At 38.7% G+C, this 68,654-nt stretch overlaps 1 protein-coding gene and 1 long non-coding RNA gene across 4 annotated transcripts; one reads left to right on the top strand and one right to left on the bottom strand.

Moving 5' to 3' along the window:
* Nucleotides 1–8,387: 8,387 nt before the first annotated feature.
* LOC309653999 (uncharacterized protein) lies at nt 8,388–29,468 on the top strand. 3 transcript variants are annotated; one of them, XR_014259711.1, is made up of 4 exons: nt 8,388–11,551; nt 14,218–14,320; nt 27,608–28,014; nt 28,512–28,598. XR_014259711.1 is itself a non-coding variant. In XM_082478683.1 (4 exons), the coding sequence occupies exons 1-4, from the start codon at nt 10,708–10,710 to the stop codon at nt 28,583–28,585; spliced, it is 1,155 nt and encodes a 384-aa protein (XP_082334809.1). In that variant the 5' UTR covers nt 8,388–10,707; the 3' UTR covers nt 28,586–29,468. The 3 variants fall into 3 exon arrangements, 2 of the variants coding, with proteins under 2 accessions (XP_082334809.1, XP_082334810.1); XM_082478683.1 differs by having other exon boundaries at nt 27,608–27,741; nt 28,512–29,468; XM_082478684.1 differs by lacking the exons at nt 14,218–14,320; nt 28,512–28,598 and having other exon boundaries at nt 27,608–28,478.
* Nucleotides 29,469–42,920: 13,452 nt separating this feature from the next.
* On the bottom strand, nt 42,921–46,459 carry LOC309653997. The gene is made up of 2 exons (XR_014259710.1): nt 43,535–46,459; nt 42,921–43,069 (listed from the first exon to the last, which is right to left on the bottom strand). It is a non-coding gene; the product is annotated as an uncharacterized lncRNA (long non-coding RNA).
* Between the last annotated feature and the right edge of the window lie 22,195 nt (nt 46,460–68,654).

Genomic DNA, 68,654 nt, shown 5'->3' with positions numbered 1-68,654 from the left:
ATAAGATGGGTGGATAAAGTTCTTTAAGTCAGAATTAACAAATTATCAGAGTCTCAAGATTAGATTATGTATGTTTTTTATACGTCTTCCCTGTTTGCACTGCATCTTTACCCCCAGCACACGTGCACGTGCACACACACACACACACACTCTCTCGTTACATACTTACATAAGTACATGCCTTTCTTTGCTTTTGTGTCACCCTGAAATCAACAGCAGTACTTCATAGATGTAATTTATTTTTATTTTATTTATTTATTTATTTATTTTTTGAAATCAGACCTTTATTCAAATCTTAATTTCATAGATTTTAAAATACGATACTTCTGGGCTTCCCTGGTGGTGCAGTGGTTGAGAATCCGCCTGCCAATGCAAGGGACACGGGTTCGAGCCCTGGTCTGGGAACATCCCACATGCCGCGGAGCGGCTGGGCCCGTGAGCCACAATTGCTGAGCCTGCGCGTCTGGAGCCTGTGCTCCGCAACAAGAGAGGCCGCGATAGCGAGAGGCCCGCGCACCGCGATGAAGAGTGGCCCCCGCTTGCCACAACTGGAGAAAGCCCTCGCACAGAAACGAAGACCCAACACAGCCATAAATAAAATAAATAAATAAAAAATAAAATAAAATACGATACTTCTGATGGATTAGTGACTTCCCACTAAATGTATTTCAGTCTTTCAGAAAAGAAATTTCTTGATAAAGTTTTATTTTTCAGTTTGATTTTTTTGTGTTAGAACTCTGCATTGAAATTATTGCTTGCTATTCCAGATACCTTGCTTGAAAAATGTTTCAATTCATTTTTGGACCCAGTACTGATTTTGGGAGATGGACGTGATTTGAACGAGAGTAAGAAATAGAATTAAATCTATATTTGATATCCAAAGCATACCAGATAGCTTTTAGTAGCCACTATATTCCTCACATTTTGGGAAAGAGTTGTAAATGATCTGTTCTTTCCACAGAATATTACTTATAAATTTGAACAAGTACTATAGAATTTTGTCCTCTGGTCATGTAACATTGTAATCTTATTTTAAGATTCGACACACAGTTTCCTGGCTACCAAGAAAAGAAACAGTTTTAAAAACTCAATTGCTACTGGCTTTGTAATTTGTTATTGAGCAGCATAGTTTAAGAGGGGAATAAAAGATGATTGGAATTATTTTATGCCTTTTCTTCCCAGAGTTTTAGTACTGAGCTGCGTGTGCATGGCTGCTGTGTTTCTTACTAACCGTTTGCTTCTTATGTTGCTGTTCCACTATTTCCTGGGTGTGGGTGTCTGGCTCCCTGTCATTCATCATCTGAGTTTCTTCACCTTTCTTTTGGCTTGTCTTATCCTGGTCCTATTCCATTGGGGTTTTGGTCTCTGTGTCTGTCTGTGTTCATATCCCTCTTGGCCATGCTGTTTCTCAGAAAGCCAGCCTCCCGCACTTTGTACCTTCCACGCCACGTTTCTGTCCCTGCACCGTCGCGGGGGTTTGTTTGGGACTTCCTGGGAAAGTGAGTGTTAAGTAAGGCTACAGTTCTGTACTAGAGGAGTTGCTGCTGCCACTCTTGCTGCTGCTGGGGCTTGCTGGGGGTTTTGCTTGATCAGAATTAAAGACCAGCCGGTTATATATCCAGTTGAACAGTACCTCTTAGGTCCATTGCTTGTGGATAAAGTATGTGTTCTCTCTGGTAAGATTCTGATACTGTTGGATATAATTGTCTTATTCTTGGTTTCTAGCCCATCTTTTATGTGGTGGTTCTTTTGCTGGAGTGCCCTTTAAGTAGTAGCCTCTCAGGCGATGCAGCTGTAGTGCCACACCCTGATTCAGGAAGTAGCATGCATTTTTACTGGGTGTTCAGCCACCTTCTAAGTGCAAAAATGACAGGAGAATGTTATCATTGGGCTAAAGAAAACTCTTATTATTCTTTTAAAATTTCCTAGTACTTATGTAAGATTCTCCAGTATTAATAGGTTCAGATTAAATCATGAAGAATTCCCAGACTTATTCTTTGTGGTCTTGAGAAAAACAAATAGTCCCTTACACTGCTCTTACAGAACAATAGTAGTTCCTGTCAGATGATTTAGTGTTGTACCAGTGTCTTGAGCTACTGCAATTTTAAAACGAGGATTATGTAGGCCTACCCATACATCTGCAAATACAAAATATTTTTCCCAATTAAATCGAAGAAGTACTATTTCTAAATTTATATTCCGTACTGTGGTGTGTATCAGTTGGAGTTCAACCAGAGAGGCAGAACCAGTAGGAGAGATACATACATATATTTATATATATATATATGATACATATATATCCGTTTTATTACAAGGAATTGTCTTGCATGATTGTCAGCAGCTGGCTAAGCGAGTCTGAAATGTGTATGGGAAAGCTGTCAGGAGGAGATCACCTGCAGGATAGAACTCCCGTGGGCATGGGCCAGAACGGTGATCCGCAGGCAAAATTTCTTTTCTTTCCTTGGGAAACCTGCTTTTAGGGCCTTCCAAAGAATTGAGATATGCCCACTTCGATTATCTGGGATAGTAATCTCCTTTACTTAAATGGATTGTAGGCTTTACTTATATCCGCAAAATACCTTCATAGCAACATGTAGATTAGTGTTGGATTAAGTTAACTGGGTGCTGTAGCCTCCCCAGGTTGACACTTCAAGAAAGTCATCACCTGGTGGTTCTGGATAGTCTCCACAGATGATTTTAACGGAGAAAATCATAGTAAAAACAAACCTAAAGATTGACATGTTATATAAGTAGATTGATTTCGATTAGCATGAGGGACCCAAAATGTAAATTGAATATTTCTCTTCTAAAGTGAGCATATTATGGTTTCTATTTAGATGCATGACGAATAGCCTTTTCTTTGGCATAATGTTTAAAATGTTTAGTAATGTAGGCTGATGAAATTCTGATAGTAGTGTCTTTTCAGACTCCTGAAAGAATTGCTTGTTGTCTGCTCTTTCACTCATGTCCCTTTAGCTAAATACCCATGCCATGGCAGTATACTGGGAGCATTATCCCCCGTGCATAATTTTGCTTCTGTATTTGTTGCTTTATTACATTTTTTTTTTTCTGATACAGAAGCACTAATGAATCTGCAGAGTTTGGTGTTTGCACTAGAAATCCTCAATTTACTCTAATGTGAGGTTTATTTAAATTACATTCAGCATCCCACTTAGAAACTTTTATGTTTGGAGAATGACACCCATCTTCTGATTTTTCACATAATTTAGGTATCAAGGATTGCCTTTGGTTTATGAAAGTTAGGAATTTTCAGTGATGTAAAGAATAATAGAATATTATTGTGTAACTTAAATAATTTATAAGAAATTTGGATTTACTGTATTTCCTGATTTGTGGGAATACAAAAAGTGGAATTTTAATGGATGTAGATTTCATATGGGGTTGTGTTTTGAAATTTATAAGAGGGATTAAAAGATGAGAAGAAATGACATGTTTTCTTAGACATGTTTAATCTTTGAAAACCCTAAAGTTCTTTTTATTCCTTATTCCTTTTACCTGGTTACTCTCCCTTTAAATATGCATCTCTAAAAACACTACTGTTAGTAAGATTTGTAGTTATTAAGCTCTTGAGAATAATAGCCAATCTGTGAGTTTAGTTTTTCTCTCCATAACTCACTCTCCTCTTTGCCACAAAGTATACCCTTTCCTTCTTCATTAATGAATGAATGAATTTTTCTACTTATGAAGGCTCTTATTTGCTGGTCACTGTTCTGGGCTCTGGGGACACAACAGGGAACAAAGCAAACAAAATCTCTGCCTTCAAGGAGTTTATCATCTAGCCTCAGAAGACGAAAGCTCCAGCAAGGAGCGGACTTTTCCTCTGTAGGCAAGTAGGCAATGCTGGCAGAGGCGTTCTTCCACAGCTTGCCGGTACCTAGAAATTTCAGTGAGGAGGTTTCCATTTGCGGTCTGGTTGAGCTCTCCTGGGAAGTAATACTTAACATACTCAATTAATGTGTGCCCCAGGATACAGAATTATTATGGAAAAGGGGCTTCTTGTTGAACTTCAGACTCTTAAGTCTGGTCTTCTGATTTTTGTGACCAGTATTAAATGATAATGGCTTGAGAGGTTGTTTGGATAGAAGGCTAGCAGGTTGTTTTGGATCCTAGGCTCCTAATTTTAGGTCCTAGAACTGTAGCGTAGATGGAGACGTAAAATGAGAGGGAAAGCCAGGATAGTGTGCTGCTACTGGTACTATTCTGACAAAGGCAAGAGAACCAGGAATCAGTGTTGTTATTTACATACATACATACACACACACACACACACACACACACACACACACACGCACACACACACACACACATATGTATAGGTACATAAGCACATTTTGGGGCCAGTCTAGTAAGTAGATTTATGTTAGGTTTTTATTAGGAGGAAACTTAGTTTTTCTGCTTTGTGATGGTTGCTTTCATTTTCTTTGCTAACTGTCTTTTCCAGACCTCATCTAGAACTATTAGTTCTAGGCTTTTACATCATGATTAAACTTAAATTTTGTGGACTAGCAAGAAAACTTAACCTGTGTTTATAATGTTTCCAAGGGAACTACATTCTGGTTTATAAACAACTGGCTCTATTAAAAAACTGGTATATGATGTATTCATAAGATTTGGAGCTGCTTGATTTTTTTTTTTTAAAGCAAGGGTGTTCCCAGTTTGCTCAGAATTCAGGCTCAAGGTAGTTAGCCCCTGAATTAACTGTCTAAATTGCTACAGCAGTAACTGTTAACCTCATTTTGGTAAGTGAGAGGAATCTATACTTCTGTAGTTCAAGATCAACATAATGAACTGAGCTTGAACACAAAGAATGGGGTCGTTTTCCCATCATGCTGGGAGTGAGATTTAGTCTGTGGTGTTATTTGCACGCGTGCATGTGTAAGAGAAAGTACTTCTCTGGTGGTATTTGGAGAATTTAGGGAAGATAGTTGCTAGGCTTAAATCCTCATGGCTCGAGGATATGACCTTTTAAGTTTTTTTATTTGCTTTTAAAGCTTACTAGTACCTGAAATTTTATGTAATGAAAATGGAGTTATTTTTATTTTTTATAAATCTTTCAAAATGTGTTGGCAAACTTAGAGTTTACAAGATATTTCCAACTTTTGGTCTGATATTAGTAGATTTAACTCTTTGTTTTCTTTAAAACTGGGCTTTAGAATTAGGAGATGAATGCTTTTTTTTTTTTTTTTTAAATGGGAATTATTTATTTATTTATGGCTGTGTTGGGTCTTCATTTCTGCGCGAGGGCTTTCTCTAGTTGCGGCAAGCGGGGCCACTCTTCATCGCGGTGCGCGGGCCTCTCACTCTCGCGGCCTCTCTTGTTGCGGAGCACAGGCTCCAGACGCGCAGGCTCAGTAATTGTGGCTCACGGGCCCAGTTGCTCCACAGCATGTGGGATCTTCCCAGACCAGGGCTCGAACCCGTGTCCCCTGCATTGGCAGGCAGATTCTCAACCACTGTGCCACCAGGGAAGCCCTGAATGCTTTTTTGTTATCTGCTTTTTCTGAGTATTTTCTCTTTGACTAAAATTTTCTTTCCCCTTATTCATTTGTGGGGATTTGACCCCTTTTAATTGTTACCTTTTTTGGGGGAAAAAAAAAAATTTTACTGACCTCTCTTAGGTAGTAATGTCTCTTTACTTTTTTTTTTTTTTTTGTGTGTGTGTGTGCTTTTGTTATAGTATCTATCACATTCTGTCCCAGGACTGTACATTGTTGTGGGCCCAATAAATACATACATTAAAACATAGAGACACAGCTCCTTTCTCATTTTACTGTCTAATCATCCCACATTTCTTCACTTTTATCTTTCCATCCCCCGCACATTCAGACCGTTGATCAAACAGATGGAGATTTAATAGTCCCTTATACCCTTGTTTGTTATATTGAATATATTTTTATATTTGTTTCTTCTATATGTTTGTAATATGTTTACCATTGCCCATATACTTTTCTTTCTGTAAAAATATAAGTAAACGCATATGCATTAAATATTCTTATTTAATATAATTCAGTAGGATTACTTTTCTATCTGCAGGTTAAACAAAAGTGTATAGATAACCTCTCTCCTCTTCTGTCACAGTGAAATACCAATTCTAACTTGTATTTTTACATTTTAACATCACTGAAACTGGGATACGTGAATAAATAATGGCGTGATTTAATTGGTATATATTTTGTTATTTCTTGGTAATACATAAAGTAATGGCACATCTTCTTCCTTTGGTGAATTGATATTGAAGATGTGCGCAAAGAAAGTGAATAAAATTATTTCAGTGACTGGGGGTGGAAGGAAGTATTTCCAAATTAACGTTATCTTCTCATGTATTCCATTTTAAATGTGTGTAACCAGATGAATATGTTTACTATTATCATTAGATATTTGACTGTTTTAACTGCATCCTGAAAGTTTATTTGCTTAGGTTGACCTAAAATTTTTGTTGACATTTTCATTTGGAAAGTGGGTTTTATGTTTGTGATTTTATATTGGTATCACAGTATATTCAGGCATCTATGGCACAGTATAACCTGAGAATATAAACCTACATATTTAATCTTCATATTTGTAAATATTTTTTCTGTAAAGAAATCCCGAATTGATCATTCAGCTTAATGTCTTCAGAAATCTCCCATAGGGAAATTAATATTAAGCTGTATATAGATTTGGCGTAAACTAGTATACAATTCATGAGGAAAATGGTTCCTTAAAGCATTTCCTTACTTTTAAATTTATAGTCACGTATCTTTGATCCACGAAGGACAGTGTTGGTGAATGTGGTCTTGATGTAGCTGAAATAGAGGAGAAATGAGTGTGATGACTGTGTGTGCTTTCTTGAGGGAGAATGGGTTGTGTTTAAAAAAATGAAAAGAAAAAGGGAAAACGAGATGCTGCGAGTGTTGTAACGGAAGGCGACTGGTTCTTTATCAGATCCTGCTGGCTTCAGCTTGCTTTCTGCGGGGTGGGGGGGGGGGTGCTTGTTTCTTCCTTTGTCCTCCTAGATGAATTTCACTGATTTCATTTAAAAGAAGAATAAATCACACCGCTTTACATAGTCAGTTCTATTAGGCCATCTTCCTAAAGTTTCTTGTGGGCACAGCACCTTATAATTTATTACAGTCTTGATAGAAATTTTGATGGTTACCTCAAGTTTTTACTTGACACTGGAAACATTAGAATTATATATAGTTATTCTATATGCAGATTTTTTTTCTCCTAAATTTATTTCCCAAGAGCTAAAGTTTGATGCCAAAGTGAAATATGACTCCTGAACTGTAAAATAGTTAAAAAGATCCTTAAGGTTGCTCAGTCTCGACAGGAATAAGCTTAATTTTTCTTTTTTCAGGGATTTTCTCGTGTCTCATATAAAACTTTGCATCTATATGAGATTTCAGTGAGTGTCATCATTGATCTAAAATTATTCTAACGTAATGTGTCATAACCAACAAAAATAAAAAAGATCATTGGGAACAGTCATTTAGGTAAATGATTGGCCTCTCTTTGACTTTGAACATTGTCTGCATTCTACACTGTTTTCCAAATGCCAAAGATCCGTGGATTTTTGTAGATCCCTTCAGGAGTCTGTAAGCATCATAAGACATATAAAGTATGTCCAGGAGGTGTGTCAGCAGACCTACATTCCTCTCACGGATCCACCACGTATTTGCTGTGTGGTTGTGAGGAGTTTTGTTTGTCATTTTGTTTCTCTGTTTTTCATCTATTTATCTTATGTGATGGCGATCATAAATCTTGTTATCCTTGCCTTTCATTATTCTGACAATGAGTTTTAAAAAACTCTCGTTTTAGTACTGAAATATTAGAAAACATTAAAGTGCAAGTTGAAATGGTGCTTGCATTCAAGAAATAAACTTCTTGTTTTAGATTCTTAAAGTAAAATTTAGATCCTGAAGGTGAGCTGGATGGCACTGGCTGTAAGAAGTCTTAAGTATTTGGAGGATATTATCGATACTACTTTCAATGAAATTGATTAATTTTTAAAAAGGGAAAACTGCCTGTTGTTATGAAAAGCAGTAATGAACCTCAGGGGCTTCGTGCTGGGGTAGGAATATGAAGCATGGCTACTTTGCATCTCTTTCTGCTGAGCAGTGTTGGAAATGAATTGATGTTTATAGAGCCATATATTCTTCATTATTGCTTTTAGATTGCGCCTTTGGGGGTGGATTTGATAGATTTGGAATGAGAAATAATGGGTGTAATTAGGAAAACATTATTTTCACATTTGAGAAAATTATTTCAAAATTTTCCAAATGAATTAGAGTTCTGTTTTCTACAGAATAACTGAAGCTGTCAGTGTTTTTCTGCTTTTGCTCCTGGATAACTTGGGTCTAAGACATGGACCGGGGTGGGTAAAGGAGTTGTCAGTTCTAAGATGGGTGTGTATAGAACTAAGCTGACTGACGTTGTAGGATCACAGTTAGCTACTTAAACGAGAAGGGGAGCAGCTAGCCTTCTTTTCTTTTCCTTTGTGTTTAAGAAACTACTTTTTTTTCCTGCCCTAGGAAATGGTAAATTTTAGACAAAATTTGTTCTTTTAGAAACTTACATTAAGGTACAGTGGTGTAATCTAATATGAAAATACACTTGTTGAAAATCTGAAATTACTAATTTTTGTTGCCAGTGCAGAATCTGTGTGACTCCTTTCCCTTCTCTAATCCTGTGCTTTATATTTTGTCTATGTCTGTGAATAATATTATTTCTGAATATCGCCCTCACTAAGTTTTTTCTAACGTTCTCTTTCACACTTTCTTCCTGGATTTGTTGTTTCCTTCAGTCTCACCTCAAGGTCAGTATGCTTGTCCTAAAACAAAGATATGTAACAGAACATTGTATACTAACGTTGTCTTGAATTCCTATACGCAACTGGAATGATGGAACTTATCCCAGGAATGAGATGTCTAGAAATTCAGTTATGAGTGCAGAAGATGTCATGAATCTTAGATTTATCGGAAGAGTGGATTCACGGTTCTGTGCTTCAAAAGATAGTGAGAGTGGTCAGAAAGCGAGAATCAGACTGACCAGGTTTGGACTGAGAGAGTAACGAAGATGAAAGGAAGCCACTAGAGGAATGAGGAGGTGAAAAATATGGCTTTAATTTTATTCTGTTTTCATCCAGAGACATTCTGGCTGTTATAGGGAAGATTAACCAAGATGGTGGAGTAGAAGGACGTGCTCTCACTCCCTCTTCGAGAGCACCAGAATCACAACTGGCTGCTGGACAATCATCGACAGGAAGACACTGAAACTCACCAAAAAAGATACCCCACATCCAAAGACAAAGGAGAAGCCACAATGAGACGGTAGGAGGGGGCGCAATCACAATAAAATCAAATCCCATAACTGCTGGGTGGGTGACTCACAGACTGGCGAACACTTATACCACAGAAGTCCACCCACTGGAGTGGAGGTTCTGAGCCCCACGTCAGGCTTCCCAGCCTGGGGGGTCCGGCAACGGGAGGAGGAATTCATAGAGAATCAGACTTTGAAGCCTAGTGGGAACTGATTGCAGGACTTCAACAGGACTGGGGGAAACAGAGACCCCACTCTTGGAGGGCGCACACGGAATAGTGTGCACATCGGGTCCCGGGGGAAGGAGCAGTGACCCTGGGGGAGGCTGAACCAGACCTACCTGCTAGTGTTGGAGGGTCTCCTGCAGAGGCGGGGGCTGGCTCTGTTTCACCGTGGGGACAAGGACACTGGCAGCGGAGGTTCTGGGAAGTACTCCTTGGCGTGAGCCCTCCCAGAGTCTGCCATTAGCCCCACCAAAGAGCCCAGGTAGGCTCCAGTGTTGGGTTGCCTCAGGCAAAACAACCAACAGGGAGGGAACCCAGCCCCACCCATCAACAGTCAAGTGGATTAAAGTTTTACTGAGCTCTGACCACCACAGCAACAGTCAGCTCTACCCACCATCAGAGCCTCCCATCAAGCCTCTTAGATAGCCTCAACCACCAGAGGGCAGACAGCAGAAGCAAGGAAAACTACAATCCTGCAGCCTGTGGAACAAAAACCACATTTACAGAAAGACAGACAAGATGAAAAGGCAGAGGGCTACCTACCAGATGAAGGAACAAGATAAAACCCCAGAAAAACAACTCAATGAAGTGGAGATAGGCAACCTTCCAGAAAAAGAATTCAGAATAATGATAGTGAAGATGATCCAGGACCTCGGAAAAGGAATGGAGGCAAAGATTGAGAAGATGCAAGAAATGATTAACAAAGACCTAGAAGAATTAAAGAACAAACAGAGATGACCAATACAATAACTGAAATGAAAACTACATTAGAAGGAATCAATAGCAGAATAACGGAGGCAGAAGAACGGATAAGTGACCTGGAAGACCGAACGGTGGAATTCACTGCTGTGGAACAGACTAAAGAAAAAAGAATGAAAAGAAATGAAGACAGCCTAAGAGACCTCTGGGACAACATTAAACGCAACACCTGCAGAGCTGGTGCCCAGGCAGGGTGAGCTCTGGAGGAGAAGGCTTCCAGAGTCCCCAACAGTCTCCGCATGGTGGCCCATCCGGTGCCAAACACCTGCCACCCACAGCGAGAAGTCCCAGCCGCTAGAAAATCCAGAAGGGTTCGGGCTCTTTGCCCTTGGGCCGGGTTCCTCCATGGGCTGGGCTTGCCTGTGGCCCCCGCCCCACCCCCGCCCCCGCCTGCCCTTGCTCTATGACACGTACAATGGAATGTCACAGCACCAGGCTGAGCTGTCCAGTGCGTGCTAGACCTCGAGAAGACTTAGAAGCTAGGGAGAAGCTCTCCCACTTTCACTCTCTTTTCTCAGATCAGGCAGGCAGCAGCTCTGATATGGAAGCTATGGACACCACACCTCCTTCCCAGGCCGGCATTGTCCATTCTGCCCCCGTTTTCCCCAGCCCCCCATTTACGGCTTCGGCTGCCATTGGTCATTCAGCAGGCAGCACCTCTGACCCCGAAGCTATGGACACCACACCTCCTTCCCGGGCCATCACTGTCCATTCTGCCCCTGTTTTCCCCAGCCCCCCATTTACGGCTTCGGCTGCCATTGGTCATTCAGCAGGCGGCACCTCTGACCCCGAAGCTATGGACACCACACCTCCTTCCCGGGCCGTCACTGTCCATTCTGCCCCCGTTTTCCCCAGCCCCCCATTTACGGCTTCGGCTGCCATTGGTCATTCAGCAGGCAGCACCTCTGACCCCGAAGCTATGGACACCACACCTCCTTCCCGGGCCGTCATTGTCCATTCTGCCCCCGTTTTCCCCAGCCCCCCATTTACGGCTTCGGCTGCCATTGGTCATTCAGCAGGCGGCACCTCTGACCCCGAAGCTATGGACACCACACCTCCTTCCCGGGCTGTCATTGTCCAGTCTGCCCCGTCTCCAAGTAAAACCACTACCCATTTCACACCGCTGTTCCAAGTTCTGGGAACACACCACCCAGTGGTAGCAATGCCTCAGCCCGTGCCTCGACTCAGTTACCTGCAACGCCGGCCAAAAGATAGACCAACCTTTCAAAGTTATGACAGAAAGCTGAGTAAGTTTTACGCTTGGAATTGCAATTACTATTATTAACAAGCACAACTGTAGTGCTTAGACTACAACAAGTACTCTTCTAAGTGCTTAGCAAATATTAACTCACTTAATACTCATAATGGCAACCCTATAGGTACGTAATATTCACCTTTTTGGGGGGAAACTGAGGCCCAGAGAGGTTGAATAGCTTGCCTAATGCCACACAGTGAGTAGGTGGCAAAAACCCAGGACTAAAACCAGACCGTCCAGACTTTCATCACTTTGCTGTGTCGCCTTATTATAAGTTGTGGTTAGGGAAAGGACTAAACTGACAAGACTCTGAACTAGAGAAGGGAGAAATGAGAAAATGGGTGATCCTAGAAACTAGAGAGGATTTAGGCTCAGAAATTTCTGGTGATGAGACCCGGAAGAACAAGAACTTGGTTGGAATATTAACTTGGGGTAGTATCTGAATCCATCGAGAAATGGTCTTGTTTTCTTTAAAATTTAGAAAGGCCAGTTGGATGAAGATGAATGAAAAAAAAAGTAGAAAGGAAAAGAGGAAGGTGCCTTAAGTGAGACATAACCTCTTCCCTCTAAGTACTGGGGTGGGCATCCTGTGGGAAAGGATGGAGCTCTCTCTACCAGGTTTGTCACCAGGATGAACAAGGAGAAACATGGCAACCACTGTACTGGTTTTGATGATCCCTCAAAACCAAGGCTTCAGTTTCCGAGAACGACCTACAGCAGCGTACCTACCATGTGTCACACATGCCACCAAGTGTGTTTCCAGTCACACATTTTAATTGGAGAAATAGTTCCTATGAGGTACGCAGTAGTTTCCTATGGCTGCTCTAACAAATTACTACGAATGTGCTTGCTTAAAACAAAACACACTTATTTTCTTATGGTTCTGGAAGAGAGAGGTCCAAAACCAGTTTCCCTGGGCTGGAACGAGGAGTTGACAAGGCCGTCCATCCTCCTTCTAGAGGCTCCAAGGGAGAATCTGTTTCCTTGCCAGCATTCCTTGACTTCTGGCCACATCAATCCAACCCCAACTTCATCATCACATTCTCTTTGGAGTAAAAATTCCCTCTGCCTCTCTCTTATGAGAATACCAGTGGTTACATTTGGGTCCATCCAGGTAGTCCAGGAGAATCTCCCCATCTCAAAACCCTTACTTTCATCCCACTGGCAAAGTCCCTTCTGCCATTTAAGGTGACATTCACAGGTTCTGGGGATTAGAATGTGGACATTTGGGGGCAATGGTATTATTCAGTCTACTACAAGGTAGATACTATTATCTTTCTCAGATGCAGGAAATGAAGTTGAGGGAAGCAATTTGTCTCAGGTTTACAATTTCCAGAGTAGAGATTTAAATTCTGCCAGTGAGACTTTAGGACACACTCTATAAACAACTTTAATCTGTGTCCTGAACTACTGCATAATCCTTGGTGAAGAGTCACACTTGGGTATCAAGACCCAATTGAATACAACACTATGTACTGTCTCACCTTTCACTTTATTTGCCTGGTGTATTCATAAGTCTTGCCCAGAGCACAAGAGTTCAGAAAATTGTTATGCAGGTTTACTAAGAGAACGCATTTACTGTTTGATGTGCATGGAGTAATGGAAGGTTTTTTAAAATAGAATATGCCACCAAGTAGTGTTATCACCATTTTACATATTTAAACAACCAAACAACAACAACGAAAAGCTACAGATGCAAAGGTGTCAGGGACATGTCTAAAGGTTAACTGCCAGGAAAAGGGCTGGAACCAGATGCCAGATGCCCAGGCCTGAATTCATCCTATCCAGTCCTGATTAAGCACCTGTTCAGATGGCTTGTGGCTCATCACCCAACCCCTGAGTCTTTATATCCCAGCTTCGAGACGGAAATTAGCCGAGGGATCACAGATATTGTGCTAATCACTAATTCGTAATCTGCTATCCCCATCCTTTGTGGGACAGAAGTGGGCACTTCTAAAATCCTTTTCTGCTTGAGAAAGAGCAGAGCAGCCTTTGCTCCTCTGGCTGTGGCCTACTGTGCTTTGCAAAGGTGATTTGGCAAGTGCAGCTGCAAACCCATCTCCAATATCACAGATCTATGGAAAATTCCAGTCAGGTTTTAGACCCAGTCACAGTACATTTTCCTGAGGATCAGTAATGATTTGCTGAGGATCAGTAATGCTCTCCGTATGCTGGCTGACAAGGCCATGACCTCTGCGCTTACTGTATACTCCCTTTGTCAGCTCTGCTCTGACACAGTTGTCTGCAGGATTCCTTAGGAATATTGGAGGTATTTAGGCACAATTTCAGGGGCCGCTCTTGCCTGTTTCCTCTCATTTCTTAATCAACATTTCCCAGTTGAGACTATAAATAATTCAACTTGGGTGGGTTATCAGAGGCACTCTTCCCTACTCTACTCCATTTGAATCTCTGTGCTCTTCAAGTTTCACATACGTGGCATCACATATTTCCCATCATCGCTGTTTTCAGCAGTCAGGGCTACATAGGTCATTGGCAAGTTCATTAGCCTTTCCATTTCTTTCCCTCTTGACTCTTTAAGAGTGATTTGCTAAAGACTGTCCGCTTCGATGTTTTACAAGGCTCAGTGGTACAGAGGCAATATTGGAATTCTGCCCTGGAGAAATAGACATTCTGTTAATTGTTCTCCTCCTCTTATAGAACAGGAAAGAGATTCATCTATCACACAGTTACTCAAGGTTTCTCTACTTGCATTGCCAAGGATCTTCATAAGACTGGTAGTACTCACATTTTCTGTTGGAAGGTAAGTTGCATTCCATAAAATTAAATCCACACCATATGAGAACTTTAGTCTAACCTCTCATCTATTGATTCATGAGGTTTGACTCACTGAGATTTTCCCTCCTCATACTATTGTGAAGAAAAGGAATTGTTGGCCAAATCCATGGTCAAATATTTATATCTTGTTTCCCAGTTTGTCAGTTATCTTTATGTTTGGGTTGCCTTTTGCTGTGCAGAATTCTTTAATTTTTATCAAGTCAAATCAACTCGCCTTTTTCTTTATGATATCTCAGTTTCATGTTCTGCTTAGGGACAGACTTTCTCATAACAAGAGTATGATTTCTCATCCTATCTTACATTCTTCTAGGTATTTGTTTCTTGCGATGGAATATTACCCAATGTATGCTACACATGCAGTCCTCGCTCTGAACAGTTTGCCCATGCATGAATTTCAGTTACCATGATTTAGTTAAATAATCCCAGGACCACAACAAAACCATCAAATTTCAGTTACTGCCATATTAACTGTGAGGAAGGGCATAAAGTACACACTTCACAGCTAGTTCTTAACTCCACAAATCACCCGGGATATGACAGATGTGTATCATGGTCAGTGAACAATCAGGTCCCTTCTTTCAAAGTCTGTAGGTGATTGGTCACTGTGCATGTTATTCAGTTCACATACAGACAGCAAGGTCCATGTATTGCTTAGAATTGAACCGTTTAATCTTCAAGTATTTTGGAATTTTCCAGCTTTGTTTTTGTTCTTGACTTCCAGTTTGACCTCGCTGCAGTCTGAGAACAGACTTTATATGATTTCTGACATTTTAAATTTGTTAGAGTGTGTTTTATGGCCTAGAATGTGGTTTGTCTTCGTGTGTACTTCATGTGAGCTTGAGACAATGTGTATTCTGCTGTTGTTCAAGTAGTCTGTAGATGTTTATTGTATCCATTTGGTCGATGGTGTTGCTGAATTCAGCTATGTCTGTACTGATTTTCTCCCTGATGGATTTGTCCATTTATGATAAAGCGGTGTAGAAATCTCCAGCTATGAGAGTGGATTTATCTCTTTCTCCTTGCAGTTCTATCAGTTGTTGTCTCACGAATTTTGATGCTTTGTTGTTAGGCACATAAACATGAAGAATTGTTATGTCTTCTTGGAGAATTGACCCCTTTATCATTATGGAATGTCCCTCTTTGTCTGATCATTTTCTTTGCTCTTAACTCTGCTTTGTCTAAGATTGATACAGCTTCTCAAACTTTCTTTTAATTAGTGTTAGCATGATGTAGCTTTCCCCAACCCTTTACTTTTAAGCTATATGTGCCTTCATATTTAAAGTAGATTTCTTCTATTTGGATCTTGTTTATCGATCCTCTGTGACCATCTCTGTCTTTTAACTGGTGTATTTATACCATTGGTATTTAAAATGATTATTGATATCATTGGATTAATACCTACCATATTTGTTACTGTTTCATATTTATTGCCAGTGTTCTTTGTTCCTTTTTTACATTCCACTCTTTTTCTGCCATTTCTCGGTTTAATCAAGCATTTTATATGATTCACTTTTCTCTTCCTTGAAAATCCAGACACGATGCACTGGTGAAATTCACTGCAGTACATAGTCCTTTAGAGATGTGGTGTTATAGAAGCATTGCATAGTCTTATGATTAGGTCTCAGTCTTATAATGAGCATGTGCTCCTCAGCTATGAATGTCACAAGTGCCTCTCAGTATTTTCCCTCACCTTAGGTGAAACACAGTGGCCGGCAGGGCTCACGGTAGGATATTTCCCTTCTCCCAGGTCAGTTAGGCTCTGACAAAACCCCATAGGTTAGGCCTCTGGTAAAACAGTTTCTCCTGAGGGCAGGCCTTATGAAGAACAGCAGAATGCTCTGGTGTATTTCAAAATTGCTCCTTTCACCCTCCCTCTGCCAGAATTCCAAGGGGATTTTCCTTTGACCTTCACCTGGTAGTCACAACCTGGTAGAGCTCAAGAGACAAAAGTCGCAAAAGGATAGGGGCTTCCCTGGAGTTTTTACCTCACAGACTTTTCCACACAAGCCTCCAGCAATCCTTCAAATATAGTTCAGGTTTTCCTACCTCACCATTGCTTTCCACAGAGATTTCTGCTCTTGGGTTTCTGTTCCGGTAAGTTGTTATTCTCTGTATCTGCCATCTGCCTCTCCAGTTTTGGGCACGGTGATTTTTCCTGTGACCTCACTTCTCTAATGAATCTAAGAAGAATTGTTGATTTTTCAGTGTGTCCAGATATTTACCTGTTAGGACAGAGTGGCAACTTCCAAGCTCCTTCCTTGCTGGACTCAAAACTAGAAGTCTCATAAGTTTTTTACAGTGGAATAAAACATGTTAATTTTCAATACTTCTAATGTTTTAGGTTGCACTGTATTAACTAAATACAAGATTTACTAATTTTTTTAAGTCTATCTATAACTTTATAACAAACAAGAAAGTTTCTAGTGTTTTTGTCAGAAAGATTTTAAGGTCATAGAACAATAATATTTTCCCCATCAATCACTGAGATCAACTTTGCACAGTTCAGCTTCTGTGATCATTTTTATAGCTCCACAGTGAAGACAGCCTGTACTTTATTTACCCTATATTTTATTTCTCACATATACATGGGTTCCTATTCTGCTTTAATAATCTACTGATGTACTGTTACAGCGTATTAGAGTCTTTTAAACTACTGAAATTTGGAGTGTGTTTTGATATTGGATATGGACATTTCTTTCCTCATTCCAACTTTATCCTACTTGAAAAAATCTGCTTTATGGTGATAAATCCCTCTTGATCATAATGACTTTTTAAAAATATGTTGCTGGAATCTATTTGCTAATATTACTTAGAACTTAAGATCTTCAAAGAAATGTGCTTCTAGTTACTTTTTGGGTAAATTTTCCATATCTGATTTTTGTATTAGGACTCTTCTAATTTTTTAATACATTGGAAAATAACTGATGTCTTTCTAAGGTGTATATCTTTGATTATATTTTCTAATTTCATAAAGCTACTTGTATTCTCTACTCAAAACAGGAGTAAATAATGGCTGCATATAACTAATCAGTAATCAGCCATTTTGTCCAGATTTTCAAATGTGTTGGTATAAAGCTACCATAGTATTCTTTCGTAATTAAAAAAAAAAAATTCTGTCTGTGTTATAGCTAGTCCCATCTCGATCATATTTGCCAAATATTGCTTATTTTATTGGTCTTTCTAAAGAACAAGCTTTTGGTTTTATTTGCCAAGTTTACTGCTTTTCTTCTCTATTTTTGACTTTTCTCTTGATTAATTTTGTCCTTCCACTCTTTTGGATTTACCTTTTTCTTCTTCTACGTCTACTGTCCAATGCCTGTAGCTTCAAGAGCCATTTTCAACAACTCAACCAGCTCTGCCAGCTGTGTCACGCCCACTTCATCATATGCCATTAGAACTTAATCTCATACACTGGGTGAAGACTCAGCAGCCTTATTTTGCTTTCAAAGTTGTTCTATGGCCTTGGATCCTTCTTCTTCTAAATTACCACTATCATCAGGGAAAATTCTAGTGGGCCTAGAATTCTAGGCTTGCCTTTCCTCCAGTTTCATAATAAAAGAAAAAAACATTTCCACCCTTTTTTTGATGTTGATCGAAAATTTAGCAGCACTTCTTTGCACTGTATTCAAATCCCGAAATATAAGCAAGCCTTCATGCACACAGGCTCACTGAAATGTCATAATTTTAAACTATGTATGACCTTGAACAGTGACCTTTCCAAATACTCCACACTCTTCCTAGGTGTTCAGAGTTTTTCATTCCTACATCTTTTACACATGGTCGATTTGTGTCGTAAGTTCTTCCTCCCTCCCACTTCTGAGTGTATATCCAAAGGAAACATCATCATTTTTGAAGAGATATCTGTACTCCCACATTCACTGTAGCATTATTCACAAGAGCCAAGGTATGGAAACAACCTAAGTGTCCATAGTAGATTAATGGATAAAGGAAATATGGTATATATATACAATGGAATATTATTCAACCTTAAAAAAGAAGAAAATCCTGTCATTTAAGTCAACATGGATAAAACTGGAGGACACTATGCTAAGGGAAATAAGACAAAGACAAATAGTGCATGATGTCACTTATATGTGGACTCTAAAAAAACAAGGAAATAAATCAACTCTTCCCTCCCTGGACATTTTCCTCAGCAGAATCTAGCAGCCTCTACTATGAGTCTTATCTTTTTTTTTTATTGTTTGTACCAGATCACAACCCCAGGGAACCTGTGTATTTACCAATGTATATCTAGATTATAGTTTACCATTGTTCTTTTTCTTTGTAATTCATTCCTTCCACTTCTGGCATCAGAACCTCATTTTTCCTTTGGAGGAGTCCTTGTGATTCAGGTAGGCTGTGTGTCTCCTCCCTAGGCTGTGTGACTTGGGGTTGGCTAGACACAGTGTTTTGTGTATACTCTATATGTCCTAAGTACTTATTTCTCTGTTTTCCATCATTTTCCCTCCAAATTTTAGTGTAGTTATTTTTTAACTGACATTTGTAATCCTTTCTTTTGTTTGACTAAGGTACTGTTCAACCGATCTTCTGAGTGCTTAATTTCAGCTTTTTTAATTCTAGAAGTTTCTTTTGGTTGCATTTCACAAATACTTTTTGCTTAAATTGTATATGTTGTCCTTTTTTTAATACATTAATCATAATTTTAAATAATAGTTTCATTGATATATAATTTACTTTCCATATTATTTAAAGTGTACAGTTTAATGTCTTATGCATCTACCACCACCATCAATTTTAGAACTTTCATCCACCCCCCAAAAGAAAAAGAATCTATTATAAGTCACTCACTCCCCCATATCTCCAAACCCTAGGCAGCCACTAATATCCTTTGTCTCTACAGATTTGTCTAGACTGGACATTGCATACAAATGGAATCATACGATTACTTAGCATGTTTTCAAAGTTCATGCATGTTGTAGCATGTATCAGTACTTGATTTCTTTTTATGGCTGAATAATAATAGTCCATGGTGTGGATATTACTATGTTTCATTTATCCATTCACAGTAAATGGCCATTTGGGTTACTTCCACTTTGGGGCTCGTATGAATAATGCTGCTGTGGTTGGGTTTACGTGCAAGTTTTGTATGCAGGTCTAGATTTGTTTTTTAAATTAACAGACTATTTCGGAGCAGTTTCTGGTTTACAGAAAAATTAAGCAGAAAGGACAGAGTTCTCATACTTCCTTACCTCTCAACCCAGTTTCCCCGATTATTAACATCTTACATTAGCGTAATACATTTGTTATAGTTAATGAACCAATATTGATACATTATTACTAACTAATGTCCATGCTTTACTTTAGACCTCACTCTTTGTTTTGTACATTTTATGATTTTTGACAAACGTGCAATAACCTGTATCCACCATTACAGAACCATACACAGGAGTTTCTCTGCCTTTAAAATTCCGGGCTTCACCCATCCTTTTCTCCCTCCCCACAACCTCTGGCAACCACTGATCTTTTGACTGTCTCCACACTTTTGCCTTTTCCTAAATTTCATACAGCAATCATATGCACGTAAGCCTTTGCAGATTGGCTTTTTTTCACTTAGCAATATGCATTTAAGCTTCTTCCATGTCTTTTCATGGCTTCATAGCCTTTTCTTTTTAGCACTGAATGCTATTCCTTTGTATGGATATACCATAGTTTGTTTATCCATTCACCTATTGAAAAACACCTTGGTTGATTTCAAGTTTTGGCAATTATGAAAGAAACTGTTATAAACATCCATGTGCAGGTTTTTATGCGGACATAACTTTTCAGTTCCTATGGGTAAATACCAAAGAGCATGATTACTAGATCACTGTATGGTAGAAGTATGTTTAGTTCTGTAAGAAACTGCCAAGTATCCTGCTAGCAACAAATGAGAATTCCAGTTGTTCTGCATCGTCAACAACTTTGGGATTTCAGTATTTGGATTTTAGCCATTTGAATAGGTGTGTAGTGGTATCTCACTATTGTTCTAATTGAAAATTCCCTGATGACATGGAATGTGTAGCATCTTTTCATATGCTTATTTGCCATGTGTCTATTTTCTTTGTTTAATCATAGTTGTTTTGTTTTGTTTTGTTTTTTAACCGCCTACTAACTCTTGTCCTCCTGTGTCTATTTACATTGTCCTTTTTTTTTTTTTTTTTTGAGCTTTTAATCATTTAGTCTTTTTCCTGGTATGTCCAATTATTTTTTATATTAAAATTGGGCTTAACTTATTTTAGGAAACTATTAAGATACCTCCACATTCTGGATGCTGTTATCGTTCTCTTGAAAAGATTTCCTTTTGCCCATGGCAGACAGTTACTATAGGGACTGGTAACCTTAGTCCATTCTCAGTTTGAGCGCATTCAAAGCTGTTTTTCAGTCTGTGTGAAGGTTGCTCTATTTCTGTCTTGTCCTTCCTCTACGGGTGTTGCCCTTTGGGATTACCATGTGAAAGTTTGGATTCTCCCTATTCCCAACTACCCTTATATTTGTTAGGCTTTAAATGTAATGGTTCCCCCAGCCCTGTGAGACTAAGGATACGTGTAGCCTGTCATTCCATTAGTTGTTGCTTTTAGCTTGAGCTCTTGCCGTTTGGCTTCTGTGGTTAGAGTCTTTTGAACTCCTTGGCTTTTCAGTTCCTACGCTGTATGAGTTGAATCAGCAAATGCCCCAAGGAGAAAAGCTGCACCAAATGTCAAGCTTGCGTCTGTGTTTCCCTTCTCTCCAGAACTTGGCCCACATGTCTCAGTGTCTCTCGAACATTCGGATGCCGGCGAACAGATGTTTTCTTACTTTATCCAGGTTTTCTAAAATTTCTTTAGACTTCACCTGATCTTACGTTATTACTGAACTATCATCTCAATTATCCCTAGGAAGAAAATTTACAATTTTATGTTTTATTTTTTAATGTTCTATATTAACTCAGTTTCTGTAGAGACCTTTTACCTGATTGTTCAGTCTAGTTCCTGTGTTACCAGTAAGATGGAGATAGGTGGAGGCTAAGAATATTGGGGGGAAAATCACTGATGAATGATAGGTCTCATTCTTTTTGTTTTTCCTCTCCTTACTTACTCTGGCAGCCTACATTTGCCCTTCTTGATTTGACCCAGTTGCCCAAATAAGCAACCCACTCTGGCAAAGACGTGACTTTACTCTCATAAATGTCTGCATGTTAGGATTAGCTAGATGATGAACACCATGCCAAAGTTCTTTGTGTGACCAGTCAGAATGGCCATCATCAAAAAATCTATAAACAATAAATGCTGGAGTGGGTGTGGAGAAAAGGGAACTCTCTTGCACTGTTGGTGGGAATGTACACTGATACAGCCACTATGGAGTACAGTATGGAGGTTCCTTAAAAAACGAAAAATAGAACTACCGTACGACCCAGCAATCCCACTACTGGGCATATACCCTAAAAAAACCATAATTCGAAAAGAGACATGTACCACCATGTTCATTGCAGCACTATTTACAATCGCCAGGACATGGAAGCAACCTAAGTGTCCATCGACAGATGAATGATAAAGAAGATGTGGCACATATATACAGTGGAATATTCCTCAGCCATAAGAAGAAATGAAATTGAGTTACTTGCAGTGAGGTGGATGGACCTAGAGTCTGTCATACAGAGTGAAGTAAGTCAGAAAGAGAAAAACAAATACCGTATGCTAACACATATATATGGAACCTAAAAAAAAAAAAAAAAAAAAAAAAATTGTTCTGAAGAACCTAGGGGCAGGACAGGAATAAAGATGCAGACGTAGAGAATGGACTTGAGGAGATGGGGAGGTGGAAGGGTAAGCTAGGATGAAGTGACAGAGTGGCTTGGACATATATACACTACCAAATATAAAACAGATACTAGTGGGAAGCAGCCACATAGCACAGGGAGATCAGCTCGGTGCTTTGTGACCACCTAGAGGGGTGGGGTAGGGAGGGTGGGAGGGAGATGCAAGAGGGAGGAGATACGGGGATATATGTATATGTATAGCTGATTCACTTTGTTATAAAGCAGAAACCAAGTCACCATTGTAAAGCAATTATACTCCAATAAAAATGTTTAAAAAAATGTTAGAGAGTAAAAAAAATTCAAAAGAATTGGCCACACTCCTCCAACAGATTCTCTAACATTCAGCAGAAGAGAATTCACCCTGAATCTGGTTTATGAGTAAAAGACAAGTCAACTTTAAAGTGGATCACAGATGACAACATTTCTTTTCCATGTGCCTGCTTTGGAGCCATATTTCTGCTGACCACTCAAAAACTTCCTCTTGAGTATTCTGTGATATATTAGAACCAGGAATAAGGGCTGTTAGTGCCGGAAGGGTCAGCCGGTGGTCTGCCATTTAATTCACATATCCTTTCTGCGCCAGACTCTTTTAAGATCATTGAGTTAGCCTAAGAATTTTGAAGCTGTGGAATTCAAGACAGTACATGACAATATGCCAATATTACTATTCTCCTGCTCTGACATTCTCCACTGATGGACAGATGAAGGAGAAGGAAGGGCAGTCACCAGTAACTGAGAGTAAATGAAACTGGAATATTATAATTCAGTATCATTTGAGTGACTGAATTGGCTGGCAGAGTGTTCTCCAGTTAAGGGTGAGGAAAGATTAATTCTGCACATGACACCACTACTGTATTTATACAAGTCTACTGGGACAGTTGTTTGCCTTGAATTGTTCTCTTCATTCATTTCGGTCAGACAGTTGTGTTGATTGATTTTCCTTTCTGATGTATGAAATGGCTGTTTGACTGAATTTACCATTTAATTTCCACTAATGCACTGTAAAAACAATACATTAGTCAAATTGGATTGGCAGGTATGAAAATGTTTACCCCAGAACTAGACAGAAATATAATATTGCCTTCTACAGAAATGTAAGTCATATGCCCTGGATTTGGGGGAAATGTTCCAATTTTAACTATTTTGCCACTTTTCAAACATGTAGGGTCACTGATCCCATAGTAAAAATAAGAAGATCTGTGAAGTCCAGATAAAAATAGTTTTGTGTCACCCTGACAATCACATAACACAAAAGAAAAAACTATTATGAGATAAATTTTACTGAGTTTCATACTTATCAAGAGGTGTTTCTATGTTAAACTTCTGAGTCTTATTCTACAAGTTCTTTAGGAACAAACACTTCAAATATATTCATAGAAAACCCTCTTTATTTATAATTTCATTCTTCCAATATTTATAGTTACTATGACAGGCCATTTCTCCATGTCCCATCCCATGATTCTCTGCTCCCATTGAACATTTGGAAATTGGTGGCATGAGCAGGAAAGTGAAGCAGTTTTTGAGATTATTGAATAATGTTGACGTTATAAAGACTGCTTTCCTTCCACAGTTGACAAACTTACTGTGGTACCGATGGTTGGATACTACTCTTAGAGATGAAAAAGGTCTTAAGGAATCTTCCATATTCCATTCACCAATCTGTGTTCTTGTTCAAAGCAAAATTAATTCCTTTCAAAATTCACATATTGGCTTAATAATAATTTTTAATCTTAAAATAATCTATCTGTGAGAATGGGAATTTTTGGTGGGAAAAAGTGACAGAAGATGGGACAAGAAGAGAATTCATAGAAAGACAAAACAATTTTTTAAATGGTGGGTACGAACTTCTGTTTCCAACTATATCAGTTTACCTTAGGAAAACATACTAGAAAGGCCAGATAAATCATAAGCAACATTTGACTGTGAGTGTTAGAAAGCTACTGAGGTAGCCATGACCTAGAAGAGTAAAATAGAGAAAGAAACTCACTGAAGTGAGAACAATATTGTGCACATGCTTTTCTAGTCCAGTCATTTAGAAACTACCGATGAAGAGCAAAAGTCTGAGAAACCAAATGTGACTCCTAAGAGGTAGAAAAGCCAGTAGATCTTAGGACAATGTCATAGGACTAAGGAAACCAGAGTTGGAATTGAGAAAAAACAAGGCAGCTAGAATTTTAAGGACCAAAATCACAGAGAGAGTAAAGATTCAGAGAACTGAGCTGGATTCAGCAACAGTGTTCCCTTGCAGTAGTTTCCATGTATAAGTAGGTAGACAAGGCAAGATGCTAAGAAGTCAAACAAAAGCTAACTGAAGTCAAAGCAAAGACTTAGTTGGCTCATAATGCTGAAGAGACAAAACGGGGGTTCAGAACCTAGGAAAGATTTCTGGCCCAGTGGAAAACTAATGATATGAACTAGGACATTGGAAGTCTGTACATATGTGTGTGTGTCTGTGTGTTAGGAAGGTTGATGCAACGTCTACATTGAACCTGATAAAGAAGGAAAATGAGTATGAAGTTGGTCCAGTGACTGAGGTGATCGTCCCCTCTGCTCCCTACCTAAGAATAGGAAATTCTCTCCTCAAGAAAATACAGTTGACCCCTTGAACAATGTAGGGGTTAGAGACGCTGACTCCCTGTGCAGTCAAAAATCCACATATAACTTTATGGTCGGCCCTTCTTATCTGTGGTTCTGAATCTGAGGATTCAACCAACCACAGATCATGTAGTACTGTATTACTTATGGGAAAAAAATCCATGTATAAGTGGATCTGTGCAGTTCAAACCCAGGTTGTTCAAAGGGCAACTGTAATGTCATTCAGATTCTCTACAACTTGTCACATCCCGAGTCTGGTATTCATTCACTGAAGAACCACCAAGACTACCAAGAAAAGGAGAATTAAATGAATAAAAAACAAAACAGAATCAGAATCATAGATGACCTAAACATTAAAGTTCATACAAATTTTGGTAAATGTTATCAAGTTCAAGAAAATAGATGACAAGGTGGAGAATTTAACTTGACAACTAGAAACTAGGAACTGATTGAAGTTGAACTGATAGAAATAAAAATTATACGAAATTTAAAACTCGGTAGTGGATTGGACACAGGTAAAGAGAGGTAAGTGAACTGGAAGATAGAGTAGTAAAAATATTAAGACTAAAGCATGGGAAACGAAAAGAATAAAAAGTACACAAAAAGCGCATTTGAGACATATGGGCCACAGGAAACATTTTTATCATATGTGTAAACTAGAGTCCAAAGAAAAAAGGAGAGAGAGATTGGGATGAAAACAATATTTCAGAAATAACAGCTTAGAGTTCTCTAAAACTAAAAAGAATATATGGAGCCATACATTCAATAAGCAGTAAAAAAAAATGCAACAAGAATAAATACAAAGAAAACCACACCTAAGATCACCACAGTACAATTCATGAATAACAAAGAAAAACATGACATCTTAAAAGCAGCCCCAGGAAAAAGAGAGAGATTCCTTTCAAAGGAACAGGATTAAGATTACAGTTTACTTCTCAACGAAACTGATTGGATACTAGAAAATAATGGAATAACATTTTTAAGTGCTAAAGAAAAGAGGAGCTGCCCATTGGGAATTCTAGAGGCAGAGAAAATGTTGTTTGGAAGGAAAGATGAAATAAGGAAATTTGCAGACAAACAAAATTTAGAAAATATGTTCTCATCAGAACCGACTGAATTAAATTATAAAGGGAGACCCGCAGGCAGAAGGAAGGTTATCACAGATGAAAATAAGGACTTTATAAAGAATTATGTATAACAGGATAAATAAGTGGATAAACCTAAATAAAATCTAACTGCACAAAAGAGTAATAATAAAATATATCAAAAATTAGAATGCATTAAAAACAAATGGAAGAGGAAAAAAGTAGTCAAAGAAATTTAAGATCTCAGCATTGCTTGAGAAGCAGTAAAAAAGCTAATAAGTCATGGTACATGTGTAACTGCTACTTATGTAAAAATCACAAGCTAATACAAGGGAAAATGGAATTTGAAGAAATCTAAAAGGAAGAAGGAAGAGCAAAAGGAACATAACAAGGTGGGACAAATAGTAAACAAGGAGTAAACGGTCTATAAGAAAATACATTAAGGCTTCCCTGGTGGCGCAGTGGTTGAGAGTCCGCCTGCCAATGCAGGGAACACGGGTTCGAGCCCTGGCCTGGGAAGATCCCACATGCCACGGAGCAACTAGGCCCGTGAGCCACAGCTACTGAGCCTGCGCGTCTGGAGCCTGTGCTCCGCAACAAGAGAGGCCGCGACAGTGAGAGGCCCGCGCACCGCGATGAAGAGTGGCCCCCGCTCGCCACAACTAGAGAAAGCCCTCGCACAGAAACAAAGACCCAACACAGCCATAAATAAATAAATAAATAAATAAATAAAATTATTTAAAAAAAAAGAAAATACATTAACTGTAAATACTCAAAGGACAAGGATTATTGGAACAAACAAAAAACCTAATTCTATGCCACTTAAAAGAGACAATAGTCAGACTGTAAATTAAAGGATTCAAAAATTATGTCATAACAACAATAAATACAATTGAAGATTTTTTTTAATGTTAACACAGATTTGAAAGCCAAAATTATCACTGGCGATAAGGCAGGATAATAAAACCCACTGTTACTTTACAAGGAATATATTATATATCCAAACTTCAATGCAATATATGAAGGGAAATTCCAAAAAACTAAGTCGAAATAGAAAAATCTAAATTACCTAGATCAGTAACATAGAACCACAACAACAAATCAGCAGATGATAGAAGATCTGAATACCATCATTAAAAACGCTGGCCTAAATTTACATAAAACCCTGCACCAACAATGATGGAATATATATATTACGCAGAAATTTTTAGGTGCACATGGCACATTTATAAAACTGACTATATGCTGGTTATAAAACAAGACTCCGAATAAGCAAGAAATTAAAAAATATATAACCAATATTTTACCAAATAGTTGGATATTAAAAACATACTTCTGATCATTATGTAGGTCAAAGATAAAGTTGCAATGGGAATTAGAATTTTATTAATTGAATGATAATGAAAATATGCCATAACAAAACCTGTGGGTCGCAAATAAAGCTGTGGTCACAGAGAAGTTTATGTATTCAAATTATGTTCTCTAAATGTAAGAGGGAAAGGAATAAAGCAACTAGAAGATAACCTGTCACCCTGAGGTAGGCAGCTCCTGAACTGTACCTGGTGGGGAAGGCAGGGCAGAACTTCAGAAGGCCAGCTGAGAGCACGGTGAACACCATGTCAGGAGCAGTCTCCAAGAAAGAGCATTTAATGTACAAAAGGATGACTAAAATATATTTAAGAGCTAGCACCCTGACTCCTCTTAAGGATGACTTACGTTGCTGGGGAAAAAATAAGAAGTGCTCAATGTAGAAGGTGAATAACTTTGTAATTCCCAGGAAAATCTTGGTACCAGGACCGCAGAATGAAGAACGTGGAGTCCCCGTGGCTAATCCAGTGGAGGGAAAAGGAGAAACACAGACGGGAGAGAAAATAAAGGGAACCCTTGGTGCTGCTGCAGGCCCAAGTCCAGGTATGTGCTCTCTATCTCCACATCTTAAATAAAAGCCACCATGTTCCTCAGTCTTTCAGGTACTTAGAATTTCTCTTTAGAACCTGAAAATGGGGTCAGGTTTCCTGTCTGCATTGCTACAGTACAAAATAGAGGCAGGATGCTTGAAATAGTTCTCCATCTGGCAGAGGAGGCCTTGAAGCTGTGAGCCACTCACTGGGAACCAGCAGGACATGAAGGATTCTTGAGCAGATCTGAAGCTACTGGGAGGCCTTTCAGGAGTTAAATCCCATAGTAAATACTGTACCTTCAATGGCCCCTTCTCCCTCTCTGTCCAGTCTTCCTCCACTCGCGTGGGGGCCCAAAGGGGTTAAATGAGCACTCTTTGACTTGTACTTGGTGGTCCCAGAACTTGACTTGAGCTTGGAGACTTCCATGAAAAGTCTGCCTTCCATCTGCTGGCTTGCGTTTCTTGGTCTCTCTGCTCCAGGCTAATTCCTTCAACCTGCTTTTTCCATTTCTGCCAATACTTCCCCTCTCCAGACCTTCCTAATGCTCTTCTGGGGCGGGAGGAGGCTTACTGAGGGCAATGTGTATTTCTAGAGGGAGAGGTGACCACATGACTTCACAGTGCTCGTCCCCTTGATTATTCAGTTTCTGTCTGGATTAGTCGTGGGTGTTTGTGCACCCCAGCCTCACCCCCAGGAGGCTTTAGAACACTGTCCTTATCTCAGCACTGAACCTCTCTCTAGCCTCCTTCCCTCTCTCTCCTTACCCACCTTTACCCACAGACTCGCAGGCTTTCTGGACCTCTGAGGAACAGAAGCACTTCACAGTACCTCTGCTACAGAACCAAACATATTGAAATGACTCTTTACGAAGATATTGAAACAACAGGAAAAGAATACATGACGATTGTTTCTCCTGAGGGTTCAATTACCTAGGGGGCCTTTAGCAAACTTTGATTGATACATCTAACCCTTCCTTCCTTGGCAATAGTTGATCACACTGTGAGGAAAACAAATTAGAGAATGGAAAAATAATATTTGGATTTCAACGAAATAATAAAAATGCAGGGAGTATCTTTGACTTTTGCAAGGTGAGAAGAGAGTTTACATTTTGATTATTTGATGGCAGGAATCCCTTTTAAAACAGGGCCAGTCTGCATGATGCATTTAAAAATCAACCTTTTCAAATATAGCCATAACCCCCACAAGATTTCTTGATTTCTCTGGGGTCAGATAAACCATCACATTTCACAGTGGAGCCCTGTACATGAAAGTGATAAACATAATCTGGAAGCACAGCAGTGGCTAAAAATATGGAGCTGGCAGCCATTCGCTGAAATGATTTTTTGCTTTTAATTCATTGCATAAAATGCTCATGTCCAAATTCAGGCAGGTAGATCTTACCAACCATCAAGAGCTTCAACCCTGCCAACAGTTAAGTATGCACTTTTAAACCCTACTTTGACTGCTCCAGAAACTTCCTGGGTTTCTTTAATGCCTCTGTTACTATTTCCTTTGTGTCATTTTGTTTTTCTTTCAAAACATAGCTGTGTGACCTTGGGGAAGTTATATTATTTCCTTGAGACTTGGTTGCCTTCTCTGTGAATATCTGGGTATAATTTTAGTATTGCCCAATAGACTTTTCAGTGATAATGAAAATATTCTATATCTGTACCATGCAATGCAGTACTCAATAGCTACATGGAGCTAATAAACATCTTTGAAATATGGCAAATGCAACTGAGGAACTGAAGTTTTAATCTTATTTTTAAATTTGTTTAAATATAAATAATGCCACGTGGCTAGCATCTGTTGACAGTACAGATCTACATAATATTTTAAGGACACTCTCCACTCAAAAACTCTACCATTCATTAACTCAGCCTAAATATTTTTGCCCTCTGACAAACAGAAAATAATTTATGCTTCCCTTGAAATTATCTGTCAAGACCTTTATCAGTTTGGGGTCATTCTATTCTTAAAATTGACTTGGCTTTATGAAACTTTAATAATGTTGGAGTTTCCTGCCCTTGGTACCACCTTTGTGATGATGGGAAATATTGTGGATGATCAAGGACCATTTCAAGAGATCATGGAGAGAAACCTCCTCCTGGATTTAATTTCATTATGAGGATGTCAAAATGCTGAATTACTTAAAATAAAAACCCATACCGTTTTTATGCTAAGTTATATTCTACATGTAGCTGGACAAATGTTAAAAATATTTTGAAAGAACTGCACATCTATTTTTGAAGCTGATTTGGCTGTTCAAGGCTTGCTAGCACTTTATCCATCTCAGTACTATTTCACTTCGTAAACAAATGCAGTTGCCATAATTGCTGCATATGTGTCTGTGTGTGTTCCCTTCTAGGTTATATGTTTTTGAAGTTGGAAACTATACTTATATCACAGCCCCTATGTAGAGCACAATATCCATTGCTAATTCAGATTGTGTTTTAAGATATGAGACAAAATTTAAGACTTTTATTAGAGTCGTAAACATCTAGCAAACCAACCAGAAAATAAAAGCTAATTTTCAATTGGTTGGCCAAGAACAAAAAAGAGAGGAATACCTAGTGCAAAACCATATCTCTAATAACTACTGTTGGATTTAGAGCACACACATGCTAATAAACTTATTTTAAAATAACTTCTTATCAAAGATTTGAGGTTGGACCTGAAAAATTATATGAGAAGTGAAAGTAATCATGTGGTCTGACCAGCCTGGATCACACAAAGTAAGTGTATACTATATATAAAATAGGTAAAACTACGAGGTCCTACTGTATAGCGCAGGCAACTATATTCAATACCTTGTAATAACCTATAATGGAAAAGGATCTGAAAAAGAAATACATATATCTGAATCACTTGGCTGTACACCTGAAACACAACATTGTCAATCAACTATACTTCAAGTAAAACAAAACAAAACAAAGTAAGTGTAAAGGGAAGTATAGTTTTATAAATTCACCTCTGATATCCAATGGACCAACTGAAAGACAACAGAAACTACCACTTTCTAGGAGACAGGACACGGCCAGCAAACTAGGCCGTTACCCTCGGTAACGGTCATACCTGCCAAAAAATATACAGACTAGCCTGCATTCATGAATACATAGGAATTCATTTATCTGGCATTATTAGGCAATGAGGTATTGTATGTTAGGAGAAGTTTTTTTTTAATGGCAAATTTAAGAGGAGTTATTTTAACCTTCACTCGGTAATTTTTTTCTAAAATTAAGAAATGTATCCACTGGTGTATCTAATATTTCCCTGATAACTCGGGGTCATCAGTTCAATCAACATTTGCATGAATAATGTGAATGGAAACAAGACAGGCATGCTTACTGAAACTGAAAATGACATAGCACTGGCTGGAATAACTGATGAGACAGCAAGAAAAAAACAAAAATGAAAACAAACCGTGATCAAGAAACAATCAGTCAAGTTCTGACTTTCTGTACTTAGTTTCAAAAAGCGATACCACAAATCCCAGCGAGAGACTCCAGCATCATTAGCTGTCTTTCTCCTTTGTTTCCACCTTCCTTTCCTTTTCCTTCTACCCTAGATTGTTCCAGGAAGTGTTTATAGTTGCTCGCCAGACAAATTCTACTACTTGCTTTCTCTCACGCAAACTTCACCATATGTCCATGTGATAAACAGGGTGGAGGTAAAAGACAATTCATCACAGGGACATCTCCTATGAAAAGAAAATTAGAAACTAGCTTCTAAACATGCAGAGAGAAGGGCGTGGTGTCAGGCACTAATTAATTTCCTTGTGAATTCCTCTCCCTTTCTAATAGACGTTCTTATTTACCCAGATCCCTTTTTATTGGTGTCCTATTCCAGACTGCTCCACTCCGCCCATCCTCATCCTGTAAAATACATTCACACTCTTTTGTGACCCTACTTATTTGCCCATTAAATAATCAATCATAGAACTGTCGGAATTAAATAGAGAAATTAAAACACTGGAGTCACTTGGAGGGTTTAAGCAGCTCCACCAGAAAATACCGGGAATGGATTTAAAGAGGCTGCACGGGACTTGCGCTTGTCCAAGTTCTTTCTCAAGAAGTATCTGAAATAAGCCTAAATTCAGAGTTAATCAGATTGGCCTGCTTTCTCAGGTGGACTGGAATTCATTGCTCTTTCCCCTCAACTCCCTGATGTCAGTGGCACTTTCTGGAGATGAGGTGGACTTCTCTGCCTACTGCAGAAGCTCAGTTCCCCCCGGGCCCACTCCCTGTCTGAAATCCCACACTTGAGGCCAGATGCCAGCCTTCCCAGAACATTCGTGGTCTCCTTTCAGTTTTTGAACTGCTCAGATTGAGTCCCTGTAGACTCTTTCTCAGCCTGAAACCTGATCTTCAACCCCTTTCCCTGACCTCGATGGTTACCTTCCTACTTTAGGCCTCAGGTGCTTTAGCCATAAAATGATATATTTGCCCTTAATTCTAAAGTCTTCTTTCTAAAGCTCTACAATGTGGTGGCTCCTTGAAAATGTTTCTCTTGCTGGTTTGAATTCTGTAGAGAATTAAAACCACAGCTACTCTAAAAGACAGTAAGTTACGTTGGATAAGGAAAGTGTGCTTTTGTGGTTAGAGTAACAGGGATGGAAGACGACTTAGTATGTTTTAAGATACTCCTAATCCATTCTCATGAGAGTCAGGGGAAGAAGGGGAAGAGAGTTAATAAAATACCAAACGATTGTGACAAATTAAGTTCACCAAGATGTAGCGGATCAGTTACTACTTGAATAAGCCACACATATCCAATTCAAGTTTTCCTTTATTTTTCTGAGAAGGGATCCCAGTGAACTGAGTCCCATGTTCAGTAACTCCACGTTCAATGGCTTAGTCTTTAAAAACTGTTATGTTGCTGGAAGAAGAAATATTGCCCATCAGTCCTAACTGATGTTTAGCTATCACACACATTTGAAGTAAATTTATTACTTTGCCTGATCTCAGTGTAATACATTCCAAAGGGGCAAAGAGCACACGAAAATTTATGGAGTCTCCATCTTCTACACTAAAGTGTGCAATAAATTACATATTATTTGGCCGTGAAATTCACAAGCCATAGGAACCACACCATTAGCAATGTATACAGAGGTCAACAGCAGGTAATGATAATGATATAAAACAAAATAGACTGTGTATGTTGGCACTGCTGCCAATAAAGCAATCATTAAATGCATTCATACGCATCTACGTACGCTAGGTAAGCTCTTTGAGGGCTATTGCTATGAATTCGACATACCTGTCAGGATACTATAGCCCAGTTTCTATGGCCTGTATTCAAAGACGCTGAGAAAGGGTTCCTGTGGGTAAATTCAGACCTTTTCTCAATATAGAATTTGGTCAACATGCATTCTGAACAGGAACATTTCACACTGCTTTCAATTTTCCTACACTAATTGCCACCTCAACAAATGCAGGATTAAGTATAATGGATTATAAGAAGTTAGAAAGGAAAGATGGAAGAAGAGAAGGAAGGTAGAAAAAAGGTGGGTATGGAGTACTTCAACATTTATGTAAAGAGTGGACCTAAAACTAACCTGAGGTTACCCTCAACTATTAGCATATGCTATAGAAACTTAAATGAAAAAAATTTAAAAACCTGCAAGGGAAACTCAAAGAGTCTTTGTTTTTTTTACTTTACTGCATATACACGTCCATCTTAAATAGTCTATGTGCTTATATCCAATAAGAGAGCATTGTTTTGCAAGGCTATTTGGGTTCTATCAGCATGTAAAGGTCGGACAACTCAACTTGAGCAGAGTTAGCCTTCAGGTGAATAATTGCTTCTTTCAGGTTGTGAGCATTTGAATTTTCCAGAAATGTTTCCCAAAAAATTAAAACTAAAAGAGTCCTAGGACAGCGTCCTTTAGAAGTTTTATAGTATCAAGGTTTTTGGAGGAAGAGTATCCTTGTCGATTATCAACACAATGATTCCAAGCAGGTCAATTTATGCTGAGAATATTACATAACAGAACCCACTTCACCTCCAGTATACTGACAATGATCTTCCTTACTTCAACCTTGTGCTTCTTAGTAAAGTTGAAAATACTGAGCCAAGAACAGACAGTGACAATGCCAGAGACCCAGATGTACCTGTAGGTGCCTTCAGACAAAATCAGCCACCCAGGCTGAAGTCCTGGTTTAAAACATCCCAACATGAATGAATCTCAAAAACCATATGCTGAGCAAGTGAAGCCAGATCAAAAGGGCACCTACTGTAGTATTCAACTGACATGAAATTCTAAACTGGGCAAAATTCATCTCGAAAGATAAAAAACAAATCAGTGGTTGCCTTGGGGTGGGAGATGGGGATACTTTTGCAAAAGCCTAGGAGGAAACTTTCTCGGGTTTTAGAATTGTTATCTATCTTTATGGGGGTGGTAGTTATACAAATGTATACATTAATTAAAAGTCAGTGAACCGTTAGCTAAAAATGTCTGCATTTTGTTGCATGCAAATGATACCTTAGTAAGGTTGACTACAAAATGAACCCAAAACAAAACAAAGCAGAAGAAAAACCTCTCAAGACCTCAAAGGAAATACACGGTTTTCTTCCAGGGTACCAGTTTGGAAATAAGGCATTGGTCTGTTCTACCCTCAGATTATCCCTAGGATTATGTAGTCTATTTTAAAGCACTAGAGTCCCCTATCAGAAAAACTCACCCCATGTTTACTCACTTTGATTTCTTCTCTGCCTCTTCTCCCAACACAGTGAAGTCATTTACGGAAGAAAACCCAGCTTTTTCCAACTTTGCATCATCACATATTCTTTCCAAAGCTATTACTTATGGAATAAAATTTGGCTACACTTTGTAAAAATCTAGCTTTTTGAGCCTTACAAATCTTAACGGTTAACCTACTGCCTCCATTGGAATTTGGGGAAAAAATTATTTTGCAAATGAATAGCTGAGATTTGACATTTTTGTTTTTTTGTGATTTTCTCTTCCCCTAAGAGAGAAGTGAGTAGGAATGAGAAACACATACATAAAGAAAAAAAAATTATCTTGCTGCCTTTGCATGGTTATAATTTATAGGAGGCCCTCTTCAACAATAATCTATCATCAGAATCAATAAAATATAATCTCCATGAAGGCCAGGCCAGGATATTTGTCTCTTTTTCAGCAGATTGCAATACAAACCACATTCATGGATACGCTTCGTGATGATCTTTGTAATACTGTAACGGTTGACCATTTCCTCATGCCTTTTCACCTTAACTTAAACCTGCTTTTTCACTAATGACCTCACATTTCCTTCTCTATCACTTGGTTGTCGGCCTCTTTTCCAACTCCAACTCCAACTCGCATTTCACTCTGGAACCAAAGGAAGACTCACACCTTCCTGCTTTTTAGTGATACCTCAAGGTCATTACCGTATTGTGATCACCCTGAAGAATAGCCAGACAATTGTTATTTCAGAGCCATCTGACAGTTTGTAGCTCTAAAAATTAACTAAGGACCGCATTTGTCAAAAATATCCTAGTTTAAGATTTTGGTAATACAGCAACAGTAATTCCGAAGTCATTTATGACAATCAGCGTGGGAAGCACCCTCCTTCGGGAAGATCCTTTGCCATACAACACTCTTTCCCTGTCAGGTGATAAGGAAGCATGGCCGTGCAAAGTAACCTTTTGTGGAAAGAAATACTTGGCTTCAAGAAGGCTTGAAGTTCATACGTTTTTCATGAATTAGATTCCCCATTAATTACTTTATCCACAAAGAGGTAATTATCAGAATTATGTAAGCGATTAAGGAGATGCTACTCCACATTCTTTCAGCTTGTTGACCTTTCTCACCTTATTTCATGTGGCTATCTGAAACATCAGTGATTTACATGTGTTTCTTTCTTTTTTTTTTTTTAACAAATTTGTGTGTGTGTGTCCCCCCATGATGAAAACATCATTAAAATAAAATCTCATGAATAGACTCTTAAGAAGCAGAGTCTACTTGAATTCCTGGAAAATGTGAAAGCACTAATATTCATGGCCAACTCTACACTCTGAAAGTTACTGCAAATTTTGTTGATGTCTATTTTGTCTAGGAGTTTTTCAAATTTTCTACCATGATCATTTGTTAGTTTTATCATTACGTAATAAAGGCATTACATCATACAATCTTTTGTTATCCATTGCAGTTTTAAAACTATTCCTTTCCTTGTCCTCAGCAGATATGTCGTAGATTATTAGTACACAAGCAAACACTTTCAACGTAACAGTACTTTATAGTGAGAAGAACTATACTGAGCTATCTCTATCCTAAGACAATGCACTAGAAAAGCACTAGGAATTCTTAAGCACTAGGAATACAGAGACGATCAAGGGGCAAGTTCCTTGCCTTCGAGTATACATAATCATTATAGCAAATGCTTAAATAGCACTTAGTATATAACTCACCACAGCAGTCTTATTATACTCCTTTTTAATAGGTGAGCAGAGGAAGCCACAGGGAAGTCATAGGGTAAAGCCAGAATTTGAACCTACGTAGACTAGTACTCTCTCCACGGCTTTAACTACTACGTTAAAATATATATATATGAAAGTTATATATATATATGTGTATATATATATATGTGTATATATATATATATATATACATATATATATATATAAAACTCCAAGTATTCCAAAGTTACAAAACACTTATCTACCAAAACTCAGAAAGGAGCACACAAACTTGCATAGAAAATAAACATGTAAAAGTTCATAAATAAACCACAATATAACCTGCTCCACATAATATACTGACTGCAGTGTCCTGGGCCTCTCCCATCCTTAGGTAGCCGGAAATTACAACAAAATAATACTTTTCACCTTTGGAAGCCACACCATCTCTCATACCAACCAACCAATTACTTGCTTAGAAGAGGAAATAAACCTGAATATCATAAATACATAAATATATAAATATATATAAATATATATAAATATATATATATATATATATATATATATATATAGCATTACTGATGTAGAATCATTGTTTAAAGACAATAACTTCAATAGCAGAGGGAACTTTACCATTGCAGGCTTCAGATTACCTCTATATTTCTCAGATTTCGTGCTAAATCATAAAATGCCATATTGTGTCTGAAGCTGTTTTTTCAATAGTCCATTTTCTTAAATGGACTAGCAAAGCAGTAAATACTGAGGAACATTTTGGCTCCCAAATCCTAAAGCCATTCTGATTATGCCTGGGTGATCATGGGGACATCATTGGAACTACCAGAGGACTGGCTGAAATACCAGTGTTCTGGCCAGCTTATAAATTAGAAATTACACAGAATCCAATTTTATTTTTTTGTTAAGTAATTCCTATGAGGCTTTTGGGCTGTCAGTGTAACGTCCTTTGATGTGTAATCTTTATCGATTAGATAGGAAACAATGCCAATCCCCGGCATAAATACTTTCACAGTCTGACACTGAAAACCCACTGTAGGGCATAGGACCTGCAAATAGAATATGAATCACACACACATCCACTCATTCAGACAATCCACAAATATTCATTTTTAAGTCTACTATATGCCAATAATGTACCGGGCTCTAAGATGCTAAACCATGCTAAATGCTGAAACAGACATACTCAGTTCTGGCCCTCCTGGAACTTATTACCTACAGAAGTGCCTTCATTGTAAATGGTCAGGTCTCAGCCAATGCTATTATCAGAAGGTGACCAAATGATAGAGCTTGCTTTCTAAACAAGCTCCACACTCTTTGCTTTCAACATTTTTGCTTTCCTTCAAGGCACATAATCCAGTGGTCAATTTCTCCCAGTTAGGGAGGTTTGGGGAAAATTTACCCAGTGAACAATTCCTTGTGGCCTCACCCTTTCCTCACGCTCTCCTCTGTGCTCTTGAGCTAAAGAGACCTGGATTAAAGTCACTTGCTCTAACCTTATTATTTTAAAATACGGCTGCTCCTGCTTTGAGGATTTCCACTGGACCAACACGGTAGCAAAGCAGCACTGAATCAGAAGCAGGTAAATTTCAAAATGACAGCTCTAAAAAGATCCACTTTCCTTTTGTTCTCCTCCTATCCCTTTGCTCTGAACACCTTTGCCCTGAGGCTTTGCCTTTACCCTTCTCTGATTACTGCTCCAAAAGGGTTTCCAAGAGCGGGGGAGTATTTATGGTTTCATTTGCTCCCAAGTCCTTGGTAGAAAAGGATGCTTGCTTCCTGATTCTTACTAATTGTGGAATTCACGTCATTAACACAAAAATCATCATTTACAAAAAAAAAAATTTCCTCAGCTTCCTATTTCTTCTGGGCCAACACTGAAAGAATATTTTCAAAGAAACTATCCTCTCTCCTTTGCTCTTCTGAGTTTCACGTTCTTACCTCTAGTCTCATTTTCAACCCTTATTACGGGATGCATCACAAAAATAGAAGAAAGTTCTTTGTGCTTTCCCTGTACCAGCCAATTATTCTAATTTGTTCTGTCTCTAACGAACAGAATGCAAAATCAACACAAAGCCTGATTATGCGACCTCTTCCAAGGGAAAGGTCTGAGAGTTGTCTATTTACTAATGAAGCTCAGTGTGTATTAAGGGTTGACTGAAGCAATCATCAGGAATTTTCATCCCTTAAATTAGTGTTTTCCACCAGATGCACATCTTTCATCTAGGATAATATAACTTTTAAGTTCAGGAGACAGCTGGAGAAAAGAAAAGAACGAAAGGTAACCAACACAACATTTTAAGTAATAACACAGTAACAGCTATCAACCTTCCCTGAGGAATTCAGCCTATTTTATGGACACAATTTAGTACAAACTCATAAGAAAGCTAACAAAACCCAAAACCACTTCACAATAGCGTAGAGAGGTAAAGGTCAAAAATTATTACTGCCAGGCCCAGCAGACAATGGCACCTACCGCAAAGAGCACAGGACAGGAAAACCTGGAAGCCTGTGTTCCAGTTTCGGTTATTCCTGTAAGCATTAGTATGATCTGAGTGAACTCAGCCTGCCCTGCTTTTTCCGTTTATAAAAACCTACATCATCCTCTCAGTAGAATGAAATGCCACATCTGAAAAGTTGCAGACCTCTTTAGGAAAGAAACAAAACCCATGCTTTCCAACCAAAATGGAATAATTCAGTCAATGGAGACTTAATAAAAATCTGCCATAAAGCAATTATTTACTTGAAATCTATCTTTTGTGGTATATTTATTGGGGTAAGGAGTGTAAGGAAATCATAATTAGAGTTACCAATTATTCCAGAAATCAAGGTCATTAAGTTCAGATTCCAACTTTGACCTTGACCCAGGCTTACAGAGATGTAAGATGTCCCAATACCTCATATCCAACATACATGGGAGAATCAAGGTATGCAGACAGATCCTCTTATGCAGTGGTTTTAATACAGGGTCTCAGATTCGTTGCCGTTCTTCGCATCCAGATGTGGGCATTTTCCCTTGAATTTGGGCAGGCTTTCCATTCCTTCAAACAATAGAGCAGGGGTCAGTAAATTATGGCTGGTGGGCCAAATCTAGGCCTCTGCCGGCTTTTATAAATGAAGCTTTATTGGAACACAGCCATGTTCCTTAGTATATGTATTGTTTGTGTCTGCTTTCACATCACAGCAGCAGAGCTAGGTAGTTGCAAAAGAGACTGTATGGCTTGTAAAGCCTAAAATATTGACTGTCTGACACTTTATGGAAAAAGATCTCCAACGCCTGCAATAGTATATAATGAAAGTGATGCTATGTAACATTTGACTAGGTCATAAAAGGTCATGCATGATTTTGCATGATTCTCATGGAATGCTTGAACCCTGGACACTCATTCTTGGGATACGCTATCTTGAATCTTAACTACCACGTTATGAGAAGTCCAAGCCACATGGGCAGCCATCTATAGGCACTCCAGTCAACAGTCCTTGTTGGGCCCAGTCTTCAAGTCATCCCATCTCAAGGGCCAGACCTGTGAATTAAAATTATCTAGATGATTCCAGCCCCAGCCATTTGAATCCTCATGAGCTGAGGTTTCAGACATCAGTCATGGAGTAGAGACAAGCCATCTCCTCTGTGTATTGTTTGAATTGCTGACCCACAGAATCTGGGCACATACTAAAATTTTTGTTTATTTCACCACTAAGTTTGGACTTCTTTATTATGTAGCAATAGATGACTATAGCACTGTGTCTGTACACAGGAGATCTGCATTTCACAGAGCACATATTTAGATGTGAATGTTGACTGCTCAATTTCTAAGAAGAACGTATACACACATATAGGTACAAAATGTTTATGTATATGTAAATATTAGACCTATATAAACTAATCTATATTATCCATAAAATGAGGGGCCCTTGATAATGGCTAACATGTTTTTTCGGTATTTATTGTGTTCCAAGAACTGATAAATTCTTGCATTGTACGAATTTTCTCTTTTAACCCTCATAGCAACTCCCTGAGAGAAGTAATGTTATCTGTATTTTATAGATGAGAAAACTGAGGCAAAAACAGATAACACGCTCAAGAGTACTCAACAAGTAAATTTTAGAGTCAAGATTTGAACCCAAGTTCTCAAGTTTTAGATCCCTTACTCTTAGTCACCAAGCTATATACTGAGGAAGGGGATGAAAGCTGAAGCCATTACCTCATGCTCAAGAGGTTAGACAGAAACTTAGCAGGTATGGTTGAAAGAAGACAGGACTTGGAGTCGTAAGTCCAGAGCCCGAGTTATGAAATGAATTCTCCTCTCATCTAGATATAGGTTTGTTTTTAGAAAATGAAGAAGAGCACTGCATATTCTGATTGTTAATTTCTGTACTTAATGATTACCAAAGAATGGAATTTTACCAGGGAGTTTATTTTGCAATGACATAAATTATTGATTCAAAATCAAACCTTTATTATAAATTATTGATTCAAAATCAAATCTTTATTAAGTCTCCATCGCATCAGAAGTCTCTCCCACTCTTCATTTCTTTTTAAACCCTTTTCTGTCTACTCTTGGCCAAAGCTTGAAGCCTAATTTAACATTTGGAAATAAAATAATGAAATAGTCATCACACAGCAATTCCAATGCCTACTGAAATGGAAGCTCTAAATAATTTTTCAGATAATTTAGGAAATTAAAAATATTTACATCATAGATGCAAAGACAGGAGTTACTTGTGTAATAAAATAAATGGTGAGACAAAAAGCTTCTGGTCAAGTAGATTTGTTTAAATATGAACACTAATCTGAGTTCTACCTCTGTGCTAAAACCCAGTGACAGGTTGCATACAGCTTCTAAAGGGATAGTTCAGTGCACTGGGTCAAATTCATGCCATAAAATGTGGTATTAGTAGTAGTACCAGAAGACAGAGTGTGACTGTCTTCTTTGGGACATAGATGAAGACGCCAAGATAGACAATATCAAGGACAAATTCTGTAGACTAAGATATTATCTCAGTCCGTGGAACATGTCATCCAGGATAGAACAAGAAATAGATTTATTATCAAGTACATGAAGCCAGAGACAGTAAGCAATGAGTGGTAGTTGGTTAAAATAGACAGGTTTTAGAAGTAGAGGCACGGATGTAGAAAACAAACTTAGGGTTACCAGGGGATTGTGGCAGGGAGGCTAAATTGGGAGATTGGGACTGAAGTATACACACTACTATACATAAAATAGATAACTAATAAGAACCTGCTCTTCTTATTAGCACAGGGAACTCCACTCAATACTCTGTAGTGGCCTATTTGGAAAAGACTCTAAAAAAAAATAAAAGTGGATATATGTATATGTATAACTGATTCATTTTGCTGTACACCTGAAACTAACACAACACTGTAAATCAACTCTACTCCAATAAAAATTTTTTTAAAAATAGGTTTTAAGAACTATAGTCAGGGAGCAGTGTGGATTGGAAAGACCTGGCAAGAAATATTTCTGCATCCTTAGACAATGCTCCCCAAGTTGGCTATGGCAAGGGTGAGCATTTACGAGATCTTTGACCTAAGGAGGACATGAGATGAACAATCTAACCCAATGTGCATGACTTATTCTCCTCGGTGCTATCAGAAATCAGATGGCATCCTAGAGCAAGGGTCAGCAGATCTTTTCTGTAAAGGGTCAGATAGTAAACATTTTGGATTTTGTGTACCATATGTCTCTGCTGCAACTGCCCATCTGCTGCTGTAGCACAGAAACAGCCATGCACAATACGTTAATGAATGGGTGCGGCTGTGTTCAAGCAAAACGTTATGTATAAAACCAGGAGTCAAGCGAGATCTGATCAGTGGGCCAGAGTTTGCGGACCCCAGTTCTGGGTCAGTGTTCACAGCTGAATGAGTCATGAGGCCTTAAGTTCCAGTTCTCATTGTACTACTTTCTACCTGGGTGAACTTGGGTTCATCCCTTTTATTTATATGGGCCACTATATTAGTCAAGGTTCTCCAGAAAAACAGAACCAATAGCATGTGTATACAATGTGCCCATATATGTTGCTAGATATAGATCTAGATATCGATATTGATACCTAGATCTATATCCATATCTATATAAAGATAGAGACAGAGAGAGAGAGATTTTAAACAATTGGTTCACACAATAATAGAGGCTTGGTAAATTCAAAATCTGCAGGTTAGGCTGTCTAGAGACTCTAGAAAGAGTTGCAGTTCAATTTCTATAAGTCTTCTGGCAGAATTCCTTTTTGCAACAGGGAGGTCAGTCTTTGTTTTATTAAGAGCTTCAACTGATTGGATGAGGCCCACCCACATTATGGAGGATAATCTGCTTTACTCAGAGTCCACCACCAATTTAAATATGAATTTCATCCAAAAACACCATCACAGGGACTACCCTGGTGGCAGAGTGGTTAAGAATCCGCCTGCCAATGCAGGGGACATGGGTTCGAGCCCTGGTCCGGGAAGATCCCACATGCCGTGGAGCAACTAAGCCCGTGTGCCACAACTACTGAGCCTGCACTCTAGAGCCCACGAGCCACAACTACTGAGCCCGTGTGCCACAACTACTAAAGCTCGTGCACCTAGAGCCCATGCTTTGCAACGAGAAGCCACCGCAATGAGAAGCCCGTGTACTGCAACGAAGGGTAGCCCCCGCTCGCCGCAACTAGAGAAAGCCTGCGCACAGCAACGAAGACCCAACAGGGCCAAAAATAAAAATAAATAAAATAAATAAATTTATTTAAAAAAAAAAAAAAAGCCCTTGAGTTTTCCCCCACGGAATTATTCACTTTATTCTTTCCATTTGCCAACACAGGTTAGAGGAGGTCTTCCTTCATTAGATCACTGGACAACTTCTTTAAATTTGGGGCATGGGCTCAGTGCAGAGCAGCACATATTAGGAATAAAGACATGTAAGGGGATCCTGTAAGAATACAAGAAAGGCATCAAGAGTCATTTTCCTTTGAGAGTTTTTCTCTGCTCAAACTTTAAAATGGTGTGTATTTTATTTTAATAAGAGAAATGGTTCCCAAACAATTTTACGTTGCTTCTTGAGAAATTCAGAGATGCAGCTACCCTTCTTCTATCAGAGGGAGGCATTTCTTCTCAGAGGCTAAATTTAGGCAAGAGACATAAATTTTGGACCTGAGCAAGATACTAAGTATAATGTCCCTACCCATTAGGGACATTAAAAGCCATTTAAGATATTTCAAACAAATATTTGTAGATTACTTTGGTGCATAGAAGCAATACATACAAGCAAAATTAACAGTAGGGTTAGAAGACAGAAAAAGATACAATAAAAGAATAGAAGATGGAAACTGGAGAGGACAGTGAATGACGGGTACACAGCCTCAGAAGTACAAACATAAAAGCAGTTTCTTCATACCTTAAACCACTTAAAGCCCAAATGACTGGTCTCATGCAATAGTTCACTCAACAGCTTCAGATAGGCAGTGGGTAGCAGAATGGAGGAAAAAAGATAAACAGGAAAGAGAGAAAGAAAAAGGCATGCAATTAAAAGCAAATTATTTACAGCCACTTCAAAAGGTATTTTTTTCAGTTTCTTACAAAGCTCAATACAACCTAGCAATCGCACTCCCAGACATTTACCTAAATGAGTTGAAAACTGATGCCCATACAGAAACCTGCACATGAATGTTTACAGCAGCTTTACTGACAACTGCCAAAAACTGGAAGCAACCAAGATGTTTTATTCAATAGGTAATGCAATAAACAAACCATGGTATGTCCATTCAGTGGAATATTTTCAGAGATAAAACAAGATAATCTCTCAGGCCACAAAAAGACATGGGATTACCTTAAACACAGAGGCTAAAGGAAAGAAGCCAGTCTGAAAAGGCTACAGGAAAAAGATCAGGGAATGGGGAGATGGGGGAGGGATGAAAAGGAGGAGCATGGGGAATTTTCAGGAACTGAAACTATTTTGTATGATACTGTAATGGTAGATCCATGCCATCATACGTTTGGCAAAACCCATAATATGTATAACATGAGAGTGACCCAAACTGTAAACTATGGACTAGTTAATAATGTGTCAATACTGGCCCATCAATTTTAACAACTGTATCACACCAATGCAAGACGTTAAAAACAAGGGAAATTGAGGTCTAGGAAGGCGTATATGGGAACTCTCTGTACTTTCTGCTCAACTTTTCTGTGAACTAAAAAACTGATCTAAAAATAGCCTATTAAGATAGCCTCATCCACCAGAGGGCAAACAGCAGAAGCAAGAAGAACTACAATCCTGCAGCCTGTGGAACAAAAACCACATTCACAAAAAGACAAACAAGATGAAAAGGCAGAGGGCTATATACCAGATGAAGGAACAAGATAAAACCCCAGAAAAACAACTCAATGAAGTGGAGATAGGCAACCTTCCAGAAAAAGAATTCAGAATAATGATAGTGAAGATGATCCAGGACCTCGGAAAAGGAATGGAGGCAAAGATCGAGAAGATGCAAGAAATGTTTAACAAAGACCTAGAAGAATTAAAGAACAAACAAACAGAGATGAACAGTACAATAACTGAAATGAAAACTACACTAGAAGGAATCAATAGCAGAATAACTGAGGCAGAAAAACGGATAAGTGACCTGGAAGACAGAATGGTGGAATTCACTGCTGCGGAACAGACTAAAGAAAAAAGAATGAAAAGAAATGAAGACAGCCTAAGAGACCTCTGGGACAACATTAAACGCAACAACATTCGCATTATAGGGGTCCCAGAAGGAGAAGAGAGAGAGAAAGGACAAGAGAAAATATTTGAACAGATTATAGTCAAAAACTTCCCTAACGTGGGAAAGGAAATAGCCACCCAAGTCCAGGAAGCGCAGAGAGTCCCATACAGGATAAACCCAAGGAGAAACACGCCGAGACACATAGTAATCAAATTGGCAAAAATCAAAGACAAAGAAAAAATTATTGAAAGCAGCAAGGGAAAAACGACAAATAACATACAAGGGAACTCCCATAAGGTTAACAGCTGATTTCTCAGCAGAAACTCTGCAAGCCAGAAGGGAGTGGCATGATATACTTAAAGTGATGAAAGGGAAGAACCTACAACCAAGATTACTCTACCCAGCAAGGATCTCATTCAGATTTGATGGAGAAATCAAAAGCTTTACAGACAAGCAAAAGCTAACAGAATTCAGCACCACCAAACCAGCTCTACAACAAATGCTAAAGGAACTTCTCGAAGTGGGAAACACAAGAGAAGAAAAGGACCTACAAAAACAAACCCAAAACAATTAAGAAAATGGTCATAGGAACATACATATCGATAATTACCTTAAACGTGAACGGATTAAATGCTCCAACCAAAAGACACAGGCTTGCTGAATGGATACAAAAACAAGACCCATATATATGCTGTCTACAAGAGACACACTTCAGACCTAGGGACACATACAGACTGAAAGTGAGGGGATGGAAAAAGATATTTCATGCAAATGGAAATCAAAAGAAGGCTGGAGTAGCTATACTCATATCAGATAAAATAGACTTTTAAATAAAGAATGTTACAAGAGACAAGGAAGGACACTACCTAATGACCAAGGGATCAATCCAAGAAGAAGATATAACAATTATAAATATACATGCACCCAACATAGGAGCACCTCAATACATAAGGCAACTGCTAACAGCTATAAAAGAGGAAATCGACAGTAACACAATAATAGTGGGGAACTTTAACACCTCACTTACACCAGTGGACAGATCACCCAGACAGAAAATTAATAAGGAAACACAAGGTTTAAATGACACAATAGACCAGATAGATTTAATTGATATTTATAGGACATGCCATCCAAAACCAGCAGATTACACTTTCTTCTCAAGTGTGCACGGAACATTCTGCAGGATAGATCACATCTTGGGTCACAAATCAAGCCTCAGTAAATTTAAGAAAATTGAAATCATATCAAGCATCTTTTCTGACCACAACGTTATGAGATTAGAAATCAATTACAGGGAAAAAAACGTAAAAAACACAAACACATGGAGGCTAAACAATATGTTACTAAATAACCAAGAGATCACTGAAGAAATCAAAGAGGAAATCAAAAAATACCTAGAGACAAATGACAATGAAAACACGACGATCCAAAACCTATGGGATGCAGCAAAAGCAGTTCTAAGAGGGAAGTTTATAGCTATACAAGCCTACCTAAAGAAACAAGAAAAATCTCAGGGAAACAATCTAACCTTACACCTAAAGGAACTAGAGAAAGAAGAACAAACAAAACCCAAAGTTAGCAGAAGGAAAGAAATCATAAAGATCAGAGCGGAACTAAATGAAATGGAAACAAAGAAAACAATAGCAAAGATCAATAAAACTAAAAGTTGGTTCTTTGAGAAGATAAACAAAATTGATAAGCCACTAGCCAGACTCATCAAGAAAAAGAGGGAGAGGGCTCAAATCAATAAAATTAGAAACGAAAAAGGAGAAGTTACAACAGACACCGCAGAAATACAAAGCATCTTAAGAGACTACTACTAGCAACTCTATGCCAATAATATGGACAACCTGGAAGAATGGACAAATTCTTAGAAAGGTATAACCTTCCAAGACTGAACCAGGAAGAAACAGAAAATATGAACAGACCAATCACAAGTAATGAAATTGAAACTGTGATTAAAAATCTTCCAACCAACAAGGGCCCAGGACCATATGGCTTCACAGGTGAATTCTATCAAACATTTAGAGAAGAGCTAACACCCATCCTTCTCAAACTCTTCCAAAAAAATTGCAGAGGAAGGAACACACCCAAACTCATTCTATGAGGCCACCAACACCCTGATACCAAAACCAGACAAAGATACTACACAAAAAGAAAATTGCAGACCAATATCACTGATGAACATAGATGCAAAAATCCTCAACAAACTACTAGCAAACAGAATCCAACAACACATTAAAAGGATCATACACCACGATCAAGTGGGATTTATCCCAGGGATGCAAGGATTCTTCAATATATGGAAATCAATCAATGGGATACACCATATTAACAACTTGAAGAATAAAAACCATATGATCATCTCAATAGATGGAGAAAAACCTTTTGATAAAATTCAACACCCATTTATGATAAAAACTCTCCAGAAAGTTTGCCATATACAACAAACCCACGGCAAGCATCATTCTCAATGGTGAAAAACTGAAAGCATTTCCTCTAAGATCAGGAACGAGACAAGGATGTCCACTCTCACCACTATTATTCAACATAGTTTTGGAAGTCCTAGCCACGGCAATCAGAGAAGAAAAAGAAATAAAAATAATACAAATTGGAAAAGAAGAAGTAAAACTCTCACTGTTTGCAGATGACATGATACTATACATAGAGAATCCTAAAAATGCCACCAGAAAATTACTAGAGCTAATCAATGAATTTGGTAAAGTTGCAGGATACAAAATTAATGCACAGAAATCTCTTGCATTCCTATACACTAATGATGAAAAATCTGAAAGAGAAATTATGGAAACACTCCCATTTACCACTGCAACAAAAAGAATAAAATACCTAGGAATAAACTTACCTAGGGAGACAAAAGACCTGTATGCAGAAAACTATAAGACACTGATGAAAGAAATTAAAGATGATACCAACAGATGGAGAGATATACCATGTTCTTGGATTGGAGGAATCAATATTGTGAAAATGACTATACTACCCAAAGCAATCTACAGATTCAATGCAATCCCTATCAAATTACCAATAGCATATTTTACGGAACTAGAACAAATCATCTTAAAATTTGTATGGAGACACAAAAGACCCCGAAGAGCCAAAGCAGTCTTGAGGGAAAAAAACGGAGCTGGAGGAATCAGACTCCCTGACTTCAGACTATACTACAAAGCTACAGTAATCAAGACAATATGGTGCTGGCACAAAAACAGAAATATAGATCAATGGAACAAGATAGAAAGCCCAGAGATAAACCCATGCACCTATGGTCAACTAATCTATGACAATGGAGGCAAAGATATACAATGGAGAAAAGACAGTCTCTTCAATAAGTGGTGCTGGGAAAACTGGACAGCTACATGTAAAAGAATGAAATTAGAATTCTCCTTAACACCATACACAAAAATAAACTCAAAATGGATTCGAGACCTAAATGTAAGACCAGACACTGTAAAACTCTTAGAGGAAAACATAGGAAGAACACTCTTTGACATAAATCACAGCAAGATCTTTTTGGATCCACCTCCTAGAGTAATGGAAATAAAAACAAAAATAAACAAATGGCACCTAATGAAACTTCAAAGCTTTTGCACAGCAAAGGAAACCATAAACAAGATGAAAAGACAACCCTCAGAATGGGAGAAAATATTTGCAAACGAATCAACGGACAAAGGATTAATCTCCAAAATAGATAAACAGCTCATTCAGCTCAATATTAAAGAAACAAACACCCCAACCCAAAAATGGGCAGAAGACCTAAATAGACATTTCTCCAAAGAAGACATACAGACGGCCACGAAGCACATGAAAAGATGCTCAACATCACTAATTATTAGAGAAATGCAAATCAAAACTACAATGAGGTATCACCTCACACCAGTTAGAATGGGCATCATCAGAAAATCTACAAACAACAAATGCTGGAGAGGGTGTGGAGAAAAGGGAACCCTCTTGCACTGTTGGTGGGAATGTAAATTGATACAGCCACTATGGAGAACAATATGGAGGTTCCTTAAAAAACTAAAAATAGAATTACCATATGACCCAGCAATCCCACTACTGGGCATATATCCAGAGAAAACTGTAATTCAAAAAGACACATGCACCCAAGTGTTCGTTGCAGCACTATTTACAATAGCCAGGTCATGGAAGCAACCTAGATGCCCATCAACAGATGAATGGATAAAGAAGATGTGGTACATATATACAATGGAATATTACTCAGCCATAAAAAGGAATGAAATTGAGTCATTTGTTGAGACGTGGATGGATCTAGAGACTGTCATACAGAGTGAAGTAAGTCAGAAAGAGAAAAACAAATATCGTATATTAACGCATGTATGTGGAACCTAGAAAAATGGTACAGATGGACCGGTTTGCAGGGCAGACGTTGAGACACAGATGTAGAGAACAAACGTATGGACACCAAGTGGGAAAAACCACGGTGGGGTGGGGATGGTGGTGTGCTGAATTGGGCGATTGGGATTCACATGTATACACTGATGTGTATAAAAATGACGACTGATTAAAAAAAAAATTTAGCCTTGTTATCTCCTTTAACAAAGAAGAATGCTAAGACACAGTCTCAGTTAGTACAGTATGGATAAATCATTTGAAGTCTTGGGTAAACTTGTACCTTAACGAGTGTCTTCACTTTGGGGAAGACATGAATTCACAATTGCCATTCTCTATGCATATTATTGCCATATAAACTAATTCCAGCAAAAGAAAGCTATAGTTAGGTAGATCCTTTCATAAAGTGATGCAGTCACTCAGGAATACTTTATAACCTAAACCGACTGGACAGCCAGTAACCAATGAATTATCCGAATGCTGATTCATCTGAGAGGTCCTTTATTCCAATGACTTTCGCTGCTATCCTTCTCTTTTCCTTTTGGGACTAAGACCTATGCATAAAGTCTTACTTACTCTAAGCTTCACCTTTTACTTCTCCTGTCATACAACTCGTCACTTTCCCCATCATATGCCATCAAATGCCAAAAAGAAATCTGAGTACTCTGTGGTCATGGCACAGGTATTTCTAAAGAGATGAACACCTGTTCAAAAATCACTAATCCGAGAATAAATATATGGGGAAATGAACTGGGGACATGAATGGATCAACTGAAACTGTGAGAGGCCAGCAGGGCAGATATGTGTGTCTGTATGTGCCTTAAAGAATAATGTTCTCTATGAGAAAAAATGCTTTATTGCCCCAAACTTTAATCCAATTAATATCTGGGAATATATTTCAAGACCACTTGTATATATGTGTATGTACATAATGTTAGCATTGTATATTATTTGTGTTATGTTCTCCCTTCTATTCATGGGGATATGTTGCCTTTAAAGTTGAACCTTTCTTGTTGATCTTGCACATGGATGAAGGTTCACACAGTAAGATAAGTTCAAGGATTTCTTTCTCCAATATCATTGATATGAATTCCTATTACTTAATTTCTTTTTGATAGATTTTCAGATGACAGTCCAAGATAGTTCTGCCAATGGAAATCACAGGACTACCAAATATGGAAAAGACTTTGGAACACTTACAGTGTGTTTTCATGGCCTGCATCAGAATTCTACAGAAGGCTTTTGGCTGAATTGGCAGTGAAATGAGAATGGGAAGTTAGTGTATCAGTTACTTTTCAGTGTGGTATTTTTTCTTTTCTACTATTCTACTATGTATTAGAAATTACGTAAAAATCAGGAGAAGAGAAATGGTTAAGAAAAAATATAATCTGTCATGTTAGACATTCGGCACTTGCCTAGACTCACAGGTAACATGAGAGAACATGAGAGCTGGCTTGTGAGAACTAACCTTGTTCCAATTCCCTCACTGTACTGATGAAAAGCTTTGAGGCTCAAAAAAGGAAGTGACCCTGCCAGAAGCATACCATGAATCAGTGATGAAAGGGAGACTCCTTGGCTTCTGTAGAGCCATGCCTCTGTGCACAAGGTATTAAAGAAGCATTAATTAAATGCCCCTTTACGTAACAACGTGGAGCTTAATCATAAGGTTTGGGCTTCTTGTCTCTTCTTTTCTTTTGCTTTCTCTTTTACATCCTTGGGGGCCTTAGTTTTTAGTTGCTCTCTTGAACTGGATTTACAAGACATTTATTTTCACTAGCCCTTATTGTTTCGGATTGTAGGCTGAATTTTTAAGAAGTTGGGGAAGGATACTGAACTGCCAAAAGTTAACAGATTAGTGGCAAAGAGATAAAAATAATTATAATGCCAATTTCCCTGGGTATTCCCTGTGTACTTTAGGGGTAAAAATAGTATTTGTAAAGTGATTTCAAAATGTGCAAATATTACCTGTGGGACATAACCTACTGGTTAAGAGCACTAACTCTGAAATTAATTTGCCTGGATCTTTTTTCCCCAGCTCCACCACTTATTAGTGGTGGGACTTCAGGAGTGTTACTTCTTTGTGTTTCACTTCCTCTTTGAAAAACAACCTCCTCTTAATAACCTCACCCATTCTACAGAGCTGTGGCGTGGAGTTAATACAGGTAGAGTGCTTAGGAATCCATGCCACTCTTAAGTCTTTTAAAATCAATCTTACTATTGTTGTTACTACTATTATTATTTTGTTAGCTGTCCTTGAAAAAGTTTGACAGCAGTACTCACTTGCTTTTCTTTTTGTTGTATATTCTCTACATCCCACTTAAGCGTTCTACCAAACCCTAAGAGGCTCTTTTCAGATATTTTACACCTCTTTACTTGTTTGTCACAGCAAAAGTAAAAGGAGTGTGGCTCCCCTTGATCGAACAAACCAGAACTTTGGTTTTCTCCCATTCATACACATTGGTGAACAGATGTGAAAAAACGACTCCATGGGGCTTTCAGTCTGGAGCCAAACATCCAGGCTCTGTGTAACTCGACACTATTATGCACACATGTTGTTCCCTTAGGACCCAAAAGAATCTCAACTAAGCCCATCATTATTTCAGGAATATGAAGAATGCTTTTTATGAAGTAGCTGAACATAACAGAAACACAAGAAAAGGCAGAGGTGTTTCGTATCACAACTTTTTGAGAAATGCTCAGAGCTCTAAGATGTAGCTGACAATTCCCCCATCAGCTAATGCTTTCAAAGTTACCATAAATTTCACCATAAATACATTTTTTCAGCAATGGCAATAACGCGGTGACTATACCGCTCAATTCCTCACAGTGTCAGCATTAAATACATTAAAAGCGTAAGTTAAAATAGCTGTCTGATTGCTTCTGACATAACCCCGAGATCTCTTTTATTTCTGTACTCCATCAGTTATAATGTGGAACATTAACACAAATTATTTCTAAACACTAACAAACAATGTAGCAACAAGTGGCAGACAATCAAGGGGAATTTTGCCATAGCACGGTGCTTATTTTGTTACAAGCAGGAATGCAAACCCAAAGGATGTAATTTAGAGGAAACTCTGTCCTGTCTATCCTCTAGGAACTAGAACAAGGAGACTGAGAGAAGATGATTCTGGGTAAATCAAACCGTTTTCTCCTAATTACAGCTGAATAATAGGGAGCAAACTCCCATGAAAGGTTGTGATCTGCGTGAAGAAAGCTAGGAGGTTGCCCTGGCTAGGGTCTTTCATATACAGTTATTCAAGCTCAGACTTGACCATCTGTCAGGGATGCTACAGTGGGGAGAGTTTTGCCGTAGCTGTGAGACTCGGCAAGATCACTTCCAACTCTAAAACCTACAGTTTTATTCAATCACCAACACCAGCCATCATTAAGAGCGACCTCAAATAACTCCAAATCTGTTCATCTACTCACATATTCTTTACACAGTCAACAGGCCTCGAGTGATTACTACATGCCAGACACAGTTCGAAGACACAGAATAAGGGATAAGGTAACAACCTCTGTCACTGTGGGGCTTGAGTTCCTTGGGAAGAAGTTCATTTAAATACAAAGAGGCACCAAAGATAATATTTGTTTTGATTATTATTCTGTGAAAGAATTAAGGTAATCTGATAAATTGGGACTGAGTTAGGCTAGTAGGACAATCAAGGAAAAAATATCTTTAAGAGATGAGTGCCAAAGAATAGAAAGGAATCATTTATGGACAATTTTTCTGGAAATAATATTTCCAAAACAGCAAATACAAAGGCCCTGAGGCAAGATGAAGCTTAACTACAATCAAGGAACAAAGAGAAGCTAAAAGGTTAGGTCAGGAGATAACCACACAAATTTACACCAGCTGGTCCCTAACTTCAAGTCTACGTGGATATATTCTTGAGGTGAGTTAGACATATATATCATCCGAAAAACAAAAAAAAGTTGACTCCAAAATTACCCTGGAAATTCTGAGTGAGACTCTTTACAAAGGCACAACCATATTAAAGATCACAGCCATCATTCTCCAAACTCCACTCTGGCCATCACTTGCAGGCATTTAACGGGGGTGTTTAATATCCTCTCTAAATTATTGGGCAGGAAGAACAAACATCCTAGCATGTCTGCACCGTGCACCTCGTGTCTCACAATTGAAAAGTAGCTGGAGCTCACCCTGCTGATGGCTTTTCCGGTGTTTTTTACCTTTTATTAAGAGTCCCACCTCTTTTAAGAACTGGGATATATTTTTTGAGGGAAATCAACTATAGGAAAATTCAACTGACAGAGATCATACTGTACTTGACTTTTCTGTTCTTTGTTACATTTATTTGTTTAGACAAACGTCTGTTCTTAGCCTTTTTGTAATGGCTCTGTTAAATAGAACAGACACACAGTACACTGCACATACTTAAAGAACACAATTTAAGTTCTGAAATATGCATATACCCATGGAACTGCCAACACAATCAAGAAAAGGAACATATCCATCACTTGCAAGTGTTTTTATGCCTCATTCATAAAGCCCCTTTTTGTCCCTCACATTCCACCCCTCCACATCCCCAAGTGACCACTGATATGCTTTCTGTCGTGAGAGATGTGTTTGCAGTTTTCTAGAAATTTATATAAATGGATTCACACAGTGAGGACTCTTTTATCTGGCTTCTTTCACTCAATGTAATTATTTTGAGAGTCACTCATATTTTTGTGGGTATCAATAGTTGATCACTTTGTCTTGCTGAGTAGTGTTTCACTGTATGAGTATACCACAGTATGTTTATTCATTCGCCTGTCGATGGGTGCTCGAGGTTGTTACAATTCTGTCTATTAAAAATAAACATGCTATGATGATCCACGTACAAGTCTTTGTATGAACATATGCTTTCTTTTTCTTGCATAAATATCTAGGTGCAGAAAGGCTGGATCATATGGTAGGTGTATGTTCAACTTATAAAGAAACAGCCAAACTGTTGACTGAAGTGACTGTACCATTTTCCTTCCCACTAGCAGTGCAAAAGACTTCCAGTTCCTACACTGCCTCACCAGTACTTGGTGTGCTTGGACTTTTCCAATTTTAGCCATTCAATAGTTGTGTAGTGGTATCTCCTGGGGCTTTCATTTTCATTTAGATAATAATTCATTACATTGAGCAACTTCATGTGCTTATTTGCATCCGTACACCTCCTTGGCAGTATCTCTTTTTATATATTGTTACCCATATTGTTAATTTAAAAAAATTTTTCTGATCACTGAGTTCTGAGAGTTCTATACGTGTTAGAGACACAGGTCTTTTCAGGTATATAATTTGTAAATATTTTCTTCCAACCTGTGGCTTTTCTTTTATTAATAATGGCTTCCAAAGATGAAACTCAATTTATCACTTTTTTTCTTTTATGGATCTTGTTTTTGGTGTCATCTCTAGGAAATCTTTGCTTAACGCAAGGTCAAAAAGATTTTGTCCATGTTTTAGAGATTTATGTTTTGATCTACATTTAGCTTATTCTTTATATGGTGTGAAGTAGGGATCAAAGGTCATACTTTTGCATATGGCTATCTAGGCACAATATCCGTGTGCTATATACTTCCAGCACCATTTGCAAGAAGACTATCCTTTCTCCTCAAAGTTGGCTTTGCAGCTCTGTTGAAAAATCAGTTGTCCCTATATGTGTGGCTATGTTTCTGGGATCTACATTCTATTTGACTGACGTATTATATCTGACTCTTGGTTATAATATATTCTTTCACTGATGTCTTTTCACTTGCTCATGTAAATAGTCTCCCAGTAATATAGCCTTACCACTTGACTGGACATACCTAGGTATACCTGAAATGCATTTGATAAATCGATGGATCTTGCACTCAAACTAGGGTTACTTTCCAAAAATACTTAAAATGTTGAGGTGTAAAAACGATGTATTCTACAGCCTTCCTGCCTCAACCAAGTGTATGTTCACACATCCGCACGAGCTATTTTGCATGTGTATGGGGCTGTAGAGTCTGGGGAGTATGAGAGTGGTATGTGCTGTCTATCCCAAAAGATCGTCATACGAGGCAAAGGAAACATTAAGGAAATAGATAGGAATAGTCAAATGCCAAATGTTAAAATATTTCTCATGCGTTTTTAATATTTACATTGAGATAAATAAGCAAATTATTATAAAATACAATACAAAACTTTAGAGAATATTTCAAAATGCTCTTTTTTTGCCAGATGCAACAAGACACTAGGAATAAATAGAGGAATTTTCTGGAACCAGCTTGTCTTTCCTTTTTTTTATCACCATCGAGTGATGGGGTTGTATTTTATTCAGTCTATTGTACATGTGGGTGTGAATAAGATGGAACTTGTCTCAAAAAGAGAAATGAGCAAAGAATATATGTTGTCAACTTGTCTAAAACATTTTTTCATGTTCTGACTCATTTTTCTTTGTATTGGCATTTCAAGGGATTTCGTTTTTTAATTTGACTATTAAAAAACCTTGATAACTTCAGTGAAATCCCATGAAGATAATATAAACAACTGGAATGGAAAATGAAAAGATGATAACAGCAACCAGCACTGTGATATTTCTTGTCAGTGTTCTTTACTATTTAGAATAGTAACAAATCCCATATTCATTTGACTTTTTGAACTTTGGCCTTTACTTTGGTGGAAGAAGTTCCTTTCACTTTGCTTATTATCTGTTTGCAATGAAAAACAATTAATGACCATATGTTGATATGATCATCTTAGAGTTGTTTAGAGGGAGGATAGTTATGCAACTATTTATATATCTATGGGTTCAAGGAAGTTTAAAGGCTTGATATTTGAATCCCGTGGAATGTAGCCTCCTTTCCCACAGGGAAATGAACATATACATGTACTTAATGTAGTTTAAAATAAAGCAACACCTGTTCGTAGAGGCACCTTCTATTCCAGGCATGTTTAGGTATAGGGAAGGGGATGTTTAGGGGGGTTGAGGGCACTCAATGACTCAACGGGGATGAGCCTGATGCAGGTGGCTACAAGGTCACCCTTGGATAAACTCTGCTTTAGGAAAGATCAGCCTACTCTTATTCTGTTAAACTCTTTAATGCGGTGTCCAATAAACCTGAATATCAAGCTCAAACGCCACTTTAGAAATGTTTCCAGGGGTGCTAACAGCCAACAAGTTAATATGATTCCTACACACTTGACACAACTCACCAGAGGTCTTGAATTCGGTGAGCATATTGACCTCCTTTAAGAAAGATCACCATTGAAACTTCGAATGCTAAGTTCTAAGAGAATGAAGTAAGTAATAAGTGATATTCAGGTTCAGAGGTGGAAGAGAAAACAGGTCTCACCTTGAGTAGAACATGTTGTTGGATTCTCCAAAGTGGCAAACAATAAAGAGAACACTAACCAACTAAGACTCTGAATAAGTTGAGAATTAACATGAAAGCCTAAAATGGAGGTCAAAATGTCCCCTAGATTGAAGGATACACTTAGGCTGGAAGGGAAACGATTGAAAAAGATGTAGAAAATGCTAAATATTTCACAAAAAATTTATTAGAATAAAACAACTTAGCAAAGTTTGTTTGCAGAATATGAAATCAACATATCCGCATCACTTGCATTTCTGCACATTAGCAATGAACAATCCGAAAAAGAAATTAGGAGAACAATTCCATTTACAATAGCATCAAAAAGAATAATATACTTACGAATAAGCTTAACCAAAGACATGAAAGACTTGTACACTGAAACCTACAGTGTTACTGAAAGAAATTAAGGAAGACATAAATAAATGGAAGGACATCTCATGTTCATGAACTATTGTTAAAATGTCCATATTAAACAGAGCTATCTACAGATTTAATGCAATGCCTATCAAAATCCCCTATTTTTGCAGAAATAGAAGAAACGACTCCAAAATTGATATGGAACCACAAAGGACCCTCAATAACCAAAGCAAACTTGAAGACCTCACACTTTCTTTTGAAATGAAGTTTTCTTGTTATTGTGGGTTAAAAATCCAAAGTCCTAAATGTCCATAAATTATCCTCCTAAATTTACATTTTGGTTCATTCTCAGTGACAGGGCTTTCAGTGCCTGAGTGGCATTGAGGGCTCCTTCAATATCTCTAGCTTGGACTTCTGTCACTGACATGGTGTGGGTATCTCAGAGCCTTGGCTCTTTTACCAGTTGATCAAGTCCCGCATGAACCATGCTCAGAGGGCCCCACGCTTGCTTGCTTTCATACTCTGCTATTGCTGTCTTGAAATTCTTAATGATTTTATCTTTGAACTTACGTTTTGTAAGTAAAATTTATGGGACAATAAAATATACGCATGAGCAGAGGAGACATGTGCAATATGTGTGTCTGCCACCATTCCTGCTGCCCCATTCACATCTAGTTTTCACCCTGCTTATGGTGTGCTTTCCATGACATGCTTATTTGGTACCCATTTGGAGTCTTACTGAGTTCCACCAGAATTCTGTGCTACTGGTCACATCCAAGACTAAGTGAAGGTGTTAACAGCTCCAGGAGGCCATGCTTTCCATCTGAATCTGAACTTACTTCTAACACAGAAAGAAAGCAGTTGTTTTTTAAGAAACAAGAATGTCCAAGGAATCTTATCATATCCTTTCTTACTCTTGTCACTTCCCAATATTAGCCAAACACTTCCGCTGAAAAAGATGACATATATGAAAAAGAGAACAGAGAACAACCCATAGAACCCTTTTAGGGCTCACCCTAATCTAGTATGATGTCATCTTATCTCGATTCTATCTGAAAAAAGAATTTACTTGGGCACATTCACAGGTTCCAGGTGAACATGAATTTGGGGAGGACACTATGCACCCCAGTGCAAATACTTTCAACAACACTTTTTCTTTGCAGTTTGAACAAGAGGCACTATAGTTTCATTTTGCACTGGAGCCCACACATTATGTCACTTTTTACTGTTAGAGCCCATGTTGGAAAAAGGGGCTTCATGAGACAGCCAAGTGAGTCTGTCAACTGAATTCTAGAATTATCCAGACTTACACACTTTGTTGCAGCAAGTTGGTTCCAGGCAAACCCATGTGAAAGGGGCGTGTCCACAGTGGAGCAGAGAACTTTTGTCTCTCTATCACCAGACTCACTCCCAAGATGAAGGAAAGAAGAGCTTAGCAAAGCATGGCCAGTTATTCTTCCTAACTTTGCCAGTCAAGTAGGTCACCTCACCCAGCCAGTGTCAGTGAATAGAAGAGCAGGGAAGTTAAAAGTTATACTAATCAAATTCCCTTCACATGGAGGTACCATTAGGAACGAGAAGGGAAATTGTCACTAATGCTTCCCTGGTTTTTTCAATCTCTTAACCCACTCAACTATGCCTTTAAGCCTGTAATTAAGGGAATATCGCTCTCCCTTCAGGAAAAAGAATAGACCTTTATCAGGACAGTCCTGCTCACACTTTTATGGGGCTACTCATTTGAGTGGCCTCCGGGAACTGCTGGTGGATGACTTAGAGTTTCATCCCAGAAGTCTCTGATATGGGTGAGAAATTGCATTAATTTAAATTAAGTCCAGGGCTACTCATATCCAATGATCAGAAGCAACTTTTTGTTCTACCAGCCATCCACAGCACAGCTAACCACAGAAAGTTGATGAGGTTAAATGACACACTAAGGTTAAATACATAAAAGCATCCAGTAATACAATGCAGAAATCATAGAAATGTTGCAAATTTGAAAGTACACCTTTGCCAGTATCAAATTCTTCACAGAGAAATTAAAAGGGCACACATTAAACGCTCTTATGAATTAAGGTCCCAAAGTATTAAAGCCCAATTTTGAAATCAAGTGTCCTTGTTACTGTGGGTTAAAAATCCAAAGTCTTAAATGTCCATAAACAATCCTCCCAAATGTACATTTGGTTCATTCTCAGTGACAGGGCTTTAACTGCCTGAATGGGACTGAGGGCTCCTTCAGTATCTGTAGCTTGGACTTCTGTCACTGACACGGGGGTGGGTCTCTTAGGGCCTTGGCTGTTTTATCAGTTTATCAAGTCTCTCATGAACCATACTTTTAAAGAGTCTAAAGAGTTCCTAAGATACAATTTGATTTTACAGCACTATCCCCAAAATTTAAAAACAATCTCAAAAGCAAGCCAATCCCCCACTCCTAGAAGAGTGAAACTAGGCACATTTTTGTTCCCAGAATCCAGTACAGAATTCGGCCAAAGAACATAGCAGAAACTCAATGGCATTTGAGAGAACGATAAAGTCTCATTCGTTTTAGCCTCACTAGGATGTCCATTAGTCTATGCCATTTATTTGAAATTTCTGACCTGCCAACTTCGAACCAGGAGGAATCTTTTAGCCTGACGTTGATTTGTCACTATGAATTTGCCATGTGCAGTGCACAGCCCTGAGCATCTGTCACACGTGGACTCTTGAGTTATCCTTCCTCATTGATGACCTTGTGGTTCACACTGCAGTACTGAACTGATTATGGCTTCTGTCGAGTGACATTACACCTCCAGTTCTGATGCATAGATTTGACAGTCCTATGCCGCCATGGCCATTTTCACTGCCTCCTGCTATGGAACTGCGTAGACCAAAGGGCTTTAAGAGAACATTTCTTTCTCCAACATAATTGAAAAATCCAGTGTCAGCTTGGGTCCACATGTAAAGGGAGTCACTTGAGCCTACGGTAGACCATATGTGTCAATGCCGACAAGTTCTACAAAACAGGTTTTCCTTACAATTGAGTCTTTGTCTCGGTCAAGCCTGCTTGGGAAAAACTGTACCTGAAGAGTAAGGCAAGGTGGACGGCTGCCTGAGACTTTCCTGCCCTGTAAACTCCTGCACACTCTCAAGTCAAGTGCCAGGTAAAGGTCTCTGTATACTAAAGACCCTCCAGGTGCCTTATTCATTCCGCTCCAGGTATTGCTCAGTCACCTGCAACTCCCTAACGCCCCTTTTCTTTATGTCGGACTTTTACTTAAGTGGCTCTAAAGAAACAGCCACTCTCTCACGCCATAAGCTGCAGCCATCAGCCAAAATCAAAGTATCTTACGGCTGGTATAGTGGGTTGGATGGTGGCCCCCAAAAGGATATACCCATGTCCTAATCCTTGACTGTTACCTCGTTTGAAAAAAAAGGTTTTGCAAATGTCATTAAGGATCTTGAGATGGGATTTCCATCCTATATTATCTGGATGGGTCCTAAATAGAATGACAGTTGTCCTTATTATACAAGAAGGGCAGAGGGACATTTGAGACAGACAAAAGAGAAGATACAGACACAGAAAGGGGGTGATGTGAAGACAGAGACAAAAACTGAGTGATGTGGCCTCAAGCCAAGGAAGCTGGCAACCACCAGAAGCTGAAAGAGGCAGGGATAGAATCTCCCGTAGAGCATCTGTAGGGAGAGCAGCCTTGCTGACACCTTGATGTCACACTTCCGGCCTCTACAACTGTGAGATAGTAAATTTCTATTGTGTTAAGCCTCCAAGTTTATTAGTCTCCCAGCAAGCACGGAGGACACTTATACAGCATGCATTAAACCTTTTCTAGGCTTCAGCAGTTTACTGCACAAACCTAAATATTTTCAAACAGTCAAAGGTCTCAACTTCCCACCATACATTAAAGACCAAGGCACTAGACTACCTTCCTTGGCAGTACCAAAATATTTTCCACATGGATATTTTCCTCTCCAAAATGCCTGCTCCTTTCTTTTTATTTCTCAGTGTTCCCAGGTAATGCACCAAATGTTAGGGTCTTTTCATTACCTTCCAGCAAGTACAATGCCTTAATTCCATTTGGTTTGGAATAAATTAGGAAATAAGATAAAAGAGAAAAGATGGAGGGCCGAATATTCCTGTTACTGTGGATAACTCTGGCTTGAGAATCCAGTTTTAACTCAATGATCACATAACGGAACCCCAGAATTGGGCAGATTTATTAACTCGTAATACACAGAATGAGAGAAACAGTAGACACTCACTCACACTCTCAAGGGAGAGAACAGAATTAGTCAAGGCAAGCATGCTCACTTAATTCTTTTCAAGCTTTCTATATAAGTCACTTGATCACCCTGGGGCAGAGTCAGTAAAGAAGCAGGGCTGAAATGACCCTAAGAGCTCTCTTGACGGGACTGAGACATCAGGAGCAGGAAAGGAACATTCCCTCACTCCCCACCACCACACCCCCAGCAGTAAAAAATGATCATCCACATTGACAATGTAAAAGAAATCAGAAACTACGCTAACTCTGATTCACTCTTAGTATACCAACAGCTAATCAGGAGCCTTGTGCAAAAGCATCTTGATTAGTTGCTAATAAAACTCTTTAGAAGCAGACCCCTCCACATGCCTCAGAGGGAAGATGCAGACCTGTATGCTTCAGGATTTTCTCAACAAAACCCCACACAATTTCTTTACTATTCCAGCCAAGTATGGCCTAGCCCTACTCTTATCCCTGTTTTTCTTGGTTTAGTAATAAAGAAACATAGATGGAAATAAAGAAGAGATATCAGGTAGAAAGACATAAAATAGTGGGGAAAATAATATAAGTAAAGTCAAGTACCACCACCATTTACTAGAAGTGAACTTTCAGCACCAACATTAATATTTTTTCCTGTTATATCTGTAAAGTGATAATAAGTAATATGTACATAACAATTTTCAATTTAATCAAATCTCATTTTTATAACTAACTACTTCACAACAAGTAACATGCTAAGGCAGCATCAATAGATGAAAAAAGGTAGTCCCTGGCCCCAAGGAATGTTGCCCAGGAGAACACAGAGATATGTAAAAAATACAATAACCTTTTTATGGGAAAATTTTTCCAAAGTATTGACAGCAGAGAATAGGGTCATTTTTTATCAACCCAATTTTAGCATAAAATAAATTAGAAAGCCGGCTGGGCCTTTGCTGCAAAACGTGGGCTCCCCAGTCTCAGTTCATGGTAATATATTAACCACTGCTTAGATTCTCGACTTTTATATTGTTCAGTCATCTTTGCCTGCTATTTTGGGTGTTCTTTGTTAGTTACCCGGTGACTTGCTGCCAGAATATGCTTACAGAGATTTTACTGTCTCTCTGTAGATTCAGCAGTTTGAGAACGTTAAATGTGCCTTGCAAAGCTAAATCTGCTATGGGATATATAAGGCTGGTCTCTCATCAGTTGTAATTCTCTGGTAGGTGCATTGTTAAGAGGAGTCATCTATTATTCCACATACTGCATTCCAGAAGAAGCTAAAGCAAATGTTGAATGCATGCTTTCCAGGGCACAATACTGCACAGTCCCTAGAGTGTGATGACTTGGGACAGCTGCCCCAAGTCAACATTCAGGGGACCCAGCCATGCTGGCAGCTTGTCAGTGACTCAAGGAGCACCAGCTGGGGCCCTGTAACACGCTTGTACCACACTCACAGAGAAACAGTCTTTTTTTATTAAAATAAATTTATTTATTTATTATTTATTTTTGGCTGCGTGGGGTCTTCGTTGCTACGCGTGAGCTTTCTCTAGCTGTGGAGAGTGGGTGCTACTCTTCGTTGTGGTGCATGGGCTTCTCATTGTGGTGGTTTCTCTTGTTGTGGAGCCCAGGCTTTAGCCATGCGGGCTTCAGTAGTTGTGGCACGTGGGCTCAGTAGTTGTGGCACATGGGCTTAGTTGCTCTGCGGCATGTGGGATCTTCCCAGACTAGCGCTCAAACCCGTGTCCCCTGCATTGGTAGGCGGATTCTCAACAACTGCGCCACCAGGGAAGTCCTGAGAAACCCTCTTAACTTGCCTCTTTTTCCTGGAGTCACCAGAATCACCGCCTATTCCCTTTGTACCCCAGCGTTCCCACCACAGAACAAGGTTAGTAGGTTACCTTCTGATATGAATTGTATCCTCCCTGTGAAGCAGTTGTTTCCTACGTCTGTTTAGGACACTTGCATTTTGTTATTTTAATGATGTGATATCATTAAATATTACATAAATAGATGAAATATGAAGACAAAGAAAAGAGTATATTCTAGTGAACAAGTCAAAAGCTTCCTAAAGTGTGAGCGATATAGCTGCAAAAGATTGTGGGAAAAACTCTAGAAGAATTCTGCACTCAGATCGCTTCCCCTTCATCTATAAGTTTTCATTCTCCTTTAAAGACACCCATACTTTAAATCTCAGTTAATGTTATGGGTGTTCTTTATTCAAGAGTGATGCCCTGTGCTCAAAAGCCTTGCTCCTGTGTCAAAAGATTGGGCAACTTATATATGCTTGTTTTCAGTGAAACAAAATGTTTTTGGAAATTTTCATTTTTTGACTTGTTACTTTAACCTACTTTTTAACAGAGCAACACATGCTCCTGAGGAATAAGTTGGCTTGAACTGTACATAAATTCAGCTCATCTCTACTTTCTGTTTCATCACAACAAATAAAGAACTGTGCAGACTGCCCTTTCCTGCTGCCAAACTACAAACTGCCACTTTGTGATTTTGTTTTCACATCAAGGATACTCTTCAGCTTTAGCCAGATCTCCCCAGGCCATTTCCCCCTCACTTTCCAGATTAATTCTAGAGGAATGTGATCTATTCCAGCCCCCACAAACCTCACTGGGATGGTTCTAAGTTCATGTACACAGGGAATCCTCTGCTATTTACCCCAATCTCAAAAGCTCCCCTCCCCCTTGCCCCAGACAATTCCCTAGTACAGCACCTGGTTCCTTCTCTTCTTTGCTTCAACCAGTGTTTATTGGGCACCTGCCACATGTCAGGCTCAGCGCCAGGTACTAGGTGTGCTGTAGTGAATAAAATGTGTTTACTTTATATTGTCAACAACAGGTATGTAGTATGCGCAGAAGAGCAGTAGCTACGTCTTTTTGTCTTTTTTTTTTAATTGATAAATTGGTAAACGAATGAAGGAGAATTTCCGTAGCACTTTTGACTTGGGAAATTGTTAGTGTATGTCATTATGTATGCATTTATATATGGTCTGTATTTATTTGCATTTCTGTGGAAATTAAAAGGGCATGTAATACTTTAGTTTAACCCAGGGGCTAACAAACTTTTTCTGTAAGGGGGTCAGAGAGTAGATATTTTTGGTTTTGTGTCACAGGGTGTCTTTCACAACTACTAAAGTAAGTAAGCTGTGACAGCATAAACACAGTCATCGATAATACATACATGAATGGGAGTGGCTGGGTTCCAATACAATTTTATTTATAAAAACAGGCAGTAGCCCTAGTTTGCTGACCCCTGGAATCTATTAAAATACCTTACTGCTTCTCCTACTAGCAATTAAACTTGCTTAAGCCTCTTCCCTTTAAAAAAAAGAAAAAAAATCCAAGTCCCACATCACTGCAAGTAGTTGTCTTGGACACACCATCTCTACCTCCCCACCTCTCATTCACCTCCAGTGCTAGACAGTCTGACCTCTGTGCTCACCGCCCACTGAAATTGCTCTTATCAAGGTCACCAACAATCTCTGTGCTGCTAAATCCCTGAGAGTCTCCAGTCCTCTCTTTCTTACTCACTCTCTCCACAGCTTAGAACACAGCCGGCCACTCCCTCCTCCTGGAAACACTCTCCGCTCTTAGCTTCCGAAACCTCACAGGATTCGTTTTCCTTGTACAATAGTAGCCACTCTTCCTGCCATCAAAGGCTCCTTTTCCTCTTGACAAACTCTAAATGGCAGAGCTGCTCAGGCCTCCATCCTGGGTTCTATTGTCTCTCCTTTGGGGATTCATCCACTCTTTAGCTTCAAATGATGTACTGAAAACTCCCACATTTATTTCTGCAGCCCACATCTTTCCCGCGTTCCTGCCTCACATATCCAACGGCCCTCTTGACATTTCAAATCTCTCAGGTGTCTTAAACATAAAGTGCTGAATAAATAAATGAGTTTCCCTGGTTGCCCAAGCAGAGCCCAGAGCCTAATCGCTAACCCCTCCCTTTTGCTCACCTCACGCATTCCCCACATGTAAGCCTTCTCTTTCCTGACCATCTCCTGAATCTTTCCCTGGCTCGCTATACCAAATTCCCAGACTACTACAGTTTCGTCTGGTGCTGAAATATTGAAATACTTCCATACTGGTTGCAAAGAGCTGCTAGTCTACGCCCCAGTTGTGTTGGCCTCACCTCTGGGTTCCACCTGTCTATCCAGCCTGGCCCAGCAGAGAGACGTCTGCAGACCCTGCTCAGTGCTGAAGCTACCATCCCTCCTGATGAGTTAGTGCTCATGCCAAACTGATTGTTAAATAGTTTAATATTACGTCTACCTAATAGCACTGTTACTAAAATATTCTGGCACTAGGAAATTCTTTCTCACCCAGTTCACTGGAAAAGCCATCCAGCTGATCTCCCTACCTCTTCCTTCTGCCTTGTTCATCTCCAGACTCTGCATAGCAGCCAGAATGATTTGTCTAAAATACAAGTTGATTGCATGTCTCCTCTACTTAAAACCTTTAAACATGGATAACCGTCAAGATAAAACCCCAACTCCCAGACCTAAATAGACATCTCTCCAAAGAAGACATGCAGATGGCCAAGAGGCACGTGAAAAGCTGTTCAGCATCACTAGTTATTAGAGAAATGCAAATCAAAACTACAATGAGCTATCACTTCACACCAGTCAGAAAGGGCATCGTCAGAAAATCTACAAACAACAAATGCTGGAGACGGTGTGGAGAAAAGGGAACCCTCTTGCACTATTGGTGGGAATGTAAATTGGTAGAGCCACTATGGAGAACAGTATGGAGGTTCCTTAAACAACTAAAAATAGAATTGCCATATGGCCCAGCAATCCCTCTACTGGGCATATACCCAGAGAAAACCATAATTCAAAAAGACACATGCACCCCAATGTTCATTGCAGCACTAGTTACAATAGCCGGGTCATGGAAGCAACCTAAATGCCCATCGACAGACTAACGGATAAAGAAGATGTGCTACATATACACAATGGATATTACTCAGCCATAAAAAGGAATGAAACTGGGTCATTTGTAGAGACGTGGATGGACCTAGAGACTGTCATACAGAGTGAAGTATGTCAGAAAGAGAAAAGCAAAGATCGTAAATTAACGCATATATGTGGAACCTAGAAAAATGGTACAGATGAACCAGTCTTCAAGGCAAAAATAGACACAAAGGTAGAGAACAAACGTATGGACACACGGGGGAAAGTGGGACGGGGTGGTTGGATGAATTGGGAGGCTGGGATTGACATATATACACTAATAGGTATAAAATAGATAACAAATAAGAACCTGCTGTATAAAAGAAAACAAAATTCAAAAAACCCCCCACAAAACCCACAACTCACTAATAAGGTTCACCAGGCCCTTCATGATCTGACCCTTTTTCATCCTGCAAATCTCACCTCCTCAGAGATGTCTCCTCTGAGCCCATCTTAAGCAGATTCTTCCTGTTACTCTCTCCTCACACCCATTTGTTTTCTTCATTGTATTCATCACAATTTGACATTAGTGTTGATTTTTTTTTTCACACACACACACTGTATTTTATTTTTACAAGAGATAAATAGACTGACAGCAAGCATTGTACATGGATGACCACAACAAAAGCAACAATGATTGCAATTACCAAACATGAAACACACTCATACTATGTCATAATATTGACATTCAGTCCAGTAATCCTCCACTGTAACAGCTCCTTTACTTTGCAGTGAAAATTGATTTGTATATTCTTTGCCTCTGAGTCCTTGTGGGATTTTTTTTTTTTTTAATTCAGACAGAAAGTCACAAAAATTATACTCATCCTCATCAGTTCACTCAGTCCCATGTAATTAATTGTTTTTTTTCATCTTGATCTTTTGTTAGCACTTTTATGAGTTCATCAGTTTTTCATCAGAGTTCTGAAAATGCTTATTCATTCAGTTCAGCAGTACAGTCAGTTACCAGAAACCTGTACTTGTCAGAGTCTTTTCCATGAATTTCTTGAAGATGAAACCCTTTTATAGGAACATATTTGCAAAATCATCAGAGTACACCCAGAACTGTCTGTAAATGACAAAAGACTTAAAAATGACCACGGTAAAAGATTTGATGAAAGTTCATAATAATGCAGTTGACAAGAAAATTAGTTATTTCTGAGATATACATTTTAAAGTAATAACTAGGATTGTTACTTATAACATTATACCAGAACATATAAGATTTTTAGAAATTTCATGTAATGTCTGAAACATTTATATTAACATATTTCCATACAAATAACCCAATGAAAGTTTAGTATTAGTTGTTTTGTTTGCTTTTTTATACTGCAGGTTCTTATTAGGCATCGATTTTATACACATCAGTATATACATGCCAATCCCAATCGCCCAATTCAGCACACCACCATCCCCACCTCACCGCAGTTTTCCCCCCTTGGTGTCCATATGTCCATTCTCTACATCTGTGTCTCAACTTCTGCCCTGCAAACTGGCTCATCTCTACCATTTTTCTAGGTTCCACATACACGCATTAATATACGATATTTGTTTTTCTCTTTCTGACTTACTTCACTCTGTATGACAGTCTCTAGATCCATCCACGTCTCAACAAATGACTCAATTTCGTTCCTTTTTATGGCTGAGTAATATTCCATTGTATATATGTAGCACATCTTCTTTATCCATTCGTCTGTTGATGGGCATTTAGGTTGCTTCCATGACCTGGCTATTGTAAATAGTGCTGCAATGAACATTCGGGTGCATGTGTCTTTTTGAATTACGGTTTTCTCTGGGTATATGCCCAGTAGTGGGATTGCTGGGTCATATGGTAATTCTATTTTTAGTTTTTTAAGGAACCTCCATATTGTTCTCCATAGTGGCTGTATCAATTTACATTCCCACCAACAGTGCAAGAGGGTTCCCTTTTCTCCACACCCTCTCCAGCATTTGTTGTTTGTAGATTTTCTGATGATGCCCATTCTAACAGGAGTGAGGTGATACCTCATTGTAGTTTTGATTTGCATTTCTCTAATAATTAGTGATGTTGAGCATCTTTTCATGTGCTTCGTGGCCGTCTGTATGTCTTCTTTGGAGAAATGCCTATTTAGGTCTTCTGCCCATTTTTGGATTGGGGTGTTTGTTTCTTTGATATTGAGCTGAATGAGCTGTTTATATATTTTGGAGATTAATCCTTTGTCCGTTGATTCATTTGCAAATATTTTCTACCATTCTGAGGGTTGTCTTTTCATCTTGTTTATGGTTTCCTTTGCTGTGGAAAAGCTTTGAAGTTTCATTAGGTCCCACTTGTTTATTTTTGTTTTTATTTCCATTACTCTAGGAGGTGGATCAAAAAAGATCTTGCTGTGATTTATGTCAAAGAGTGTTCTTCCTATGTTTTCCTCTAAGAGTTTTATAGTGTCCAGTCTTATATTTAAGTCTCTAATCCATTTTGAGTTTATTTTTGTGTATGGTGTTAGGGAGTATTCTAATTTCATTCTTTTACATGTAGCTGTCCAGTTTTCCCAGCACCACTTATTGAAGAGACTGTCTTTT

This window comes from Balaenoptera physalus (assembly GCF_965194825.1).
Source record: "Balaenoptera physalus genome assembly, contig: HAP1_SCAFFOLD_1619, whole genome shotgun sequence".
In the NCBI taxonomy this organism is placed as follows: Eukaryota; Metazoa; Chordata; class Mammalia; order Artiodactyla; family Balaenopteridae; genus Balaenoptera; species Balaenoptera physalus.
Note: the sequence above shows the minus strand (reverse complement) of the source record. Positions and strands in the feature narration are given on the sequence as shown.

Excerpts from the sequence above, each read along its gene's own strand:
- LOC309653999 (XM_082478683.1), top strand. The coding sequence starts at position 10,708 with ATGACACGTACAATGGAATGTCACAGCACCAGGCTGAGCTGTCCAGTG. Across the intron at positions 11,552-14,217 it reads AAGTTATGACAGAAAGCTGA|AACAGGAAAGAGATTCATCT; the intron begins GTAAGTTTTACG and ends CTCCTCTTATAG. Across the intron at positions 14,321-27,607 it reads CTCACATTTTCTGTTGGAAG|GAAAATCTTGGTACCAGGAC; the intron begins GTAAGTTGCATT and ends TGTAATTCCCAG.